The 60948-nt window shown below is 44.8% G+C and overlaps 1 protein-coding gene and 1 long non-coding RNA gene across 8 annotated transcripts in view; both read right to left on the reverse strand.

The window, feature by feature from the left end:
• Window positions 1-735, reverse strand: part of EOMES (eomesodermin) — a 4565-nt gene extending 3830 nt beyond the window's left edge. Inside the window, exon 1 of the mRNA XM_084508861.1 lies at window positions 1-735. This exon is cut by the window's left edge and continues 96 nt beyond it. Within this exon, the coding sequence (XP_084364987.1) occupies window positions 1-683 (683 nt within the window). The 5' untranslated portion in view covers window positions 684-735.
• A 12651-nt stretch (window positions 736-13386) lies between these two features.
• LOC311431457 lies at window positions 13387-57529 on the reverse strand. Of its 7 annotated transcripts, none has more exons than XR_014689465.1 (7): window positions 55896-57529; window positions 55472-55662; window positions 18718-18946; window positions 16445-16651; window positions 15816-16070; window positions 14320-14433; window positions 13387-13833 (listed from the first exon to the last, which is right to left on the reverse strand). It is a non-coding gene; the product is annotated as an uncharacterized lncRNA (long non-coding RNA). The 7 variants fall into 7 exon arrangements; XR_014689467.1 differs by lacking the exons at window positions 55472-55662; window positions 55896-57529 and adding exons at window positions 22088-22232; window positions 23139-23218; XR_014689468.1 differs by lacking the exons at window positions 55472-55662; window positions 55896-57529 and adding exons at window positions 22088-22232; window positions 22830-22969.
• Window positions 57530-60948: the final 3419 nt, after the last annotated feature.

Below are 60948 nucleotides of genomic sequence, written 5' to 3' on the forward strand. Positions count from 1 at the left end.
CCGGCTGCCGGCACCCCCAGCGCCCCGAGCCCCCCGCAGGAGCCCCCCGCCGCCGGGTAGGGCCCGTAGAGCCCCCCGGGGGCCGCCCCCTGCCCGTACTGGTACCCCCCTCCGCCTCCAAACTGCGGCCGGCCCCCGGGGGGGCACACGGCTCCGGTGAAGCCCCCGGGGGACAGCACAGAGCCGTAGGGGTAGCGGGGCGGCCCGCCGGGGGGCTGGTAGACGGCGCCGTGCTGCGCTCCCGGTGGGTAGGGAAAAAGGGCGCAGGGCCCCCCCAGCTCGCCCCCCGGGGGGCCGGGGGACTGCAGGTAGTAGCGCTCGGGGCTCAGGCTGTCCAGGGAGTAGCGGGCTGCTGCTGCCGCCGCCGCCGGGGGCAGCTCCTCCTCCCCGCAGGGGGTGGCTTTGCGGCCGTCGGCTTTGGGGGCGGCGAAGGGCGGCTCGCCCCCCTCCGCTTCGCCCAGCATGGTCGGGGCCCCCCCAAACTTCTTGGCCGCCTTCTCGAGCTCCAGGCGAGGCGGGGAGCCCGGCCGGGGCGGCCCGCGGGTGCTGCTGCTGCTGCTGCTGCTGCTGTTTCCTCCTCCTCCTCCTCCAGCGCCTCGCCCGCCGCCCTCCAGCGGGTAAAAGGGGGCTCCCGGCAGGGGTGTTCCCCCCGCTGCAGCCAGCAGGGGTTCGCCCAGCTGCATCCCCGGCGGGCGGCGGTGCCCAGCAGCCCCCTGCCCGCAGCCCGCTGCCGACCCCGACCCGCAGCCGCGCAGCGATGCGCCGGGGCCGGGCCCGGGCCGTTTATACCCCGCTCCTCGGGCAGCAGCCGGGGAGGGGCATGGCTCGTCGCCGCCTCCCCCGCCCCCGCCGGCCCATTGGCTGGCCCGGGTGACACTAATTTAATTAGACAGCTACTAATTGGAACAAGTCACCTGTGACTCTGGGGTGCGCGTCCCCGGCACCCCCCCTCCTCCCCCACATTCCCTCCCCGTCCTCCCCGCAGCCGGCTGCCTGCATCACCCCCATCACCCCCCAAAAAAGAAGGGCCAGGCGAGCCCAGCCGTCCCCCGGTGCCCTCCCCGGGTGTCACTGGGAGGCACCCCGCACCTTACCGGGGGGGCTCGGTGGGAAGCTGCCGGTGCTCGGGAGGCCGGTGGCCGGTTCCCCGCAGCCCGCTTTCCCCTTCGGAGGATGGGGAGGTTGCCAGAGCCCGAAATGCGGGAGCGATCCGTTCCTCGCTTTCCCCCGGATGGGAACGGCCGCCCCGGCGGGGGAGGGAACGGGGATTTGGGGAAGATTTGGATGCCCGCCTGATTTTGCGGAACGGGCAGAGCCCGCACCAAGGATTTGGCAGCTCCAGCCCCGCAGCCCCTCTCCCCGCAGCCGCCCGCATCGCGGGGAGCGCTGCAAGCCCGGTGCCTCCTCCTCGGGGCCGAATTTGAGGGCGGCCCCAAGGAGAGGCCAGGATTTCGTTGCGGGACGCCAGGAGCCGCCGGCGGAGCCGCTCCGCATCGGGCTGCCGTAATCCGCAGCCAGCAACCGGAGCGGCTCCGCAGCGGGACGCGGATCTTGCTCCGGATGCAGCCCGCACGGCGGTGCCCGGCCCGTTTTTGGGGTTCGGGATCCGGGGTTTCACCTGCGTCCCCCGGATCCCAACCGAGAGGCGGCTCCGGGGGGAGCGGTCCCCGCCGTGCCACCTGCGGGGTGCCCGGGGGGGGCTGGTGACAGCCGGCACTGCCCCCTAACCCGCTGCCCCCAGCCCCCCGTGCGCTCCGGGACAGCGTTTTCCCGATTTGGCGTCCGAGGAAAACATCGAAATAGTGCCGGGGAAGCCCGGTGCTCCGGCACGGAAAGAGATTTGGCGATGCTTCTGTGCAGGGTGTAAGGGAGCGAATTTTTCCAGGATCACAGACCGGCCACGGTTTGACACAGGTGCCGGTCGCTGCTGAAAGCTGCTGCGGTTTTTCCTCCAAAATTTGGCTAACCTCGCGTTTCAGAGAGAAAGGCAGAAAACCTCCCGATGATGCTCCGGGTGCCAGCGGGATACGGGGGGCAGGAAAACCGTGGCCGTCCCGCTACAAGGGGAGCTTTCCACTTCGGTACGAAATACACCTGCGGTGAAGTTTCCCTAACGAATTCAGGTTTCCTTCCAGCTCTTTCCGGAGCAGGGGGGATTTTCAGCTCAGCTCGGAGCAGCCCGGCCTCGACCCCAGCCTCTGAACACGCAGCTCCCCCCAGGCCGGCCGGCACCGGGGACGGGGATGGGGACGGGAACAGGGACAGGGACAGATACGGGGTCGGGGACAGGGACAAGGACGGAGACCTGCCCGCCTTCGGCTGCCCTTCGGCTATGCCAGGGTTTGAGGGCGCAGCCTGAAATGTGGATGCTCGTTCACGCAATCTGCACGGTGCGGAAAAAGCCCCAATCCCCCGCACCCCGCAAATTGAAGTGGCCATCGCAGGCACCTGCCGGACTCCCGGGACCCGGGATCTCATTGCCCTGGCTTGCAATTCTCCCCCCGTGGGTCAGAGAGGCAGCCGTGGCATTGCCCCACACAGTCCCTACAAGTCGGCTCTTCTCCTGCTGCCTGCCCTGGACCTCTCCAGGGAACATCCCCCCAAAAAGCTGCAGGATGCTTCGCTCATGTGCGGGACCGGAGATTTATGAATAGGTCCCGCAGCCCTTTAGATGTTATAGATAAATTGCAGAAGCAGCAGACTGGTGAAACAGAAAGGAGCGTGTTAGGTTCGTAAAACTACCAAAATAACCTCCAAACCACAAAAAGAATGTTGAAAGAAATTGTAGGTCTTTGAAGGGTTACAGATTATCATGTTTTGTTGGGCTTTATTCAAATAAAGCTGGGTTTCCCTGGGTTTATTCAAATACAGAGCGCCTCTGACTCTGAAGAAGCTGTTCCAGAATACCTCATTTTCTGCAGCCTGAGCGACGGCAGAATGACACTACGCTGAAATCTACGCTGCAATATTCCCTCCTTTGCCTTTGGGATAAGATTGAGACCTTCCCTCTTTCTCAGAGCTCATGGATCTGCTCCTTCAGCAAACTGCTTAAACTTGTGGGGGCTAACACAAGTACCCTGCATTGAAAGGCCTAGGAGGAGAAAAGTTGGGAACTGCAAAACTTATTCCATCAGGCTGTTGGAATTCCATCTACATAATTATGACTTTATACATCACCACATATAGCCATATATATCCATCATCCCTATGTATATGGGTATGGGTACACACAGACACAACTGGTCTACGTGGACAGCTTATAAATTTTAGTTACAGGATCCCCGTACTACCTGGTCCCTGTGCTCTTCCCAAAGTCCTGCTGCCACTATGGCAGGACACACAGGGTATGGGATATTTTCTGAATGCTACGTTTGAACTGTTTCTGCAAGGCAATTTGTTTCCTTGCTTGATTTTTCCTTGCTGTGATTTTGGTTTAAAAATAGCTTGCCGTTATAAGATGCCCTCCTCAATTTGCTAGCATCCAATTCCCAGTGGGCTTCAATACTTTCACCTTTATGGCAAATCTGTGCTGGAATTTTGCAGATTTTTTTTTTTTTTTTTTTCTCCAGTCATCTAATCTGGCTTCCTCCCCCCCTTCAACTACATGCAGAGTAGCTGGCTAGGCAGATACATTCTTTTAGATACATTCATGAGACTTGCCACACTTCCACCATCTTTCAGTGTCACTTTAGAAATCACAAAATCAGAGATTTTTTAGATGTGGCTAGTCATATGTGAGTCTCTCTCTTTCTCTCTCTCTTTCATCTTGCTACCTTTCTTTCCAAGGCAGTTGAGTGCTTACAGCATGCAGAAAAATCAGGGATGTGTTAGTATGCTCGTGAAAGGCTCAGGGCACTGCAGCTTGATGCTTAACCTCAGCAGCTGTTTTTATGATGAAGCCGGCTACTGCTCTGGTTGTTTCATCTGTCAAACACAGACAACAGCCACCTCCTTTGTGGGATTGTTTAGTTCAGCAAACTAAATTAATTGGAAATGCTCTTTATTTTCTGTTGCAAAGAGTTGTCCTGTAGCTGCAAAGAACACTAATCCATTTTATTTTATGACAAATGGGGTTTTCCAAGTGCAGAAGTGTACAGTCCTGGAGGCATAAGGAGTGCAGCTTTAAATACACTTTGACCCATAAAAGCTCGAACCCCAAGGAGTTAAAAAGTAGTCAGCTGTTGTTCAAACAGATATATACGGGCCTTAAATATAAGAAAGCAATAGGTTTACAAAACCAAAGAACTGTTATTTTTAATATTAACTGGGGATGGTGTCACATTAACAGCAATTTTACTCATTGGTAATCCATTCAATTTAGCTGCCATTTCCATCAGAAACATTTTTAAAAGGCAGGGTACAGACATTAAAAAAAAAGTTTACACCAGTATACATAATGATACATAATTATTACGGGGCTAATTTATAAAAATGAGATGGTGAAAAATATCCTTTTCTAGACAAGGTATATGAAACAGAAAGAACAGACGTGAGTTAATGAATCAGGAACTGGAAGAAACAAGTCAGTATTTGTAAATTAAGTGGTATTCAAAGTAGCCATATCGGTCACATCCTTTCTCTGCCTTATAAGGAAAAATACCTAAAAGCCTGTATCTTTAGCTGTGATGTTAAATTAAAGGGAAATGCAAGGATTAGTAAAAACTTATCAAGGTCTGATACTAATAAGGAAAATATGGCAGTGTAGCACAGACAAGATTAAATATATCCAGTGCTTGAATTAAATTCTTGGCAATGGATAATTTTGACAGGTAAACTCATGTAACCACTTTTTCTTGTTGGGCCTAAGGTACCCTGTTGGCTACAGAACAACAAAAAAACACATTCTAGAAAGTGTAAGACTTAGCCAAGCAAATACCTTCGACATTTTCACAAATATATGGAAAACCTACAAGAAGGGAGATGGGAAAAGCATTAAGTTGGATTTAGTTTTGAGGTGATTTCGCTTCCTTAAAATGGAATTACAGAAACTTCGGGAGAGACTGAAATTAGGATCACAAAGCCGAGCGTAACCACGAGCATCATTTCATATTTTGTATTATTCATGCACAGGGATCTCCAAACAGCTCTTCTTAAATGCTTGTCTTTTCACCCTCCAATAAGCTTAATGAGGGATGCCTAGCACCTTTTCCCTGGTTTTAAAGCAAGATTGCTTACTCGCTTCTAGGTCGGTGCCTATTGCCAGCCTGACAGCCATGCCATGGAAATACGGGAACATGCCAGGATCCATGACACGGGTGTGATGGCCACAGATCTGGTCTGACCCTCTTTACATTTACAGGTCTATTAAAGAGAGTTTTAAACAGCTAATTTTAGTTTGCTTGCCTGGTTTAGATAAACAACGCCTATTGAAAGAGCCTGGACCCGACTAAACTGTTTAAATGACAGCCATGAAAATTAGCAGCTCAAAGCCCATAAAAAAAGACGTTCTCCTTTTCGTCCCGAAGTACAATTTCACCACGCGAAGGCCCCGATAAACTTCGTGCCGCTCGGGGCCACCTTCTGATGGCAGAGCCGTGCAGCATCCTCCGCTGCTAACCCGAGAGCTGAGAACTACGAGTTTTGGAGGCTGCGGGGGCTTTTCGCCCTCCGTGATTTCGCTACGAGGCTCCCAGTGGGACCACCACTAACCCGAGGGGCTGGAGGAGCGAGTAGTGGGGTTGGGGCTGCGGGAGGAGCCCGGGACCCTTTGAAATCCCCTCGGCGGGGGGCTGCGGGCACCATTCGGGGGGGAAGTGCCCCCAGCGGCTCCGAGCATCCCGGCTGGCCTCCAACCACAGGCGCAGATCGCTCCCAAATCACCCATCCGGGCGGGCGGCAGCCAGACTAAAGGCACAGGGGAGCCGGGGTCGTTAGGGGCTGATGGAAGGCGATGGCCGCTTTCTGCCCCACGGGAATTTCTGCTCGGAAAAGCCGCTTGCGGGAGCGGGGAGAGGTTCAAAGGTGCCCCCGCACCTGCGGAGCCCTGCGCGGCTGCGGAGCCGAGCCTGCCTGCACCCCCGCCCCGGGGTGGGCACGGCCCCAAGGGGGAAAATCGGTCAGAAACCCTTCCACCGGGATACACTGGCCCCGGGGGAGACAGCCCGGTGAGATGCCCCCTCACCACCGGCGGGGAAGAGCTTTTTCCCCTTGCTGCCACCCCTACCGATTTTTTTTTCTTTATTTTCTTTCCTTATTTATTTATTGGCAGCAGAGATTTGGGACCTACACAGAAGTTACCTTCCAAAGAAATCCCAACTGTAACATCCCAATCGTAATTCGTCAGTTGTGACAACCAATCTCTGCCACCGTCATTTGCTTCGCGACGACACGAGGGAAACGTGAAAGTCTCCCCGCACCATTTCCCTCCGATTAACTCCAGCGAGTGAAGGATGAGCTCTGCATATTTTTTTTTCTAGCACAGATGATTGTGTTGATTCCTCGCACATTAGTGGGGAAAAATTTAGCTTGAAGAGTTTGGGTTATACAGATAAGAACTGACAAATGAGCAACATCACAGAATAACTTTGGACTATCACACAAATGCATATTCTTTCTTTTGCCTTTTTTTTTTTTTTTTTGACTATATTCTTTCCTTTCCCCACTAGTCACGTTTCAGGCTGTTACTGGTTCTCCTGTTGTCCATGGCTATGGATTAAAGGGCAGAAAAGGAATGGATGCAATGAATACGAAAAGGGCACGGAAAAAAAAGTCTTCTGATCTTTTGTTTCAGGTGTTGATCCGAATTAAAATGCAAGCCCCGTTAGTAAGACCCATTAGAAAGCAGCTGGTGGCCTGATATGAGTAGTCAGACCCTGATGTCCACAGGGTGCTGAGGTCTCCGTAGACATAATACTATCACGGCAACATTTCTGCCTACTTCACACCTTATTCAGCCCCACTCGAGGTGAAATCCCACCTCCCAGTTACCCTTATATACAGCCTAAGCCATAGGGCTTTCAGCCAGCCAGGCAGGTAACCCATGGAGCCTCAGCATGCTGCTGGAGGTCAGAGGGCCTCCATCCCCCTGGGACCAGTTGTCACACAGCAAGGCGAAGGACGGGCTCTTCCTTCGGTTCAGATGGCTCCAGGGCCAAGAGAGTTAAGGGCAGCGAGGACTCATTTGCAAGTAGCAGAGCTGGACCCAGAGTAACTTAATTTGTTAGACAGGGTAAAAACTGTGTTGTGTTTGTTTGAGCACTTGGTTGGCATGTGACACTGGCATGCTCCTGCCAGGCAAAGTGTTCTTAAAGTCCAACTGGGTCTCAAGGATGGTGTAGACACCGTGACCATTCATTTTGTCGTTTTCCTACCTGTGGTGCAGCAGTGGGAGGTGCTAAGGGGTGAATTTTACTCCACCGCCTACTAATGCACGCTAACGACTCTGGGCAGTATTTGATGAAGGGTGGATATTAGGAGCCCCTGAGTGGAATAAGTGCTGCTAAAAACCCACTTCAAAGCAAAATAATAACAAAGCCTCCTGCAAACATGGAAAACCAGCCCACCAGGAAGAAAGCACACAGGTTTCAGAGGAAAAACAAAACAAAACAAAAAACCAAAGCAGTCTTGAATTTCTGTTTTAGTCACTGAACGTCTCTGGAAGTAATTGTCCGTTTTGTTTCATCTTTTTCCTTCTGGGGATTCGGGTCTCGCAGTCACATTGCAGGGCATCATCTACCAGCCCTCATTCGGGTGCCTGGGGGCAGGTGGCGAGCCCCAGGGCCAGGACCTGCGTGGGAAGCAGACCCACAGAGGGCAGGGGGACACTAGTGGGCGCCACAGCAAGTCACCGTCCCGGTTCGCTGAGCACTCTGCCGGTCCCTGGGGCTCTCCGATTCCACGCTCTAAGAAAGTGGCCAATTATTTTTCTGTCTGAAGGAGCCTGTGATGTGGCAGAGAATGACAGCTCCAAGGGAGAAAACACCTCTTCATTAAAAAGTGCTGCTAAGCGCGCTGCATATCCAGATCCCAGCACCCAGTTGCACAAAGGTTAGGATGGGAGCCAAGAAATCATGCATTTTCGCAGATTGGCATATATATATGTTTACAATGTACACATGCACACGCACACACACAAGTCTATAGTGTGTACACACACACTGGCCAAAATCCTCCAAGTCCCTAGTCAGATGAAACTCCCACTTTTGTCCAGTTTTGTTTGGGGTTTTGATGTGATAGGAATCACCCATGGAAAAAAAACAAAGCAGTTAACAAATGCAAGACAAGATCCAGCTTCACAGGAACAAAAAATGAATAGGAGTGTGTTGAGGAGAATGATTAAAAAGAGAGAGAGAGAGAAAGCAGTAATCTGTGCCTCACCTCTGTTTGAGAGGCTGCAGTGAACAAAGGGTTGGGCTGCTACTTTTTCTAAGTTCCATTCAATTTCATTGCCTTTTAAGTGATTTTAATGTTTGTTTGTATAATTTTATTTTAATGAATTAGAAGTTTTCTCTAAAAAGGACAAAAAATACGTATGAATCAGAATTGGGTTTCTTGGTGAGATACACCGTGTTGTAGAGAACTATTCTACCACTGATGCCAGAGAAAGCTTAAAATAGAAACTATTTTAGGGGATATGGTATTTAACAGCCCTCCTTCCCTTTTTCTTTGGCTCCCCTGGAAGGCTGGGAGAAGAGAAAGGAAGGCACTAAGATGGGAGAAAAGAAAGTGACACCTGGCAAGTCAGCAAGGCCAGAGCCACCATTCCCCAGAGGCTCTTCAGAAGAGCTGAGGCTCCAACATGACCAGAAACAGTCCTCAGCCTCAGAGCAGAGGCTTCCCTGGAGATCCACACCCAGGTACTGAGCAGCGTGGGCTCAGCAGGGTGCTGCCCGTCTCCACCAGAGCCCAGTTACCAGCCTGGCTCTTCCTTAGGTTCCCCCAGGAGGGATGCTCAGAGCATCACACCACCAAGGGTGCTTGAACAGAAGCCCTGGGCCCTCTTGCTCCTGTACTTGGTAAAGCAGGAAAACCATCAGACAGAACCAGCAGGACCCTCTGGTTATGGCTGCCTCGTTATTTAAAGGGGGATGAGCTGAGATAAATCACACCAGTTCCCTTGGGAGGATATTCCAGGCAAACTATAGTCCAAGGGTGCAGTGATGAATAGAGAGGGGGATAGACTCACATTGTTTGATTTTCCAGGCTTGGCAGTGAGAAAGGTGGAAATGTGGCATTGACCAAGTGGCTAAGCCTCTGCCATTATGCCTTTATCCACTGACTTGACTCAGCTGTTAAACACTCCCTTTTTTCTAACCTTTCTTGCATTTTTATTTTGAAATTTCAAACTCCCTGTGTCCTCCCACCTGGCCAAATAACAGTGCCTTTCTCCACATCCCAAAGAAGGAACCTGTAACAAGGGAGAAATGTTCAAAATATGAAAAATTACTTTTTTTTTTTTTTCTTCTTTTTAACAGTTCATAGATTACAGCCACTTGTTTTCAGTAAATATTTGAAGCCACAGTCATTTCCTTTCAGTGGAACTTTAAATTCTGCAAACTCACATTTTTGTTCCTATGTTTTGATGCAGAACTGCTGCTTTTTGGGGTATCCGTGTTTGATGGTTTCCTGCTTTAAATGCACTGTAACGTAACCATAACGATATACCACTTTTCCATGCTTAGCATATTCATTACATTGTCTTCCTCCCAACTTCTTGATTTGCATGCAAGAAATCTGTGTAAGAGCGAATGCAATCTGCAAGCCGATAAAATCCTGTCCCATGGGAGCAAGGAGTCAAACTGATACACGTAGCTCAGATGAAGAATATGAAGCACATAAAAGAAAGTGGTTCTGCATCGTGTGAAAAGCCTGTGGTCCAAGCACAGTGTGCCAGGTACAGAAAGCTGCCACGTGAAGAAGCAAAAGGCCTCCAACTGTATTTCCACAAGACATCGGCTTTATTGACAACACCAGACCATGAAATCTCCAGTTCATAGAAATTATAGAACAGCCCAGGTTGGAAGGGACCTCAAAAGCTGACTGGGTCATGACCAGCCTGTGGTGGGAAAGGGAGCCTGGACGAGATGCTGCAGCACCCTGTCCGACTGCATCTTGAAAGTGACGGGGCCTGTACCAGTCCCTATGAACGCCTGGAAGCCTGTGCTGTGAATTCAGCCCAGTAGGTAACTCAGGTTAATAACTGCCCCCTCCCAAAAGAGTGCACTTTTAACCCCGGTCACTTCGGTGACTGGGTTTAGCGTGTAGCCTCACCCGCAGCTGCACCAGCACAATGGAGCTGACAAGCAGTCTTACGGGATTAGGAACAAAAAGCTGTGGGGCAGAAACTTCCTCCGCTGTTTTCGCAGACACCCCCTCAAGCCCTTCCTGGCCAGCCAGGTTGGGGCACGGCCACTGAGGGCTGGGCACTGTGCTTGGCATGGGCAGAGGCAGCATTGCGAAGCTGACGCAGATTTGGTACAGGTGTGGTCGTACTGCTGTCAGATGGGTCCATGGGCACCTGGCTCAGTGAAATGTCAACCCACCAACATGTTCAGAAGAAATCTGAGTTGGGAAGTGGTGCCCAGATCGGCAACCAGAGACCACCGTGCTCTTGGCGCAGTTACTGAGAACCTGAAGACCAGATCTGCAGAAGGGTGGTCTGCTCTGCTGGCAGCTCCCAACCCACTGTGGCATTTTAAGGCACAGGGAGATAAATGGAGATTTTCCTGATGTGGGCGGCTCAGTTATAAAAATATGAGAACTGGAAACAATGTTTGCAGTAAGAAGCTTTCAAAGAATTTTTAGTGTAATAACATTATTTAAAAAAACAAAACAAAAAAACAAAAACAAAACCAAAAAACAGTTAAAGAAAAAGATTACGTAAAGGTATTGGGCATAGCCAAATTGTCATTAAGGCGGTCTGCTTTAAAACATCCACGTAGGGACATTTGAACTGTGACAGCTGAAAAAAAAGTTTCACAATTACATCAGCTTTGTAGGCTGAACTGTTACTATAATTCACAGGAAAATAAACCAGTGACTAAACACACACACAAAATATTATGACAAGGTTCCCTCCCCGTCATATCTCTCAGCAGCCATGGGACTGGCTGACACAGTGACTCAGGTGAGGCTGGCAAAGATCCACCACGGCTGCCACTTGTGTGTTTGGGTCTAGGTGAGGTCAAGTTGAGATGGTGCCGGGCTGGGAGCAGCCCACGGGAAGCATCTTCAGCAAGCACAGCCTTGCCGAAGGCCATGAGCCATGCTAAAGGACATGGGCAGCTACATCTCGGCTATTTCCTGGTATTTCTCTGGCTCTCCTTGCATCAGCTGTATCAAGAGGCTTCTGCCACTTCTGGATCATGTAATTTACTTAGGAAAAGAAAATAAATTTACTTAGAAAAAGCAAATGCAGGAGTTGTTTTCTTATCTTCTCTTTAACATCTACAGGTTGTGATGTCTTGTGTGTAAATTCAGATTAACTCTCCTCCCATCTGGATTTCTGTAGCTTGGAATAACATTTTTTTCTTCTCAGAATAAATGCCTTTGAGAAGCTACCATGTTTGAAGAGCAAAGGGTTGGGTTACTTGCTATGTTAGCACCTGACTAGGAAAACCACAGCCAGCTCTGAAATTACTTTGTCAACTATTTTTCATGTTGCGGACTTCATAGCCCACAGAGATTGGTATCTTCATAGGCAGGGCAAGTTAGCCGAGAAATGTCTTCCTGTGAGTTTGTTAAATCCTGATTTTTACCACAGGTGTAACCGCCTTGATCCACCTCTGCCCTGTTTTTGGCAGGCCGAAGGGTTGCTTGCCCATCCTCACCCTCAGGGATGCTCTGGAGAGGCTCCTCCATGCAGTAAATGGGGAGGAAGCCTCCCAGGGGGCTCATGCTCCCCATCCCCATCCCTCTTCCCCCACTCTCCTGGTGCCAGCAAAAGGGTCAGGAAGCAGCAAAGCTACCTCATTGGCTTTGGCTTGCTTAGAGGAAGAAAACCCTCAGAAGTCAACTGGCACAACTTGACAGCACCCCCCAACACAAACCCAAACACACACAACTCCAGCAGCCCTCCAGACTTGCATGCCCACTCCCAAACCCCACCAGGCCTGCAGTGTTGGGCTGAGGTGGCTGCTTCTTGTCTTCTGACAGCTGTGGCCGGGTGGGGGACCCAAGGCCTCCCCGTCACTGCTACAGGAGAGCTGGGCTCAGCCGGGCCCTTCCTCAAAAACCCTTTTCCCCCTGGCTGCCTCCGCTGGGTGGTCAGCGTGGGGCAGGCCGCAGTTTCAGCAGGAGGGTGGGGGGAATGTGATGGGCTGCGCTTGCTGACATGACCACAGCTTTTTAAAACAAGCTTGTGCTGCAAAATGGGACAATTTGATCATTTTCAGCATGCTGTCGGCTGCAGAGAAGGCTCCCAACAAGTGCAGCTCAGAGCAGCTCCACAGGAAGCCACACACGCAGCCAGAAACGCGGGGCAGGCCCTAGAAGCAATGGGGCAAGAGTAGCCTGCAGGCCTTTGGTACCACGACACTGTGGAGAGTCCGGCCTTCATCTGCAATACAGAGTAGATCAGATATTGTATCCACATGCCGCTGCCATTCCTCTCTTACCTACTTGTGCACAAGTCATGAACAGCAACATGGATGAGACAAGCAGGGAAGAGGAGGTGGCTTTTTCATGTTGATATAGCTACCCATAGCATACGTATGTTCCTCTGCCTTTCTATAGGTTACACTCTTAGCCTTATCATCACATTACTCAAAAGACAAAAAGGGAGGTCTTGTAGGGAAAAAAACAGTACTTACACATACCTCCTTATTCAATACTCTATTTCTTATTCAACACAGGACAAGGTGGGGCTGAGTCTTTACCCACCTCTACTTCCACAGAAACTTGCCATTAGTGGCTAATAATAATAATAATTGGTTGCTACCAGTTTGGTCAACCAAGGGTGCCAGATGTGGGCATAACTCTTCAGCATGTCTTAAACACTTGGCCAAAGCCAGACCTTGCTGTTCCACTCACACCCTGCTTCCTCCTCCCTTACTAACAGCAGAAGTGTCCTCTGTTTTTCTTGGATTCAGGTAAGTCCTTCTCTGACCAAGAGTACCTTATACTTCTGAAGTATTTGTTATGAGCACTGCAGCCCTGTCAACACCACATCCAACAGGGTCCAATCTCTATTCAGTCCTCCATTTTTGCCAAGGGGAACTGAGAAACCAAAATTCTTTTTTGTCATGTTGCAACTGTGCTCGGACCAGCCTGAATCTCCAGGGCTGGAAATACTCAGAGGAACCTTCCAGAAAAAAACAAATCCCCCAAAATGATCAGGCCCATCAACAATTTATATGTTTGTTAATGTAATGGAACTTGAGCCAAAACAGGACACAGTGAAGAGACCATATGTCTTCAAAGGGAATTCGTTTGGACCACACACAAGTGTCAGTTTAGCAGATTATTTTATTAAAGGAGTTGAGATTCTGCACTTAATTTATTCCTGGCCTACTGAATGTTTCATTATATGCAAACGTTCAAACGTTTTCTGGGGACAAAGGGAAAGGTTTGGGTTGTTTTGGTCTATCGGCTGTCTCCTCAAGCCAGTCAAAGAATCATTTTGACTTTGCTGGGGCTTTGAATCGGATTCTGCAATGCTGCTGATTTTATGGGGCAGACTGAGGGTTGCAGTGACTCAAAACACCTAGAAAAGTTGCTTCTTTTTTCTTTCTACCATCAGTTGCTGTTTGGATGGTGTGTTATGGCATACGCAGTGCTTCAGGTCCAACCTGGTGATGCTGCAGCAGTTGGTATAGCATTGTCTGGCTCTGGCTCTTGCCCTGACCCCGGGGAAGGAGGCTGCAGTGCAGAGCAGAGAGACCACGGCAAAGCTCACTGAAAAACAAGTGGAGAGGTGGAAAGGATCAAATTCATGGCATAAGCAAATACTCTACAAATCATCAAGAGACTAACTGGATGGCCACAAAGAGATTTTTATCAAGGGTTTTATACAGCTAAAATCAATTCATTCACTTCATCTGTTTTGAACATACTGGAGATGCAGCTAAAGATGTCACAAATGGTTAGAGTTGCCTGGAAACCTTCAAGGTGTCAATTGACCATATTTTTAGGCGCAGGAATGTTACATGGACACACCACAATTTCACCAGTGATTTCTTTAAAAAACAAATGGAGTCAGAAATCTACAAGGGAATAAAAATATCAGGAGAGTGAAGCTGAGTTGAAGCAGGGTAACTCAAAATCAATATTTTGCTTTTAAACTCTTAAGGGGAGGCCCAGGAGGGCTGCACTCATTTTGTCCTCCTTCCTTATTGTCCTCAGAGGGTTGGCTGAGAAGTGACAAGGCTGCTCCATACTTACCGCAGGACATTCCTCACTAACAAGCCACTTGTTGGAGTATTCAGCAGCTGCTTTCCTGCCCAGCACCCGGCTTTTGCTGAACAGCATCAGAGAATGATCAAGGCCAACATGAAACTAGAAGGGAAAAGAGGCTCCAATTTTTCTTTTTGCCATACAGACACGTTTATCAGCCCCCTGCCTGCCCACACTGCAAGCTCAGCTCTGCACATAAAACCATGTCATCACATCTCAACATCCCTGGCACAACCCCTGCAGTTTGCACTCAGGGAGTAAATTCATCCTGTGGTTACTCTGGAGAGCAGGCCAGTGGTGACAGGAGGTGGCCACAGACCTGCACCTTGCCATTTTTGTTTGTGGTCATTTGTCTATGGCTTTGCCTAATGCAACTGGAGATGGAGATGAAAACAGTTAGGCAGAAGTAGACAACAGGCCAAGAAACTTCTGCAAGGCTGTTTTATCAAGTTCTTATAACAGAAAAATACATGACCAGGAAAGGGGACAAGGGCATAGGTCTAAAGCCCTTAGACCCTTGACTCCCTAAACATTTCCCTGGGATCACGTGCATGTAGGCTAAGCATCACAGCCAGCCTGGGTGAGGGCTTCTCCAGAGCAGATGGGCCATTAATGACTGCAGCTTTCTGAGCCTGTGCACTCCCTCACATCTGCAAGACGTGGAAAGGGGCCTTGTGACCCTGCAAACCCTGACTTTGATGTCACAGCAGAGCCTCTTCCCTGACCCACCAGGCAGCACACAATGTAAGCAGTGCTACCAAGAAGGGGAGCAGGGGGAGAACAGAGCATGTAAATCCCCAAAATGACACAGCAACAAATTTCAGAAACTACTTTAACCAAATCCTAAGGTGATGGGAGCTGTGTGCCTCAGGATTTTCCAAGCAGTGGACCCAAGTCCTTATCAAGAAGTAGGATGAGCCCTCAACCAACACTTTGGGCTCTCAGTAAGCCAATAAACCAGAGGTGTCAAAATCTTAGTGGGTAAGAGCCATAGCCCTCATCCCTGCTCTGTTTGGTTCATAACTATTCAGGTCATCAGGAACTTTGCCTGAAGTTTCAAGATCACCTCTTGAAGAACTGTCTCCAGAAACACCTTCTGTAGCAGGTAGAAATCTCTGTGAACCTTGGGCCACCAGAGCAGGGTGAGGAGGCTGGTTAGTGTCCCAGGGAGGACCAGGATCCTCTCTCTTTGCCCTGTGTGGCAAGAAGAGTTGCAGTTGTGGTCATTGGACTTAGTTCTGTCCCTCCAAATCCTCCCTGGCTGCCAAATTGCCCTGCAGATGAGCCAGGGTGGGCTGCCTACTGGGGTCCTTCTGCCAGCACAGGCTGATGAGCAATGCCAGCCATCACTTCTTGCTTGCTGCATGCTGTGGTGGAGGGGCACCGTGGGAGCTGCCTCCTGTTGCAAAACAACAAGAAAGAAAGAAAAACAAACAAAATCAAAACAGATCAAATATTTATACCGTTTTGAAATGAGTCCTCACCATTCTGCTGCTCAATGGAGATCTCCAAAAGCCAGTCCCAGGCAGCCCCACCTGCATCACCTCAGCAGGAGGACCACCTTGCTGCCTGGCAGAATGTTTGCACCACAACTGCTCTCTGTTCTTTTTTCCTTCACATTTCCACTTGTTTTCTAAATGTTCCTCTTCCCCTGGTTGCAAAGGTCCGTAACATCCTGCCAGAGCCTGTCAGGCACTGCTCTGCCAGGCTGCATTTTGGTTTATTCCAGATCCACGCCCCTGTCGGTGACACAAAAATGAGCTGCTTGCTCAGACTTCAGATACTCCAGAGCAGACAGATGTGTGCTTCGGTGGCACCTCATTAAGTCGTTTGTTTAAACCCCCCCAACAATGCCCCCTCATGCAGATGGAAATGCCAGCCTCCCTCTTTGCACCCAGATGTGGATTCTCCTCTGGCAGATATGTGTTGATCTGCCCAGTTAAAAAACTTCAAACCCCTAAAATTCTGGTCTTTGACCCTACCCTAAAACTAATTTGAACTATTCTCAGCTGCTCTGGAGTTGAAGGAGATGGCTTTTAACTGGAAATACCTTATCTTTAGACAAGTAATTGTTGTTAATTAAACCAGTAAAGAGACATTAGCCTCTGCTTACTTAAGTTTTAGCCTGTGGATTAACAGGCAGTCCTTGATGTCCTTTTAACTGAGGATGTTCTCCTGGAATTGGACAATCCGAGTGCCAATATCCCTTTCCCATGAGATCTGAAAAACAAACCTTGAAGCCGAGTAAACTCTCCATCACAAAGCATCACTTCCAACACTTGCTTTCTCTCTTCAAAACAGAAGTACAGCTCCTCCAATTCTGGATATTATTTTTGCAGTAATAGAAAAACAAACAAACTGTAATCAGATGTTGATAACAGGAATAAACTATTGTTTCTTGTGACTGCGTGGCAATAAAATGTGTGTGTGTGTTTGCACATGAACCTTTCCCTCACTGGCACTCCTGATTTGTGATTAACAAGGCAGAGGTGCTGGAGTTGTAGCAGTAAGAGCACGACAGAGAAAGAAAAAGCATCAAGCACGAGATTTGACAGTGCAAGAAGAAATATTGATGGTAATATATTTCATATCGCCTAACAAACTGCCTCACCGTTCACTTGCAGAAAGACAATAAGTGTGATAATTGAGGAAATGGCAATAATGCCATTTAATGGCATGATATCAATGCCATTTAATGGCATTATATCAATATTACATCAATGCATAATAAAGCGTTCCTTGCTTACAGCATGGCAAGTGTGATATTGTCAGAGAGGATGGAAAGACCCTCAGACAGATCCAGCAGTGCACGTGCCGATGTATCTTCATCAATTTTTTTTTTTTCGCTGAGGTTTGAATCCCCCAAATCACACACCTATGTCAGCCATCACCTCAGGCCAGAGCCAAGCAGCCCCAGTGAGGTACTGTGGTTACACTCGCTGGGCTTCACCGGGGTTGGGTCCTCTTGTCTCGCAGTGTCATTTACACCAGGGGAAAGTGAAGGTCAGTTGCAAAATGCCAGCACTTGACACCAATTCCCCGTCAAAAACTTCTGTTGCACGGTGCTAGCCAGTAGTGAGCTGACTCCAGAGAAAGTTCTCCCAATGACTACAAACTGGAGAAAGTCCTATGCAATGTATTACTTTTCGCCCGCAAAACATCTTGTACAAAACCATATTTCTCTTTCAGCAAATTCATTAATGTAGTCTTAAACAACATTCCTCTGTTCTTTGGAAGTATTCCTTCTGTAGATTCCCCTTATGATTAAGAAAAAAAAAAAACTTCCCAAAATTTAAACTACATTTCCCTGCCAAAGAGCCCATTTTCAAATTCTGTCAAACATGGAAAAAAAATCTGTACAAAGAATTCTCCTCAGTCACCTCTCTTTGGATTTCTGGTTTGTCCTGAAGTTGTCACACAGGCGTAAGGCAGCCAGGCACAGGAGGTCCCTGAGAGTCAGAGCACACTGGTGGTTTGTTTACGCCTTTTCTGCTGGCTGCAGGGTGAGCAAGGAGAGAGGAGGCACAGCCTCTTCTTCTTCTACCTCCTTGCACTGCTCGTGTACTGTATTCTAGCAAGAAAAAGAATCAGGAGGAAGGGCAAGTATGGGGATAGGTCCTGATAATTCTAAAGGTTGTTACATTAAAAATTAGCTTAAAAACTTCTTAGTTTCTTTAAATCAGGCATTTAGGATTTCAACTGAGTGATTTGAAAGAAGGTTAGTTACAGTTTGCTATGGGTGACAGAAGACACCACAAGTTTTGTCTGTGTCTATCAGCCAAAGCTCTTTTGCAGAGCCATTGGTTTTCACTGTTTTAGCAAGTAAAGACTTCATCTTAAAAATAGGAGATGGGAGCACACATGAAGTCTCACCACAGACAATAACAAAGCCAGAAATTAAATGCAGAAATCTGCCCTGGCTCTGTTTCTGCTCTACCCAACAGGCCACATCTTCCTTGGATGCAGAGACAAATTTCCACTTTTCACACTTAGCACAAAACCTCAATTTCTCGCACTACAGTCCTTTGCTCTTTCCTGCAATGTGTGTTTTAAAAGATCCACCACTGCCAGCTTCCTGCTAAACCAACTGGGATGCATCATGCCTGGAAATAAACTGAAGCTTTCTCTGGAGAGCCGCTGAAACAGCACAAAGTCTCAGTACCCCCTGAAGCCAGAGGAGGAATTCCCATCAAATGTGGTGATTTGGTTCTGAATCTTAATTGACAATAATAAACAACAACAACAATAAACAACAACAATAAACAATAAAAGCATAGTTCTACCTCTTATAGCAAGATGCACATTGCCAGCATTTGAAGTGTTTCTACCACCACCCAGACTATTGTTACCAAACCAAAATATGGCACAAGGACAAACAAACCAAACCTGCTTATTAATGGGTGACAGGAAGGGTGCAGTTACGAGTAAGGCCAGAACACCACCTTCCAGAGCTCTGCCCTCCATTTTGTCAAAATTATCATCCTGCTGATTCTTCCTTTTGGTTCAGTTGGCACCTGCCAAGAGGATCCTGGTGGTTGCTGACCCCGGTGGGAGCAGGAGCTCCGTGCTTTGTCACTCTTGTTCACTGTGGTGGTTCTGTAGTTTTCTGTGCCAACTGTGAAGTGGAGAAAAAGAAAATTACTGCAAATACTAGAAATATTAGATAAATATTAGTAAAACATCAACAACAATAATAAAAAAGATTCTAGTGTGACCATGTGAGAGGGTGAACGAGTGTGTTTGAATTTGTTGGGCAGTAAAGGGAGAGAAAACAAATGAGCCCTAACCACACTGTCAAAGGATGAAATAGCTACAGATGAGATTGACTTACATTCCAGTTTTTCAGAGGGTAATAAGGATTCACCAGTTCGAAAAGAGATAAGCAGGCTGGACTTTCAGCTCTCCCATCTGGGAGCATTGCTGTTTAAAGAGAAATGTTTATTGACCTTAATGGGTTTAATGGAAAAGGGTATTGGGTATTTGCACACCAATTTCTGAACCTCCAACAGAAACACAGTTATGTCTGAGAACATAGAACAACACCCAGCAGGTCTCTGTTTTTCTGTTTTCCAGAAGTATTGCTATTTAGATATGACTTACCAGTTCTTTTTTTTTTTTTTTTTTTTTTTTCTTTTCTTCAAGTAAGGAAACTTTCAAAGTAACTGAGAAGCAAATGATTTAAAAATCCCAAGGAGACTTGTTTTTTAGAAGTTAAAATCTTCTAGGACTATCTGCTATGACTTAACTTTAAGAAAAGAACTAGACACTTCCATGGTAGCAGCCAGTGTCAGTGCTGTCCTTCCTAGACTGCAAGATATACGAGTATAGGGACACTTAGAGCATAATCAAATCTCTACATGATCAGCTGTGAAAAGAAATCTGCCTGATTGATTGACAATTTCTTAGCTGTCTACTACAAATTATATGGCTATTGTATTCTGTGCCCAGAGCAGGATGATCTAATAACAGCCATAATAAAGATAATAGACAGAAGACTCACTTTGCTATGTTGATTGTACACTTGGTCTTGCATATCAAGGTATGCCTACCTTTTCTCATTTCCACATGATGCCCAGCAGATGAAGAGGCAGTGTAACGCACACCTAAAACAAATGGAATTAATCTGGAAATCACGTTCACTGCCACTTTTTGATCTGGTGCTTGTCTAAGAAAAAACTAGCTTTGAGTCACAATACAAATCTCTGTTTCACATCAGTCTGTGCACAAATTTGGCAAATGGCTTTGATTCATTTATGCCATGCACAACTTCAGACCCCTTCTTGAGTCCCATTTATCACAACTAAACACCACTTCCAGTATTCTGCTGAATCAGGGGCTGGTTTCACTGTTCCCATGGACAGGCAGCCATATGCCACATGTGCTGTGGTATACAGTGGTTAATTTCCCTGGGGAAAATAAATCTTGCAGAAATTTCTCTTCACCTGGCCTTTTATTAGACACCACTAGATCCGAGTCCTTGGACAGCATGATTTCTTTGACTGCAATGGCATGGGCACTCTTGGAAAACACAGAAATAGGCTGGGCACACCAGTACCAAATCCAACAGCCAGACTACTGCTTGCATCTTGTTTAAGAAACAATCAAGAAACAGCCTTGGCTCATGAATGAGCCTGCCTGAGCACCCTGGAGAGAAGATTGCTTATACTTGGCTTTCTTCTGCTTCCTCCCTCACCAGATTTGCCCCTCTCCCTCTTTCTCTCACCTCTTCCAGTTTTAACCACCAGATATGCCCTTAATGGTTTGGCACCTGATGGAAATCAAGGGAAAATTAACATGTTCCTACTAACTGACATGCTAACATTTTCTAAACCACTTCAGTTTCCACCCTGGGAATGCTATGTTCCTGCTCAGCCTCTGCAGATTTGTATTTCACACAGGGGACAAACAAAGCCACTCTCTAAAGGATGTAGTTCGTGATCTGCTTTCCTTGAAATGCCACACACTTCCATGGGCATCCTCCCCCTTACCACCAGTGAACGGACAGCCACTGTTGGTGTAGGATATATTGGCTTGAAGGAATTAAAGCCTCATCTGGGACAAGAAACTGATCATGTATTAAAAGCAATCATAAAGGGGTGAAATAGCATCAGTCAAATTTATCAAATTTAGATTTAATCCTGAAAGCACCAAGTGCCTCCTGTTGTTCTCGTGCTCCATGGGGCTGTGGTTTCATGGTACAGAATGCTCAGCAGCAAAACAGGCTTGCAGTACCTCTGGGATCCCTTTCTCTGCCTCCTCTCTTTTGCAAGTAAGACCAGAATGTTCATGCCTCGATTTTGCTTAAGACCCCAATTAATTTCTAGAGGAAGAAAGCAAGAAGCACATAGATATCAACATACAACAACGACCCCACACATTGCAGAGGGGGTCAACACAGTGGACCAGACAGCTTTCCTTCCCCCCTATCTCAAACATTTCTAAGACAACACACAAGATGAGACTGCATCATCTCTACCAGAACAGCTGTCTTCAAAATGGCATGGTACAAATTTGTAAAAGAGTAACGCAAATTGAATTGTGCACACTGCAGGAATTTATCAATCTGTATCACCAAGAGAGAAAAATAAGACAGACAAGCCATCTATGTCTAACATGCTGTAGTGAGAGAATTGTCATCATCTTTGGGATTTTATAAATAAAATAAATATAAAAAGACAAGTAATTTTCTCACCTAATTTTCCTGTAGAACTGATAATTAAGTGTTGTTGGCTGCATCACCAGCACACATTTGTGATAGTTGATATAGTGTCTCTGCATATTTAGAAGCTAAAAATCTTCTCTTTTGCTGAAGTAAAAATACCTGTTTCATGGCCTTTTATCTCCTTCAAGTCATAATCCAGCTTTTATTTTTTAAAAGTTGCCATTGATGAAAGGTCTTATATTTTTTGAATCTTTCACATACCCAGGACCTCACTGAAAAGCAGTTACTGTATGTATTATGGAATGAGTCCAAATATATTGAGAAAATCTTAAGATGTTACATTAAAACACACATTGAAAAGTGTACATTAAAAAAACACATGGTCAAAGTTTGGAAGACCATACCTCCACTCAAGGTGGAGGTCTTTAGTTCAGCTGCTGATTTTACTTTGCTGTTTGACATTTTGTGAATCCACTAATTTATGTTTTTATGTGTGAAGTAACAAAACAAAGATAAACTAATGCTGTACATGGGAAAAAGAATCATCACGTATGAGGAAAGAATTTGTGGATTTTCTCACAAGTGCATACTTACATACAAGCACGGTTCATTCCTCATGCAGCAGGTTGGCAATATTAACATTGTACTTGGCCCTTCCTCTCTTAGTGGCTGTCGTCATTGTGTCAGCTTTGCTGTTTGCAAAGTGAAGGGGAGGTGTGAACGAGGGCAGGCTCTGAACCTGTGAGCAAGAGCCAGTACAGAGCATGGATAAACTCCCTCAGAAAGCAGCAGGATGACTGTGCCCTGCTCCCCAACCCTACAGCCTCTCTCCCTATGGGATTTCCCACCACAGCAATACCGCATGACAGAGGCAGGGGACCACAAACCCCCTCCTTCCTTGTTTTACTGAGAGCTAACTCTAGCCACTTTGTCTGTTACACAGTGGTTTGTAGACTTCTGGATAAACAGACCCATTAGGACAGCAGGGAACTGCAGCACCACACTGGTGAACACCCTCCAAGAGGACATGAATGGTTGCAGGCATCAGAGGACTAGCCTGGAGGCATCTCCTCCTCCTTCTCATGGGAGATGTTCTCCAAGGCCTATAGAAAATTCAGACCTCCAGCTGGAAAATAACAGACTTGAACTATGCAGTGAGAAACAGATGATAGCAGAGATATCTACTCCAGCACACCTTAAACACCCTCAATGTTTCAGCTCTGTCCTCCAGCCCTAATTTACATGACTCTCTGCCTGAATGGACACCCCCATAACCACTGGGGGACATCTTTCTTGCCCTTGCCTGAGGGAGATTCTGGTAGCCTGACCACTTCACCTGCTATCCAGCACCAAATCCTTCAAACTTTGTGGTCTATCTCGGCCTGAAGTACCAAGAGAAGCAAGTCATCCAGAGCTCATTTCTGTCCCTCCCCAGACCAGTGTCCCACCAGAGACCCTTCACCCCTAGCACCCAGCCCGAGGCTCTGGCACATCCCACCACAGGGGAACCGGGGAGAAAAGCAAGCTGGGAGAGGAGGTATCTTCAAAGAGCCAGCTGGACCCAGAAGAGGTGATCAGGTTAGAGCTGGAGTGGGTGTCAATGGCATCGTTATCACCCAATGTGGCAAGAGATGAGGCATCTCACCTGGCAGTGAATCCCCCATGCAGCCCACCTGAGGAAGGCCCTCACATCCCAGTCCTCCTGATGAATCCAGCTGCAGCTCTTGCCCCAGAGGAAAAATACACTCTTATATCACAGGGTGTCTGGGACTCACCTCTGAGCACACTAACAGACAGGATTTACCTGTAATCAGTGTCTCCATGCTCACGAGGGGCCCCGATAAGCAGCTGCAGTGGTTTGGTGCAGCAGCACCCAGAGCTGCCCTGCCTGTCTCCGGGCTGGAGGTGCTGGCAGGGGTAAAGGCAGACAGCCACCGGCTGAAACTCAGAAATTACTCTAGAAAAATTTGCTTGGGTCTCACTGCAGGGCCTGAAATTACTCCAGCACATTGCCGGTAGACAGACACCCTATATTTGGTTTCACTTATTTCGGTTAAAAAACAAACAAACAAACAAAAAACCACCCTTCTCCCTCCCCTGAGATGACATTAAAATAAACTGTGTTTAAACTGAAACCGAGTGCTTGTACAGTATTTTCCCCAGTATGAAACTTGTTTTAAGTCAAACCATTGAAAGTTCCCTTGGTAGGCAGGGCTTTGAAGAGCGCATACTCACTACTACTCATGACACTGCAAATTTCGGCGCTAGCCCAGGGTAACTCCCACGCCAGGTATGCAGCAGAGTGTAGTGTTAGCAAAACTGCTGCCATTTACCGCAGTCACCAAACAAAATCAAAGCTTGCCTGCGCCTACAGAGCTGTAGCTCCCCGAGCGTGGGGAGCCCCATGCCCTGCTTCTTGCTTGTTTGTCGCTACACCCAGACAAGGTCACGACGGGCAAGAGTTGGAGGGTGCAAAGCCCTGATAGTCACCCAGCATGTTTGGGACCAGCCATGCCTCCCTACACATTCAGACAACATTTATTAGAGGCATTTCTAATGAAAGGCTTGTTATTTTACCAAGTAGAGACGAGCAGCCTTGGCTTTCTCACAGCGCTTTACTTTCTCCTTTCTGCCCCCCCCCATCACTGTTGTGTAACAACCCACAAGATACATGACATTTATCATGACACTTCTCATCCATTCACTTGACAATTAGAAATACCCCGTGGGAGGGCTGGAGGTCTGATATTTGTGTTTGTATTTTTGAGTTTCAGCATTTCTGTAACCCTTCGTTACCATTGGCATGGCCAAAAGTCAGCGCTTGCTTCACGAGACAGGCACCTCCAGCTCACGGCCATGCATTACCTCCTCCATAGGAGGAAGGGGAGCTTGGGCTTGCAGTCTCATTTGCATGAAGAAGCACCTCCACCAGCATCTCCCGCTCGGCTTACAACAAGTCACACCATCATGAAAGTTTTGTCAACCTCGCCTTCTCCTTGTAAGAGAGGTGTGTGGGGCAGCGATGAAATTTGCCATTTCTGTGCCAATGGACACTTAAAGTCAGACTCTGTTTGCAGCAAAACCAGATTCAGCTACTGCTTATGAAAACAGCCTGACCCCACTTCTAAGCAAATAATAATAATACAGTTTTTTTTTAGCACCTTGACTAATTTTATTAATTATAACATCACCCCATTAGTATTTGCTCACTACCACCACTTGGTTTAAGGTACATCGCATGGGCATACCATGCTCAAGTAAATCAAGGTAACTAGAATTCAAGTAAACAAAGTGATTTACATCAGAATTAAGATGAAATGACACAAATTATGATAGGTTTATGCCCAGACCTAGGGCTGATAGAGCTACTAGGATTATTACACCTCAAACCACTTGCAGAATAAATAATTAAAACAAAAGCAGATTCTGACTTGCTTAGACTTGTCTGCAGATAATGAAACATCAATAATCATGCAGGAAACTTGCTGTATTTTGCTGTATTCGATTTTTGAATACCAGGCTTGGTTCGTTGCTTCCCGCAGTCCCCGTAGCACTGCCATCACCACTAGTTGCAAGGGAGGCGGTTTCACAGGCAGTGGCTTTCCCCTGCAGAGGCTGCAACACCACGCTGCCCGGAGGCATGGTGTGTTGATTGAAGCATGGCCTCTATGTGTCATGTGTCAAGGATGATATGTCACCAAGCCATCCTTGCAGCTCCATGCAAGGTGTTGAGATAACACTAGCAAATCGCGGTCTCGTGACTGTTTTTTAGTATCTAATATAACAAATCAATATAAGCTCATTCCGTATTAACGTTGATGTCATGAATGCTCACTAATGCATAAAAAACATGGGATCAATGCACAGAAAGGATTTCCACTAAAAGTTTACAGTGAAGCAGAGACACGGAGCTGACTTTCGCCCTCTAGCACAAATTACAAGTGAGTTTACGCTGCGTTGTGCAAGGGCAGAGTGCAGTATTTGTGATAAATCATTAAGAAAACAAAGCTTCCCTTCCTTCTGTCTTCGAGGGAACAACTTAATTTTGGCTATATCAGTTTGCTATTCGCGACTGTTAGATAAATTACGCTGTGACAGAAACCTGAGCTTTTGGGTATATTTGCTGGCAAGCAAAACTCTGTCGTGTCAGCAGACCGGTTACCGCACGTATTCACAACTCATGCTGGTTGACCAGACATCATCTGATGGGACAACATTTTTTTTTCACTCTTCTTTTTCCATGTTTCAGGACAGAACCAGTCTCTACAGACACTCTGAGATGTCCCATGCCCAGATCCAGCACTGTGCATGGCATTGTGCCACCGCCTGTACACCCCAAAACTCCCACTTGTTCCCACCTGATCCTCCCCACACTGCCAGCATTGCACAGGGGCCCATGGTTCGGAAGCGAACAGCCAGTGATGCAGATCTGAGGGCAGCATGCTGTTACTTTCAGTTTTAATGTTTTGCCATTGCTGCTTTGAATAGTTCTGCACACTCGCCTTTTCTTTGTCATAGGGCAATATTTAGTTTAACAAAGGGATTTTGGCAGACAGGCTGAAAGGAGATTCCCCCAAGTTAATTCCTGTTTCCCGGAGGGATGGATGAAGAAGATACCTTCCTATGTGTTGGTGTCTAGCCTCAGCACAGGTTGCTCCTGGCCAGCTGGCATTCAGCCCACTCCTTACCAGGCAGTCTCACTTTGGGGTGTTTCATGGGGCCAAGGCAAACAAGAGAAAAAGGGCGGATGCAATCCTCCTCCTCTTCCTTCACCGTCTCTGCAGCTTTCTAGCCTGGACCTGGCTCAAAGGAGCTGGGACCCCCTGGGCAGCAGGGGCTGGTGGCTGCATTGCTGTACCCCACGGCAGGCAGCACAGGCTGAGCCAGCACCTCCGCTCCGCACACGTCTGCAGGAAGGTGAGCGTTAGCATCTCACCCCAGCCTCTTCCCGGATACGTGTTTGTGCATGTGTGTGTTTTCACAGCCTTGCAAACGATGAAAAAGGATGGTTCCTTTCAGCAGTGATAGTCTCACAAGGAAGTGGCAGTCATGGGACATCAGCATTGCAGCTCTAGTCTGGATATCAGCCGGGGAAACCCCTGCCCCTTCGCATCACTGCATTAAGATAACCTCAGCAGGCTCATCCCTCTCTACCACGGTCCTGCCAGTGGCAGCAAGGCTAGGAAAACCTGCGTAAGGCAGGCTGAAGAGAGTTACTGACACCTGAGGCACGCTGAAGGCTGTAGGTGACACTGCCTCCACCTTGCTGCCCCCACCAACACCCCAAAAGCGGGCAGCAGGATGCCGGCTTGTACCTCACCAGCTCCCAGGTTACACAACCGAGGGCAGAGAAAAACAGGTCGCAGAAAGGGGCTGAACTGTGAACTGCGGCCGCAGGCACTGGCCTTGACCTGCAAGAAGCCTCCCCGGGGAGCCGGGCAGGGCGGCAGCGGTCTGCGCGACACGGTGTGGGGCTGTGGGCAGCTCTCCCACCTCCTGACTCTCAGCCGAGCACCAGGGCTGGGTTTGAAGCATGCTTTGGGCAGGTTTGAAGCACACTTTGGGCAGGTTTGAGGCAAGGCAGCGTAGCTAAGGCCGGAAGGCCCTGACCTGCGGTGCAGCCACACGCTGCCCTGAGCACTCGTCCCAGCCGACCAGGTGTCCTCGCAGGCTGCTGAGAAACAGTGGGTTATGTCTGCCACAGCCCCATGTCTCGGTGTCCCCACTGACCTCTCTTCCTTCTGAAGGCACTGCAGAAAGTCTGAAATGTCTTTGCTCTAGCAAAGGAACAGCGTTAAGACCATTCAGATGCTGCTGCTGAAGGCAAAACAACAGCCGGGGACTTGGGTGAAGGGGAGAGGGGAAATAAACAAACAAACATCTTTGCATCTTTGTGAGGACCCATGAAACAGCACCACAGATGATTGCATAAATGACAAGATTTTCATTTTGGAAACAAGGGGTGCACTGAGGGCACTGTAAGATAAAGTGAAATAACTGAGCTGTGACCAGTTCCCTGCCATCGGCAAGTTCCCACTCACAGCAAAACATTTCTTACCGAGAGGCACCAGTGGCTACCTGGCCTTAAAAGAGTCCCAGAAATAACTCTCGGGCTGCTAAAACCACTTTCACTGCCGCCCAGCAAGAGCTGTGGGGCTCCTGAGGGGTTCTTGGTGCCTCCATGCTGCAGCAAGAGGAGGGTGGCATAAAGCTGTGGCAATCTCCACAAGATATGACTGCTTGTCCAAAGTACTACAATTACCACTTCAGCTGCTCCTCTCTGCTGTACCATGCTTTCTTTTAGCAGCACCTGAGCACCAAGCACAGAGAGCACCAGAGGCTGCGTGATGTTTTTATGTATTAATCTGTCTTTGCAGCACTCCTGGGTAAGTCAGCAAGAGCAAATAACCTTTTGATTTCCAACACAACCAGCAGTTTGTAATCCAAGGCTGCCTAAATCAGAAGAGTACAAAACTTAAGCTTCCACCCCCCACTTTAATTTCCTTCAGCAATTTATCACCTCTTTGCAGCTCACACATACAGAACAACCAGGAAAATTTCTTAACACCCCTTTGGCAAGCCACATGGAAGCAACTGCCAGAGTAGTTTTTATTATTGTTTTCAGGGCCTACGGCAAAGCAAACCTTTTAAAAAAAAAAAAGTAAAAAAAAAAAAGAAAAAAAAAAGTACCCAAAACCAAACTAAACTAGGAAAAAATTAAGTACCTACCTTCTGCATGCAAGATGCATGCAAACAGCATGAGAACCCACATGAAAGGGCAAAAGAATTTGTCTTTCAAACAGAATTGCCCTGGAAAACATACTGAGAAGAGTGTTAGCTTGCTCTATCCCCACACATACCTACATATACGTTTGTGTGTGCATATACATCTACAATAATATCTACACAAATTTTAAATATATTAGAGAAGGGTGTTGCCTGAAGCTTTGCAAAGGAGCAGGAAAATGGGAAGTAAAATTTACTCTCTACTCTTATTCTGCTGGCAATGAATATATTTTTTTTCCCTATTCTATTTCTCTCCTTTTCTCCTAACCCTTCTGGCTCAAGCTCAGGAAGTTTGTGCAGGTCCAGCACGGGTGGAATATCCTTGTTATTTCCTGTTCACACAGCAACTCATTCTTTAATGAACTGAACACCCAGGCTTGGTTCTTGACTGCTCCATAGCCCACACTCCTGTTTCAAAGTGGTGTGAAGTGGTGGTAAAATGATGCCTTACTAATTGGTAGCATTTTACACCCACTAACCAAGCTCTTGGCAGCAGTGTTAATGATCACACAGAGTGCAAAGCCAGAAGAATCAGATCTCAGGGGGTTATGGCCAGGAGAGGTGAGATCAGGAGCAGCTCACTGGACTTGCAGTACTGCAGTCCTGCCATGTAGGCGCTTGTGCAGCTCTTCTTGTGCTCCACATGACCTGCTCGCAGCCTTGCAGATGTGCAGCCTTCTTCAGATTAGAGTTTCAGCTGTCCCTTCTGTAATTTGCACTTTCAATGATGGGTTTCATGACCAGGTTTCCATGCCAAAGGTGACAGTTCTTATTCAAAAGTCATCTTCCCTCCCCACACTCAGCACAAAGGTACATTTATACCACATCAAATGCCAGAGACATGTCCAAAAGGGATTTGAGACCACCCCACAGAGATGTGACCATCTCCCCTGAGGCTTGTCCCCCTTTGCTGCCACAGTTTGTGCCTTAACGTGATCAGGTTAATGAATTCCCCTGCACTCGCCCTCATTGCTCTTCTCTCAGCTCTGCACTTTGATGAGATGCATTTCCAGAAAAGCACGCTAACTGGCAACACCACCATTTCCAACCCACTATTCTTTATTAGGTGAGTAGGCACTGAACAGAAATCTCTCAGTTTCTGACCACTTGGCAAAACTGGGTGTCCATTCAGAGCTTCTTGCCCAGCTGTTAGACCACAAATTCTCTGAGATGAGGAACACCTTTCTGGTTTGAATCTGTCAGTTTTCTGGTATAACAGAGTCCTGACCTGTGAGCAGGACAGACACATCCTTGATCTTTTATACAGAAAACACATAGAAGAAGAGAATTCTGCCCAAAGCCTTTCAACTAATCCTCACTGAAGTGTTTTGTTACGCTGCTCAACAGGACGAACATTTCACATAGAGCAGGTAACTGGTCCCATTACCCTTTGCCTTTGAGACTCCTTTTTCATGCAGCCTGTCTACTGCAGAGGAAAAAAGCATTCATGTAGTTTCATTTTGCTCTGACAGCCTCTCAGTAGGAGGCAAAATCCCTTCTCTTCTATCTCTGTAGCTGATGGTCTTGCAAAGCCCACTGAGAAGAGGCTAGCATGCAATTCACTAAGTGCCAGCACTGTGGTTCCCTGCTGGGCACTATCTCCTGCATGCACGGTAGACTACTCAGTCACGAAGCACTGTTAATGCAGGATCCAAACGCTGGCAAATCTGCTTACAGAAGAGGTTTCCCCTTATGCCCTGTGTGCTTTGTACCAGCTATGTAAGATATAGCATACCTACACCCTCCTCAAAAAGAATAAAATAAGTTATAGTAGCCAAAGCTATTACTTTTTCCTTAGCGTAACTGCATCCACAAAGGACATTTGGTAGTATGCTGTTGAAAAAAATCACACTTCTAATCAAGAGTATTTTTTCTGGCAAAAGTTGCTGGCGTGTGATGTTAAAGCACTTCACACTTGTGATTCTCCTCTGTCATGCTACTGCACCTTGGCACTGCTGGAGTCAGGAGTCATCGCACAACAGCAGCAGCCAGCCTTCCCTGTTCACAGCATGTGCCCAAACCACAGTTTCTCCAGATGCCTCTGGTAGCCATGCAGCATACATGTGGTCCATGTCACGGCGTCCACCTGGCACATACCCAGAACCTGCCCCACCTCGACCACAAAGACAGTTGTCCCACAGCTCTGTCAGTCTCCCCAGGGACCTGACATCACTCCCTAGTTGCTTGAAAATGCTTCAGAGTGGAAGAAACAGGGAAACTGCAGAAGAATGCAACAGCCACAGCTGTTTTGAAGCCATACTTTTTCCTAGAGCAATAAAAACAACTGGCAATAACAGACTTAAAAACAAAAAGCAAAATATTGATGTGGCCAGAAGCTTATCCCTTCTTTCTTCCTGAGCTAGTATCAGTATTACCTCCTTCTTGCTATTTTCCTTAGACTAGACCAGCTGTTACTGTTAAAATTACTTTGCATCAGCTCTCTACAATGGAAAGGAGTACCTAAAAGAACTAGATCTGCTGCTTCTAAACACAATGCAGCTTCTTCGTACCCATATCAGAGTGATCTGCCTCCCTGATTCATAGTATAATCCCTGAAGCCAGCAACCAAAGACTAACAGCACGGCTATCAAAAGACACATGGCTGAAGCAAGGAGTAACTTCCCAAGCCATTGTGTGAGCATCGGGCCTGCAGATAGCATAATGAAGTCCTACTGGTTGGGTAGACATGAGATTAGATTAGATCAGATCAAATCATATTTGATTAGATCAGAATTAATTCAAGATGGGTTCCTTATTATCTCTTGACAGGGCTCTTGCTCTCATGCTGAGATTTTAGGAAGCCCTGAAATATCCTGACTGGTTAGAAAACATAAATACTTTTGTATGCTGCCTACAGTTTGTGATTTTGTTATTGTTAAAGATTTAAGAGGTAAGTGAGGTGTGAAACCAAATCGTAATCCTGTTCATGACAGATGTACTGTATTACCAACTCTGTTGGAAGTGCTAAATGACAATGTCACATGGACAATTTTTAGCTGGGAAGGAGAGATGCACTAGCAGTTTAAGGGATAAATAAACACTGCATGTTTAAAGAGCCTCACAGTACAAAATAAATACATTCTGAACACGATGATTCCTCTCTCAGGATATGGTTACCTGTTTGCACCACACAAAACCAACACCAGCATAATGTTCCCAACCCAAAATAGCTGCTCTGCTTCTGCTCTGAAGGTTGTGAGACATGATTTTCACATATCCTAGAAGTCAAAATGCAGCAGCGAACAACAGCTAACTTCTCTGTGCTTAGCATTATGCAGACTAAGTGCTGAGGTCTAAGTTATTTGATAACAGGGTTCCTCATCCTCCTCTTTTTTTTTTTTTAATATTATTATTATTTTATTTTCCTGCTTAAATAATGTCCTTGTTCAGACATTTTAGGTCCTTGCCAGGCCTGGAGGCTTTCACTCTTCTCTGTGCATGTGAAGAGGGGATGCAGCATTCTTACTCTGGTTCATGGAAGGAAACATTCAAGGAAAAGTGGAGGAAAAGGGCAAACTGGATGCATCTCTGCTCATTAGGGGAAGTAGGAACATGGATTTTTCTCATAGAAACCTGCTTTATATGCTAGAAAATTTTTTCAGCCTTGTGCAGCTCAAAAATTTTAATTGCAGTGTATGTGCCTATAATAGCTTCATTCTTCTGTTCCCTCATTTCCTCACCCCGCTAAAACTTCTCCGAGTTAACTAAGACATGTCTTGAAGGTTCATCCACTCGCTATTGCTTGTGCCTGGGGAGGTGACTATTCTATGTGCACACAGCAAAGGAGATGAAGGGCAGGGCTAGAATATCTCTCAAAGTTTCTCAGGTTCCTCCCTCTCTACCTTGTGAGACAGCATTGCAAAATCAGCTCAGGCATGATTTAAAAAGCAAAAGGAAAATGAATTCTCCAAACACCACTGATGTCCAGCAATGGAGCCATTCAATCAAGTCAACAGCAGCCTCAGGTTAATCCTGCAGACAGATCAGATCCAATCAGCTTCCTAACTGCTAATTCTTCTTGCAGATTTCTTAACAGGAAACCAAAGAATTAGGCCATGTTGATGCTGAGGCTTCCCTTCTTCTGGGTGGTACCTCTCTCTTTTGTTGTTTGCAAAGTTAACTGCAGGGGACAAGATTTCTTTTTTTTTTTTTTTTTTTTTTTTTTTTGTTAGAAATACAGAACAAACCCATACTAGAATACTCGGGCACTTTGAAATCCAGGGCAGAATAAAGAAACGGATGGGGGTCTCCAGCAGCATGAAGGAGGGTGTACTCTTTCTACCAACCAACTCAATCTGTGGTGAAATTGTGAAAGCCACCGTCACAACCACAGATTTAACTGAGTTTGAAAGGCAAGTGTGCGTTTGCTTGCCACGAGTACTCAGTTACAGCTAAAGAAAAGAAAAAAAAAAAAAAGAGGAGCCCAATTTCAGGTATTTCAGGCTTTCCTTCTGCTTGTGTACTTCACTTGCTTTAGTGTTTGTAGTTCTCCATCACTGTTTATTGATAAAGCAATGGATGGGACAGACTGCATCATTACTTCAGCACATTTGGGAGGAGAAATTGCCACCAGCATGGCACAGCTGAAGTCATCCCTGCTTGGGCTGATTTTTAATCCACCACAAAACCACAGGTGTGGGTTTTGTGCTGTTAAAGACAATTTACCACCTCATGGAAAAGAGATGGAAGAGGAATGTGAAAGGAGACACCACTGAGGACACTGCTGTACTGGGCTTGTGAGAAGCAGGAAGAAACTTCCTTTGAATCCCCTCCCCATAACACCCTGCCCTGTACAGTTTATTTCCCACCTGTTGGATACAACCACATATATCTCCACCACCTATGCCTCATTTTTCCTGATTCCTCAAAATATAATTAGAATCAGGAATTATCCACCGTTTCCACTGACTTACCTTTATCTACAGCTCCCATGTTATTTGGATAAAAGAAGAAAAATTTCTTTAGATATATTTAACCATTTTCACATGTCCTGGTAAAATACTGCTGTCAGATGCTCCACTCCATCTCTTCTGAGTATAGGCCCAGAGGACCAGCAGCACTGACAGAAGTGCAGATACGGAGATAAACCATGGTCACCTCAAGGTCTGGTATAACTATTGTCTATCTAAACCGCAGAGCTTGCTTCTGGTGAGAATGCTGCTGGCAGAGGATTTCTGATCTGACATTTGAAAAGCACAAGCGAGAAGCTTTAAACTATAATGTGTTACTAACACGGCTAAAGCAGTTTGACAGCCCCTAGCAGACATGGTGCAGCCTGGGCAGTCCACCTCAGATGCTGTCCTTGTCTCTGCCTGATGGCAGCAGCCTTGGTAGGCACAGAGGCAGCTCCTCCCAGGGGATGTTGCTGGGAGAAGCTTTTGTTTTTATCCCTGTTCCAAGACAACACTTTGCCTTAAGCACCTAAGGGGGCAGAAACCAGGTTTCTCTTTATTTTGCTCCAGGGAAGTATACAACCACCAGGTTTCAGAGAGGGCGGAGCAGTGACACGAGTCACCATAACTGCGCTGGTCAAGGCTATTTTGTCATGACCGTGCTTTTGAACTCCAGTGGTATAGTTCAAGCAAAGTGGGGCAAGAGTCTGGCCCAAAGTACATGATGCAACTACCAAAGGCGATTGACATCTGTGAGCTGAAATAAGACCAGAGCAGAGCTCAACTCTAAACTCGTGGTGTCACTTCATGTGGTTTACATTCAACCAAAGAAGAAAACACATCCTGAAACCACCCCTGGGCTATGCCATGTATTTTCAGTAGAAGTTAGTTCACTGTTGTGCGAAGCCATTTTGATACAGGGATGCACAATGTAGGGAAAAAGAAAGAAAATCTAACAGAAAAATGACAGGATCTAGAGACTGATGTTGAGACCTAGATCAGCAGTTGGCTGCACAGCCAGCTCTTCTTTCGATTCCTCTGAAGCCTGGTCAGAAACTGGAAGTGCTAACCACGCAGGAGAGGAGTCTGTTTTTTCAGAAACATATTCCAGGAAGAACTCGTATGCAAATGCAGTTAAGTTGATATAAAAGCATCTTGTACAGGAAATGTTATTTCCCTTCTTCAATGGGAGTTACTACAGAATTTCTATAACCTTTATTCTGATCTGAGTGTCAGCAGGGGGGTGTACGAGTTTAAGTAGACAAATTGGACTTATACTCAATACACTTGGGCAGCTTAAGCACCCTGTCAACCAGAATTTTGGCAGCAGAGGGCTCTTCAATTTAGTTTGCAAAGGAGGACACTGTGCTATGGCTAAGAGCTAAGGGGAGGTGCTTTTGGATAATACCACTGAACAAGACTGGATTGCCAATGCTCACTTTCAAGGTACGTATCACTTGCCAATTTGCCAGTTTTAAGAGCCCTCTGGCCACGTGCTCCTCTCTGTTGCCCAGCTGGAGCTGAGGTTGCAGAATGGGGTCTTCATCATCTTTAGAGGTCCCTCCTCCAGCCCCAGCTGGTTGGGCAGGGGCTGACCCAACTGCTGTGGCAAAAGTTGCTGTTCCCTTGGTTGTGCCAAGACCTGCTTCAACCCTCTGTGCAGCCACGTGCTAACCAAAGGGGTAGAAACCACTAGAGAAAGACTGGGAGAAGAAGGAACACTTAAATCAGGTCTTTCCCCCCCCCCCCCCCCCCCCCTTTGCTTCTTTTTCAGCCCATAGGCAAAATTATTAACTTTATTTCAGACTAGACTTGTGCCTTGCAATAGAGAAGGTAATGAACTGCTGAACATGCACTCAGTTTTTCTCCTCAAGGCTTTAAGTCAAGAACACATCCAAAAAATGTGCTCTCATTCAAACAGATCCTAGAACTGCATTGGGAAATCCATGAAGATAGCATCTGTTTAATATTAATCTCTGATTAATATTCTTTCTGATGTAACATCTATTAATCTAAGGGGAACCAGCAGGTATGAGGAAGCCTTACTGCCCTGGTGCTAGAGCAGTTACTTCAACATCAAGAATATGTTTGTTGAAGAAGCTTTGATAAAGCAACTGCAATTTTGCAAGTAATGACCAAGAAGGCTCATCCATGAACTATAATGAGTCTAACACTGCTCTACCTTGTCCTTTCAGAAGAAACCAAACAACTCAAGTACAACTTTCCCCGCTTCAGATTCCCCTCAGACTGTCCAAAGTCATTTCTGTACTGGACTTCTAAACCAACACTTGGTGCAAAGCTCAAGTGTTTGAAGGCTGAACAAAATTACCTGTGGAGAGTTCAGAAACTGAACTACCCCAGCAGCATGTGGGTAGCACAGAGGGATTTTCATACAACAGGATTTTTCATGGGGTATCTTCTTGGTTTCAGTCAAAAGGTTACGAGTGGGTGTAGGACTTAAATTAAAGATGGTTTGCCTTTTTCTTTTCTCTCATTAATCAAGCTGAAAATAACCAGTAGGATTGAACTGGTTTATAGAAGACTCTGAAACTTGTAAGAACTTCATATTTGTAAAAGTGCAGTAATGGAAAAAGGCCAGAATGAAATGGAGACTAAATAGACGGATAGATCACACATCCCTTTCTCTTTGAGATAACTCACACTGGGCTCTGCTCTGGGTCACTGCTCCAGGCAAGTCCCAGCTTTTCTCCTTTGCTCCTCTCCACCTTCCCCTTGCAACTTCTGAGCTCCCTTACTGAGTAATTCACTTTCCAACAGTGTCAAGCACAGTGAGGTGTTTCTACAATAGCAAATATTTACTTAATCGAAAGTCATCTTTCCAGATCCCATGACTTCTCATTGAGGAGAAGTTTCCTCAGTTGCGTCTGAAAAGGTTGCTTTTGTACCGAAGTGAAGTTTTCATCAAAAGAAGACAAAGCTTTAATGGCATTCCAAAAGCTCTTCAGAGCTATGGATAACTTCAATCACCACTCCCTCCTCAAAGATATAAGGATGTTCAAAAAGCACACCCAGGCAGAAAGAAACATGATGACAGGCTGAAAGGATGGCAGGGCTAGCATTAAACAGGAATCTGGATTCAAAAATCAGGGCTCAGAATTAGCTGTTCCCACAGGCTTTCAGGCTCAAAAGACAGTGAAAACAGTGAAGTAGTCGCTTTAGAAAACATAAATGCAACTTCAAAATGATTTCAGTTAAAATGGAGCCTATATCTTAAGGAAAATTTGCAAAATATTTATTTATTTTTAAATCTGCATTTAAGCCAAAAATCAAAACCACAGTGAAAAAATTTAGTTTGAAAGCATCTTCAGCTCCCAGAAGCTTCAAGACATGACCCAAACAGATGTGGAAACAGAATTAAACCAGCAAATAACCCATTGTCAGTCTTTTTAATTTAAATTGATCCCTTGCCTAAAGGATTCTAAACCAAAGTAGATTCTTAATATTCCTAAACTGTTTGAAGGTTTCCAAACCAGTTTGCCACTTTCTCAGAGACAATACTTAGAAATTTGAAGAAGTTCAGAGTACTGGTTCTCATTTTGTCTCTTTGTCCAACTAAAATAGAGACCATGCCAAAAATTTGCCTTCTTCCACAACAAAATTAGTAACAAACAACAAAAAGAAAGTAACTGATTTTTAAAGTAACTTTAAAATAATTTCATTCTCTTGTATTAGCTAGAATATAAAATTATCAGTAATAGTATCGCTTTTTTTTTTTTTTTTCCAAATCCATTGTGCGTTATCATCACTTGCACTTTTTTTTTTTTTTTTTAATCTGTAGAGAAAGCAAAAAGAATGAAAGACTATACCGGGTTCTCTTTCATGCTTTCGTACTACAGGATCACTGGGAAATGAATGGAACCAGATACACGAGGCAAAGAGTTTAATGCGCTTTTTTGTTTTGTTTTTCCTGAAAAATTATACAAAATATTATAAGAACATTAGAAAGCCTGTCCTGGGTTAGACCACGTTTATCCTCATCTCATGCAGACAGAAAAGTGTATCAGAAGAGGAAAAACATGTACTAATACTTCCAGAGACTATCATCCCATCTTCCAATAATATAAGATTCAGGGAATTCGTAGTAGCCTTATGTGAGTTAAAATCCCACAAATCTGCCTATTCCCCTTTGAAAATCATGCAAAAAAGAACCTCTCCCCCTGTATACATACAATGAACTCTATCACTAGTATAAACATATGCTTACTGTGTTCACACACTTTTCTCATCACTGATTTATGACAAACTAGCACTTGATGCCATAATGGAGGTTAACAGCTTCACAATAATTTACGGTGAGTGCAAAATACTGTCTGAAAAAAAATCTCTGAATATAGTTTGATCTGCTACTATTATTCTCACTTTCTTATTTTCTTTCTTTGAGTTTGTTAAAAACAATGATGTAATTTACTTTACAAACCTAGCATTTGTTACATTACTAGTATTAGTTACATTACAAACCTAGTATTAATCGTGATCAGTAAATTTATGAAAATACAGAAGACAAAGCTTCTTTTTTCATGCACAGATAGAGCCTGGAGGGGTTTTTAATTCATATATATATATGTATATATACACACACACACACACACATATATGTATCTGTAAATACATATATATATATCTGTAAATACACGTGTATATATATATATACATATACATACATATATATGTATCAAGAAACGAAGTAAGGCTTTTGATTGTTTTCTGCATTCAGAATGCACTGTTCTAGTCCCTGCTCAGGCTGGAAAATTATGGATGTTCTTCACAGGAGAATGGGGATACCTGACTCTCACAGATAGGACCTTAACTGGAAGGTCTACAGCCTGACATGTTTTTATTTTTAATAGTTATGTAGCTTTAATGATGGAAATGCAACAAAGTGTTAACCTAAGAAAGATATTCCTTCTCCAGTCTTAACACTTTGATTAAGGTGAGAGAGATTGCAGTGAAACCAAGTACCAACAGATTACCCTCCGTGTTTCTGAGGAGAAAAATGCAATAGGAAAATTGGGAAAACTGCAAGTCATTTTAATGTATCACAGAATGGTTGGAAACATCACGTAGCTCAACTCTTCATAGCTAAAATGGCTTAAAAATGGCTAGAGGTTAGTACATCAGAAAACAAAAACTGAAAAAAAAAAAAGTTTCTAATGCAGGAAAAGTAAGCTCAAAAGGGTTCCAGAGTGCTGGAGATGATGCGTGCCAAATCCCTCTGAATTAGATCTGGTTTCGTGATTAGGTGATGTGGACAGGATTGGGCACACACAGTCCCTGCATTAGTGGGGCTATATCACCAAGAGACCCTGCTATGGGGAGAGAGCAGTGCTCTCTATGCCTTTCATATAGATTAAAAATCACTAGGGTTGGGTGCATGGGCGAGAGCTGTGCACGAAACAGGCATAGGAAAGAAAAGTGTGTGTGTGGGGGGGGGGGGTAGAAAAGTTACTAAATCAAAATGCAAAGCATTTCTACATCAATATGTTAAAAATCCCTGCATTAAAAAGAGCAGAGGGTTGAGAGAAACCACATCTCTATAAACTGGCAGCGTATCAGAAAGTTTTTAAAAATACTCGAAGAGGTGCGAACCACCACAGGGACGCTGCTGCTTGCAAACTGGAAAGCAGCTCGTACTTCTCAGGACGTGACTGATTTCAGCCCTTTCTCATGCATTGACAGGTTTCCCACGCGGTCTCTGCCAGCTGATCACAAAGGGGTCTGCAAGGTCAGCGTGATGCCCACCAGCCTAGAGGTGCAGCAGCTCTTCACCTTGCCAGGGCCAAGGTGATGGCTAGGCCATCATGTTTTTGGGGCAGTGGACAATGATCTCAGCACCTCTTTTCTTTCAGGAAGGGCTAGAGCGTCCCGTGGGCACATGGCGGGACCACACGGTCACACAGCAGGCCAAGGGCACCGTAACGTGCTGTATGGGCCATGAGACAAGACAGAGCTGGGTCTCAGCTTCACCACACACCTCCTGTGGCTGTGACTTCATGGCATGAGGCGTTTGGTGGTAGTGGTAGTGTCAATGCAGCATGCTGCAGCCTCCTGGGGCTGCTGCTCCTCTACTACACTTTTTCTCCTCCTCTTCCTCATCCAGGACAGGGAGGTGCCAAGGCAGAGCCAGGCTGGTGGTCCAGCCCTTAGGCTGGCTCCTGGATGAGCAGGTTGGCAGAGGAAGAGGGTGCACCAGCCAGGGCTGCAAAGCCTCACGTGGCCAAAACACTGTTCCTTGGGCAGCTCGGGCTGTTCTACGCTCAGCTGCCAGGGTCCTCCCCTGCCCTTCCCCAGGGACCACCCAGTGAGGAGGTCTGGGGAAAAGAGCCAGCCATGGCTGTGCAGTTTTGGCAGGAGGCAGGGCCCGGCCTGATCGTGGCCCTGGCTCCCCTCGGTCTGGGCCATGGGACCTGAGGCCGGTGCGGGCTCCCTGGCAGGTTCCCACACAGGCTATAGCAAGGGCTGATGAACAGCAGAGGATGCTTTGCTCAGGCTGTCAGAAACAAACAGCGCAATTACCCTCTGCAGGATCGCTTTAAGTCGCAAACAAAAGATGACAAACAAAACACACAACAGATCCCCGGCCAGGCCCGCTGGGCAATCAAGGAGAGGCTGACAATGGCAAGGCCCCCAGGCTGGGTGCCAAGGACAGTCACCCCCAAGGACAAGCACACGCTGCTGCCTCGCAGAGCCCCTGGCCACCCGCCAGCCCTTTTGTCTAGCACGTATCAGGCCCATCCTTGCTCACAGACCTCTCCGGCTATGCCAAAGCTGCATCTACTGCCAGCCTCCTTGCCAAGAGTTCATCGCCTTCTCCTCCCCGCTGCAATCTCAACCCTCTGGTGTCAGCTCCTGCCCGCGCACCTCCTCTTCCTCCTCCTTCCCAACACCTGCCTGGGCTGGATGCAACACCAGGGTTAGCAACCGGTATCCAGAAATGAGTCAGCCTGTCCCTTTGCCCCAACAGCTGCTGCCTGGTTTTCAGAAACGCTGACTGTTTCCAGATCACCCGAACTTCAGTTGATTACATCAAAACACAATTCTGAGCCTCAAAAGTGGAAGAGTGCACGAGTAACAGACAGCGCTGCGCTCTCCGAACAAACACCTTGGAGGAGAAATGAGTGAACTTGAAATAATTGTTTGTCAAATGCCCATTTGACAACCAAATGCCTTGGTTGAATGCAAAGATGTCTGCAGTTACCAAGAAATTTCATGCAAGCCTCACTGCTTGCAATTGTTTTTGACACAGTCCTCATTCAACCTCCACACCCTGCCATCACCTCTTTTTTTTTTTTTTTTTTTTTTAATATAAAAAAGGAAACACAAGGACACGAAGTTTTTGACTTAAGAGCAAAAACCACATTTACTCCTCTCTCACCTAAAGACCTGATGATCAGGGCTGATAGAAGATTAAGGTCGGTTTGGCTGAGTGCTGGGTCACTTGGGCATTGTCCGAAGGGCTATCTGAATCCTTCACAGCTTCTAAACAACACACGAACACAAAAGTGAATACCATTTCTGTGAGTTGCTGCTGTGAGATAGGCAGGAAATACTGCGAGAACAGATTTTCGCTGTGTACATCGATGTTTCCACTTCCAGACTAGGAGGAAGTGCTCCCCAGAAACTTAACTGAAACCCAGTCAGTACACAAGTTCCTCAACACAGGGCTTCAAGGAACTCAGCTAATGGCCCCTGTAGTATGTGCTTCCGAGGAGGGACACTTTTTTTCCCCCTTGATTATGAAGTGTTACAAGGAAATATATGCACTAGTACTATTTCTTGGGGATTGAAGCATTGCTTAAGAGACAAATGTATATATACTCTGTAAAAAATGTAAATTTGCAAATGAACATTTTGGTACATCAGGGTCTATGTATCACAATCAGCACCTGCTCACTTTCAGCATTGTCAGCCTGTACAGATTATTGTAAGTCTCATAAATATGGCACTTCTGAAGTCCTGGATACTGAAATCACATTGCTTGCAGCTTCTTGGCTTTTTCTTTTTTAATGAAAAATCAAGCAGATCCTTATTCACTCATGCAATTAAATAGCTCAGAATATTTATCACACAATCAATGTAGTGTTTGAACCCTGGCTTCTCCCAGTTATTTGCAAAATTTTGTCAATAGCAAGAAGCCAAAAGTGATTGGAAAAATAATTGAGGTTCTGGGGGAAAAAGGGAACAGCAAAAGAAAACTGAAGGTTTTTTTTTTTTTTTTCCAAAAAAAAAAAAATCATTAGCCTTTCCCATCTCTCCTCATCATGTATATGTTTTAATTTTTATTGGAAAGAATAGTGATTACTATTTAATTGAAAAAAAAAAAATAAAAATTAAGATGTATAGAGAAAAAGGCAATGCACCTTTTACTTGAACAAAAAGGAACACTTCCCTGAAGAGCACCATAGTTTTCTGTGCAAATATTTTACTGTTTTATTTTTTACTTGAATTCTCCCTCCCTATCCCCTAGTTTTCCCCATTTCTCCCTGTTTACTCACATTCCTAGAACTAGTCATTCACACTATACTTCATCAGTCATTTAGCATAAGCTGGCTTACAGCCAGTCAGATTTAAATTCTGCATATTAATACTGATTCCAAATGATCAATTTCATTTTGGCTCATACACTTGATTTCTGCAATATTAAGCTCAAACAGTCCCTGTTTGCAGCTGGTAAGTAGTTCTTCATTTACTTTTACCACCAATTGAAAAAAAAAAAAGCATGCTGTAGTTCATTAAACCAAGTCTCCATTAGTCATCGTGAACCATATAACCAACAAACAGGGTTGTCATTTCAGAGAGTCATTGGCTGCTTGGGGTGAGGGTGGAGGTATGTGGGCTACGAGTGGGAGCAAAGAGGTTACTGAGGTTAAAAAGAGGAACGTATGACTGTGTACGCCCCTGGTGCCTCCGCTGCTTATTCCCTCCTTGCTTTTCACCTCATGCTGGTAGGCACACAGCCAGCACGCTTGCCCGCAGATCAGTGGCTTAGGTAGCAACTCATTTTGTGCACTTTAAATAATGGATGCGGTTGTGCATGTGTCTTTTTTTCAGCACATGCAAGTTCAATACAGCAGAAAATGTGGCACATGCCTGTATTGTTCCCCGTAGTATTTGGCTGACTTGTTTAGCTCTATAATGGGACTTGTGTCACTAGAGGTTCTCCTAAATCTGTGTGAATTCATTTATGCCTAATACACATGCACAGATGCAAGCGCACCCAAACACGTGCCTATAACTATATTAAAGTGAGATCTTCCTAACTCACTCTACCCTCAACAGGATCGGCAGGGAGAGCTCTGCACAGCTGAGAAATAACACCAATACCAGAGCCTGACTGCCCTGGTGTGCCTGAGCTCTGCAGTCTGAGGACCAGCAAACAAAAGAGGCAATTCAGGGCATGCTCCAAGTCACCCTGCCAGCTCTGTCACCTCTGACAATAAAGTGGTCACAGTTTTCAATCTGCTGCATGCCTTCACCACTGTCCCAAAGCCCTGCTCTTGCTTTTGCGGAAAAAAAATCACTGGGCAAGATACTCACTACTCTCCCACAACCTCAGCATCACCTGCTGAAGATAACCTGGCACCAGGGACATCAACACAAGCTTGGTGCTTTCCTCCAAACCTTAATGTGAAGGGGCTCCAAATGGGAGCAGGCTGTTACTGCCTCCCAGGTCAGGGCTGGCCAGGCTGTGTAGGCTGGAGGGCCAGTTTTATTCCAAGATTATCCCACACATTCCCCTAGCACTACCTCTGACCAGCACTGGCAGGTGTCTCCAGGCACCATCCCACCCCGAAACACAGTGATACCTTAGCAGATGGGCCAGCATGCCCAGAGTAATGTGGGTGAGGCAGTGTGCTGGAAGGGCTGCCCCCAAGGAGTTCTCCATCGCTGCTGGAAAGAAGGGGCACTGGCTGTCTTTTCCTCTTTCCCCCTTCCTTATGCTTTTCCTGCTCACCTCTCGGGAATTTTGTTCATCTCCTGTTTATGCTCAGAACATGCAGAGCACTTAGTGCCTTCCTGATTTTCCACACTCTGAGGCAACACTTAAAAGAACAGAGAAACAGCTGAAATCTAGGCCAGTTCAAAAACAAATTAAGTGGCAGCCCTGGTTACTACACCTGTCCCTGAATCCCCCTTAATATTGTTTGTGGTTTTGCATCACATTTTCCTATGTTAAAAAAAAAGAAAAAAGAAAAAAAGAAAAAAAAAGTCTCCTTTGTTGCCAGTTGAAGAACCCACAAACAAATGGGCAAATCTGACTAACTGGTTATGCAGAGAAAACAATGGAAATGTGTATGCACCAAAGGCTGTCAACAGCCCCACAGAAAGAATTGGAAGGGCAGAAAAAAAAAATTCTTTAAGCTCTTGTAACAACAAAATGTCAAAAGCAAACAAATTGCAGACAGAAGTGGGAACTAAGTGTTGACTGCGTCTCCTCAAGGGCCCAGCAAACAAAGCAGTGCCAGCCTCCCATGGGCTGCTCCAGTGCTGCTCTGGGACCATCCTGCAGCTCTCCCCACATTCACCCCCACAGCCCACCCGCCAGCAAAACTGCAGTTGATTTCAGTCAGAGTTTTCCTGAGTAAAAGTGGAAGATAAAAGGCAGCATCATATTTTACTGTGGCTATTGGGAATCCTCCCTCCTGCCCCCCTTCCCTTTAAATTGCTATTAATAAAATTTAACTATAATTCTGTCCTGAAGTTCAAATACTGGTATTTGTAGTGCCTTTTTTTTTTTTCAATTCTGTAACCTAGAACAGGCTGTGAATTTCCTGGCTTCTGTGGGTTTAGTAGGAAACTCAATGTTACTATTTTGATGCAGAATATAGACATTTTTGTGGTCATATTTACCATAGCTGAGCTAAACTCAACAGGAAACAGCATATATGTTTGCCTGTTGGCTCAGCGAGCATATCCCGCAACTACAGCGCAGAAACAATTGATAACTTGATGGGAAACCCATGAAGGCCAATTTAGATAGAAGGACCTCAGAGGTGTTACGCCAGCCATCTCGGTATAAACCATACCGAGAAGATATACTGCTTTGCATTCAAGAACTCGTATAAAATCATGAGCAGCTACACAATCTTGGAAACCAAACTGGGGCTGTTTCATGGTTTGGGGAGGAGGGGGGGAGAGAGGCTTCAGAAGGAAAACATCCACAAGGAATCTTAGAGCTTGCCCTCCCTTTCATCTTTTCTTCTGAATTCATTGGCACAGTAAATCCTCTTTTTGTCACAGCCATTCTAGGATGGAAACAGAGTTGCTGGAAATCTCTGGGGAGAATAATCCAACCTAGGGAGTCAGAAAATGCCTGTGTATGTGTTTGTTTTCTGGGACAGCTCACATATGCACAGCCAGCAAGGTTTGGTACAAGAAACCTTTGGGACCATTGCAGTTTGGAAATCGGAAAGGACAGAAGGCTTCAGATAGCACCGCAGGTCCCTTCTGTCCCCAGGGCAGAAAACTGTGTCAAGGTTGCTCAAATAGCTATGGGTTGGGCAAGTGTTGAGCTGGGTCTGAGAATCACAACATTTCAGAGGGAATCTGTGGGCAATGGCACTGCTCACCTCACTGCGACTTGACTCAGTTAGGTACTGGTCTCACCTTGCCTGTTTTAAAAAGCGAACCTTCCTATGAATTTCTGTGCTCCTAGGGCTCTAGTGTCATGGCAGGAGCTGGACTCAATGATCCTTACAGGTCCCTTCCATGTCAGGACATTCTATGATTAAACTCAAAGAGAAATAGGATCAGATCTATTGCCTGTGGCGGTTCATCTGCCCCTCACTCTGACCACAACTCACTCGTACTTCCTCTCATATAGTAGCTAAGGGGTGCCAGGGCTATCCAGGGCTGTGACAGGGTAATGCTCCTCACTTGTCCTTCTCTGTGCCGAAGCTCCATGTTCTGAATTTGGAAGCCTTATTCACTGTGAGGATCTCGGGAGGCTCTGCACAGCCCGTTTTTACGTATTATCTGGGTTGATAGCTTTTGCTGACAAGGCCAGAGGTCTTACCAGGGCCACAGACTTCCTCTGTGATCTCCACCTATGCCGCTTGAAAAAAGCACTGTGAAACTTGAAGCTCACATTCTTTCAGGCAAGTCTTTATTTATAGTGATAAAAGATAATACTGAATAGTAGCCTGACCAGGGTGGGAACAACTGTTAGACGCAAGGTTTCCAATTTTGCACGCTGCGCACCTGGCAGCACTTCGTGTACCACCAGCTTCAGTTCCCCCACCCCGGCCACTCTGTCAGCTTTGCCCACTGTTTGTGTGGCTTCACACAGCAGCAGGGGAGAGAAAAATATATTAAAAATAGGAAACTGTGACTGTCAAAGTCCCAACCTTGACAGGTGAAACTTTGAGTATAAAGAAACTCCAAAACTACATTTAACTCAATTTTGCAGTGGCTATCCATGTTTTCATGTGCCCATGCAATCCCTCTGTTAAAGGACAGCTGGGATATCACAGCCGTGTTTTGCATCCTAACCAAGTGCTATTTGAAAGCTGTATCATGGCCACAGTTAAGAAGGAGCCATGGTTCCTCTCCAAGAATGACGACAGACACTGGGGAGGGAATTTAAAGGGGATGGTCAGGGCTGTTTTTGCTCAACAGTCCACTCTACACCAGTGTGTGCTGGTGTTCTCATAACACAGCCATCTGATCCCCTTACAGGTGAGCTCCTGAAGCACCATTTTGGACTACTAAAATAGATGCACATCAGCCTTGGTTGGTCTGAATATACTGGGTATACTGAATATACTGCCACTAGGGGGAAAGAAAAAATAACAAAAAAAAAAAAAATCAGAAGCCTGGGTAAATGCAGAAATATCCACTAGAAACATGATATGGGTGTCTGGGAGCAGTAATTTCTTTACTGTCTGGAAATGGAGAAATACTGCTCCATAATTCTTATCCCCAACACCTGAACTGACATAAGATTTGTAAGGTAACATGGTGAACCAGACAGTGCAACTGATCCCACATTAAAATTGCAGGTATCAGCTGTACTGGGGCCTTATCTAGGTGCTATACTGCTGCACACAAAGCCATACCTGTGAAATCCCTGGCACAGGAGTGGCATTGAGGTGCTCGAAGTGGGGACAGCTTCAGTGGTACTGCTGCTGAAGGTGTAGGCTGCCCTTGGCAACACTTCTGTACACCACAGCAGCTTTGCCCTGACCTGAAGCAATGCAAATGGATCAGAAAATGCAACAGCATTTGAAAATCCAGGAAAAAAGAGCCAGCCAGGAATTCGTTAGAAAATGCCTCTTAGTGCATCATGCCAATTCGTTGACACGAAACTTTTCAGGGAGTTCTACCACGTTGCTGAAGCTTTCAGCTCAGAAATTGTCAACTTTCTTTGAGCAATGAGAATTACAGGCAGGTACATATCCATTAGCTGTAAATTGATTTAAGTTAAGCAGGTTCTGCTTGCCTTGTTGCAAGGATCAATCTTATTATTACCTTAACTTATCTGTTCCGTTTCATCCTAGTTGTGGCCACTGTAGAAAAGTCATTAACTTTTGTGTTGGTGATTTTAAGTCTTTGATGCCATTTTGTGTCTGCAGAAAGAAATCCATCTACTCTTTTTGATCCTGAGCTTACCTTTGTTTCTCACATTTCCTGTCTTTGTAAATCTGCTTATTAACACTTTCACTGTATTGCCCTATATTCAACACTGTCTCAGTCACACTTCTGCTGAAAGTCTTATTCACACTTTTGTCTTCTCCAGGCTTGATTATTGTAATTTTCCATCTCCATAGCTTTTGCCAGGAGTTTGCTTTCTCATTTTGTGTTGTACAGGACAAGAAGCATAAGATGATTAAGAAGTTACACTTGCACTGTGTAAGCTTGCACCAAGGGCTGTATTGTCAGCTCCTTGAGGCACAACAATGGACAATGCTGGAGTTATGACAAACAGTAGTCTCACTTCTACTTTGAGCTACTCCCTGGAGACAACATTTGCCTATTTTTTACTGCCCAGCTTGAACACAGGGCCCTTACTCGTCACTGCATCCTTTTTGTGTTGATCATTACACCAATGGCTGTCAATAAGACCATGGTACAGATGAAAGCAAAGTATTTTGATAGCTGAAGTTTCTGTCTCAGAGACAGATTATAGTTCCAAATCTCCCTAAAATGACTGGGGAAACCAGACACTTGATATCCATTTAGCACCCTGTGCAACACATTGCCTATGGGGACAAAGGTTTGCCTACAGTCGTACACATGGTGATGCTCCATGTTATAACGGCATGTCCTGACTGGAGCAAAAAACAATTCCCAAGTGTATCTGTCAGCAAAATGGCAAGGAATATGTCTGTACACTCTCACAGCAAATTGTAACACACTTGTCAATCAAATCAAATCAATGGTGATGTCCACATCTATACTAATGTTCATAGGGTCCTCAAACAGTTACAGCTACACAAACAGGACCATCCTAAATCTGTTTTAATTTTTTGTCAGCTAGATCCAATCCAACAGTTTAACAGTTTCCATGCAGTAGATAAGAATTTAGACTTGGTTGCAGCAGAACTGCAGAGGGCATGGTCCAAATACAGGTCTGAAGGAAACGTATTTGTGAGGTCTTTTCACACAGATGTAGCCAGACAGGCCTAGGCTTGTCTACACACAATCCTGCAGAGTGCCAAAGATAATATGAGGCTATTTATCCAGCTGACTAGTATTTTCTACAGATTCTTTATTGCTCTTAAGGCTATCATATCATACACACTGACACATACACACTGCTCAGCATCTCAGTGTTACCCCTAAATTGACACCAGGAACATGTGTTTGACTAAGAAGTCTTTTGGCCTTGTTATGAAGCCACCAAGAGACTGAACGGCCACAACTGCTGCTGCTGGTTTCCACCAGTCATTAATCCTCTTCACAATTAAAACAAACAAAAACCCCGCTGTGTTTCCAGTGCAAATGTAATTGGCTTTCCTTCTCATCCACTGAGTCTTTGTGTTTTGATTGTTAGGTTGAAGACTTCTGTACCTACACACTACACCAAAGCAGCTCCTCATTTTTCTCTTTAATAAAATATTGATTCTAAAGTGTTTGACTGCAGGGTGCTCTCTCCAGCCTCCTTTGTATTCTCCCCATGTAGGCAGCAGAATAATGTGTAGTATTCTAGTGTGGGGTATACTCGCACTGTATTTGGAGGCCAAGTTGCTTCTTACCAACTTCCAGCAAGCTAAACCAGCCCTTCATTAAGGCACATCTTTAAATACAGTAGCTAAAATTCTTACATTGATTCTAGACAGAATAACTTACACTGAATACAACACTTTGTCATATGGAAACGTAAATAGCGTGTTATGAAATACTGGACTTGGACGCATGAAATAGTGAGCCTAATTTAGGGTGCAGACTTAAAGCTCCAGCTATATATGTCCATACCCTCACTGCATGGTAAATTCAAAGCAGGTTTCCTAAGGACACTGGGGTTCACAGTATGCCTGTAAAACTGCCCTATGACTGGTTCCACTGTGGCCATGACACAACAGACAACACCTGATCTGGCATAAAACCTGTCAGAATGAAGTTACCTTCAACACTTTTTTTTTTTTTTTTTTTTTTTTTTTTTTTTTTTTTTAAGTACATTGAACCTTGCGGAGTGAGCACAACACATGGATCTCACACAAGGAGTCCTGTAACTGGATTTACTGTTCGTTAAAATTAAAGTGAAGTAAGGACAGGCTCATTAGTAGGCTTTCATTAACACAGTTGGGAAAGGAGGGAAGGGAAACCCAGTTCACACTTGCCAGAGAAACCATGTCAAAAGCCTGTTTAGACATAACACGGACCAAGATAAATCAGCTCTACCAACAGAAGACCACAAGGAGTTGGATTACAATTTTTAGTGCCCTTGGGGACTCCAAAGGTTTTCCTGTGGGTCTTTAGTCTCCTAAATTTGGCAGAGTACTGACATGACACTCCATTTTCACTAAATGAATCATGTGGCAATATTTGAAGAGTAATTTTGTTTTCCCTTACATGCTTCACATGAAACAAGAGCATCATCAAAAACATCATCTCCAGTATAACCATTATGTTCACCTTCTCTGTCTCCAACCCCACACCCCCATCTTGAGGGCCAGATAATGCTTAAAGTCAACAAGGACAAGATTTGGGGTTTTTGGTAGGTGTTATTCAAGTATCTTGGTTGCAGACTAATCAAGTTTAGTGCTCCATTATTATCCCTAACTCATCCCCCTGTCAATGCACAGAAACCTCTGGTCTAAGCTTAGCTATGCTTTTGGTGTCTCCAGCCACCAATCTCACTCAAGAAATTAAGGCTTGCATGTATTTGTCCCACTCCAGTTAGCAACCTGTTTGCTTTGCAGCAAAGCCACCAGCTAACCCACTGGAATGCTAACAGCCCTCTAATGCCTTCCCATGACTTTCCCAATGTGTCAGCACCAGGCATGTTTTATGGCAGCTTCTTAGCAAAGACTCCCAGTGCAGGCCATGTTCCTCAGGGCCAAGAAGCACGAGATGAGCCCCAGAGGACCAAGCAGGACCCTTGCAATAACAGGAAGCAGTGAATTGTTTGCCTGTTTTTCTTTTTACAGTGTGACTGCTCATAGATAAGCAACATCAAGCCCAATGCTCAGATTAAGATCACAGCTGGCCACAACAGGCTTCACTGCGAAGCCATGCTTGGGTCAACCTGTGCTGAAACAAAAATACAGCCTATATGAAGAGCTGTTGTTAAAAGTAAGAGTAGTGAAGAGTCACTGCTGTTAAGATGTTTTAGCCTTCATCATGATTTTAATATCAATAGAGAGATGAGTTTCCTTATTGGCTACTTTTCTGATCACCAGCATTTGTTAGAAAAAAAATCTGTTCAACAAAAAAGCACTGTCTTAAATATAAGAAGGAATTCTGTTGGAAGTGTGCTATTTTATTAACTCTTGTCTTAGAAAATACCCAAGGTTACATGTATAATATCCTTCCAATGACAATATGCATACAGTGCAGATTTCACTTTTCTGCTATGATTTTTCAGCAATGATTTTTCTCCATTTGAAAGTCTTTCAAGGAAATTTCATTATTTCTTATTTTATTTTGTACACGGCAAGCAACAAAACTAGTCTGATGGAGGATGAGAGTGATGTCAAAGGCTACACAAAGGTATAATATTGTTACACCATAATTTCACCTTTTAATAGAGTGTTTGTGTACTGCTGAAAACAATCCACATGTGCCCTCAGTAATTCAGAACCATTTTGTAATGTCTAGTTCAAGATATTACAAAGTGAAAATGAAGTTAAATGCTTTTGATAGCAGATGGACTGTAGTTTAGCTAAAAACAACATTAAAAAAAAAAAAAAAAAAAAAAAAGAAATAGGAATTATCTACACTAGACTACCCTGAAACCAAGAGAGCTCCAGAGAACACAGTGGAGGTGTGAGACAGTGCATAGCATACAGATTCATTCTACTCTCCCCCCCCAGTACTGGTAATGCTAGGTCAAATCCTCTCTTTCACCAGGATGTTTTTCCTGCCACCCTATTTTTGTTAATGATTAATGAATTTTAAAGCAGCTTCACACAATCAGCAACATGTTTATAACCCCTGATCTGTAACAGAGTATTTTAGCATTCATAGAAAAAAAGAATCTGAATATTTCAAAAGTCTTTTCCCTCACTTGCCCAGAATCCTGAGTTCAGAATGTCTCTTGGCAATGTTTAAGGCAAGATTGAGGTTTTGGACACCACTGCTCTGTGGCAAAGAATGCTTATGGAGAAAAAGGAATCACACAATGAATAAGTAAACAGTATAGTAAAGTACTTATATAACTTAATTTCAAGCATCTGATCAGGGTTCTTCGTATATTCAGTGGAGAGATGAATGCTCCTCCAGCAATGGTGATTTAGATGTCAGGGGAAATGACTCCGTCCATTGTTTATTCACTACTGAGGCTAAGCTCTCTAGTATTTTGTCTAAGCTCAGGTGAGCTGAAGAAAATAAAGTAATATGAAGAAAATAAAGTAATATGCAGACTGAAGAGATATAGGCTCAATTCCTGTTTCTGTAACAAGTCCCCAGTGTGATTTGAATTTGAATGTAGACTTTGCTTCAGTTCTACCTGTTCACTAAAGGAAAATGCTGCTTTTCCTTTCTACACCTTGACGAGTGTTGCAAAAGAATAAGCCACAGCTATTACTGTGATAAGGTTTGTATTGGTACCTAGAAAAAACTGCTCCAAGGAGTGCAGGAGAAGCATAAATGTGTCATCCCTTGCAAAAATTGGATATATTTGCTGATCAGTTTGTAATTACTCTGCCTCTTGTGTTTACTCATCTGTTTCAGGATGGATGCCTTTCTGTGGAAGTTGGCCTTTTTCATTGGATACGAGAGACTTAGTACTGAGGGCTCAAGAGAAATGATGCCTTCAGGCTGTTACGGGAGATGGAATTGTACTAAAGCACATACACGCTTATCAAATCTCTCTATAGGATTGTAGGATGTCTTGTGTAATATAACTGTGCTACATGTAATGGATATGCACAGGTGACAAAGAGGTAAACCCAGACCAGAAGAGGTTTCTGTCCAAATGAAATATTCTGCCCTTTTGCACAAATAGAGAACCAAAGTACAAGGATGCTAAGTGACTTGCCCAAATGTGCACAAGAAACCTCTGGGAGACCAAGAAAGTGAACCCAGATCTTCTAAGTTAGTCCTCTTTGAGTGTTGTAACCACAACCCTCTCCTTCCTCCCCATCTTTTTGCTCAGTCTAGTTTCTCTTTTGATTCTTTGCAAATTTAGTCCTCCTCTCTCTTTTACAAGAAATCATTTTTTTTTTTTTTAAAGTAACTGATGTGTAAAGATATCTTCTCCACTGACTGTATTCCTGCTCTCAACAAACCATATCTACATCATTACTTACTTCTTAATTACTTTCTATACTAGAGAAGATGTACCTTATAAGTCTTTGCTCTGCACTTCCCAGCTCTGCCTGCTCTGTTATCAGGTTATAAATTAATGTGATATTCTGAATTTTCCTGGAACAGCTTTCCTTCTCAGAAGAATCTGTGAAACCCATATGTTAGTGCACAGGGAATGGCAATTCCCCACAAAAAGAGCAATTCCTTAGAGGCCAGCTACCCAGTGGAAGACAGGCACATCTTGTTTAACATTTTTAATGCGATGGGGGGTGCATACTCAACTGAAACATTAAGAACACTAGATTCTTTCTTCAGTGTCTAGGGACCTGACTGTAACTCTTAGTCACACTGGTGAACACTGAGTCACTCAAGGATGCTCTTCTACTCAAACTACGTATTACTCACATAGGTGCTCCCCAACATGAGTAAGGACTGGAAATTTGTATCTTAAGTGTTAATGACTAGGAATTAATCTAAGCATGGTCTTACTGTATCTCGGATCTGTTCAGAAAAAGCTCATGTCTGAACACAAACAAGCAATTCTTACGTCAAAGTGCTCGTTCTTTTTAACTTCACTTTATTTCAGAGTCCATGGGGGTTAAGTGAAGCACTGAACTCATATACAGTTATAATTAAAATCCTCTTGGGTTATTCCTCAAGAACTGTTGTCATAGGTGAACCATATGACAGCAGCTAAAGAAACCAAATTTCTTGGCTTGTTTGGGACTTTTTTTTTTTTTTTTTTTTTCCCATTTTCTTTGCTTGGAGTAAGTTCCTCTCTCTGAACTTCTTTGCAGAAGTCCAATAAATAAAAAATATATTTTACAATGCAAAGAAAATGGAAATTAAACATGAACAGCCTGTAGATGTGGGTGAGCTTGAAGGAATATTTTCAAGTTAAAAAACAAAAAAGAAGAGCTCATTTCAGCAGTGGAGCTACCACATGACTCAGTTCAAAGAGCCACGTCAATGGCTTATGATAGGTCCATATACTACAAACTTTCACACCCATGCCTGTGAATGCATGTGTACTCGACTGCTTAAACTCAAGTGCATGGTCAGCCAGTGTGAGCTGGAACAAGAGAAAATATGATTATGAGACCATTACAACAGGTAGCCTATCAGCAGCTTTGGTTTTGGTTGACATTCTCCCTAGGGGAAGAGGAAGATGGGATAATCCAGTAAAGAAAGATTCCACTGCAAGAAACCAGCTACATACAAGATCATTTGCATTTAAAGCTTGGCTTTTGTTCAATGTCAGAGGGATTAGCAGTCCCCATACATCCTCACGTGTCTGCTTCATTCCTCCTCCTTCCACTTCTCTCTCCTAAAAATATTCTTAGTAACTGACACTATTTGGCTTCTCTGTTAGCAGAGTCAATAGACAAGCTGACAATTAGATTGAATAGAATTACTTTCTGTTTACACTAGATAAACTAGCCAGTGCTAACAACAGGTGTCCACGGTGCCTGTAGATGGGAAAAAGCTCGTGCTAGCGCAAAAACCCCAAGAAGCTCTGCTAAGCCCTTTTGTTTCAAACATGCAGCATAGGCAGAAGCTGGCGTGGCCAAATTGGCATTAGCCAAATGTGACCAACCTCAGTAACATGGTGAGACTGTTCACCTGTGCTGGGCACCTTGATGTTTCAGGTTTACTGCACGAATAAGTAAGAATACTCTTATCAGCTCACACCTAAATCCACTGAGCCCAGTGTCCCCCTTCCAACAGTGGCCAACAGTGCTTACCTAACGCAGTGTACAAGCATCACAAGACAGCCATCCTTTGTCCAACCTGCAGTGCAGCGACTCTCTGAGCCAGAGGGGATGTCTTTGAATTTTAGTAAAGTGCCATTTACAGGTAGAGGTAAGGCACTACATGTTTTTGAATGCAAATTAAATGATTTGGGGATGCAAGTAGAGAAAATGAGAAGTTATTGTGCTAAAAAAAATCTAGCATTATCATATATAATTCCTCTCAGACAGCACCTAGATGCTAGTTTAGATGTGCTGTTTTGTAGAAATGCAGATGGATAGGCTCACCTGAAAGAGAGCACTTACGGGATGGGCAAAGCAAATGGGGTAGAAAAAGAGAGATCTTATCTGTCCACCTGCTTATTTAAAGGCAACTAATGAATTTCAGTCTCCTGAACTGTCCACCTAGGCATTTGTAACACACTGACATCAATAGCACCTGACTGCAATTCAAGGGAGTTCAAATGCTACAGTGCAGGTGTTATAGGCCTGGCATTTTCCTTGCTCAACACAGCTCGTCCCCTCTCCACCTTAGATCCTAGTACTGCTGGGAGCAGCTTAACTCTCACAAGGGTCAGGTTGGTCCCCTGCAAGTCTACAGGGCTGGGAACTGAACAGGGCTTGGCTCTCCAAACTTGTGCTGCTCATTCTGGGTTAACGCTTGGAGTAAGTAGCATGATTCTTTCCTCCCTAGCACTTTGGTGACACTTGTGTAGCTTATCATGCCAATAAAGCCTTGTTTTAACTGAGCTGAAATCACACTAACAAGATGCGAAGGAAAAAGTTAATATTAACTGTAGCAAAGAGACTTCAGAAGGAGAGAGAAAGAGGGAGAAATTTGCTTTTCAAAATTGTACATTACACCTAATTGCATGAAATTTTAACTGCTACCTCTGGCAGGGGTACAGCTGTGTTCCTAATGATGAGCATTCTGTGGGTAAAAATGAGCACGGGATAAGAGAAAATGGGATCTACAGAACATGAGCATGAAAACGTAGAACAGAAAGAATAACTCAGTGCCTTGACGTAGCATTGACAAAACCAGCTGTGGACCAGCCTTACTTGACTTGCGATTCCAGCTATTAGATAGCTTAAATTTGCAACCTGCTCCTCCATGAAGACATGCCAGGGCTTGTAGCTTTACTAATTAAATATATTCGGTGAAGGTTTCTGATATGATAATCAACGTCAGAACGGCAGCTTTAGCATTTAAGCCATCTTAATGAGGTGTTAGAACCTGACCCTTTGAGGTGAATGGGGAAAGTTTGTACGCAGGGCTATTGTCCCAGCCTGTCTGGCTCTCCTCGCGAAACAACACCGCCTTTTCCCAGTGATTACCTTAACGGCCAGGTGGATAACAAGTTGAATTCCTAGGTTGTTTTTTTTTTTTTTTTTTTTTTTTTTTTGGTTTACACCCTCTTCATTTTCAAATGCTAGGAAACGTAAAGACAATGAGAAAAAAAAATAGTTGGACATCGGCGGTACAGGGCGAGGGAAAAAGTCTCCTCAAATCATCAATTTATGCACCTCCGATTTTGCTTGTAGGTTACGTGAAGATTCAGTTTATTTAGAAACTGGGGGAGTAAACGGATAGTGTGTTTTTAATAGCTCCTCATTACCGTTGCTTTTGTGCGGAACAAAACGCTTTCTTCTCCAAACGATGGCCTATCAGGCGCTCAGGTGTGATTAATCAGCTCGTATTTGCACAGGGCTTTGAAGACAGAAGAGGCTGTAGTGATGCTACGGGTTATTATTGCCGATGTAAAACTCCACGAATTCCATTTCCTCACTAAGCCAGGCCTGCAAACAACTGTCACCAAACAAACAATCGAAGGCATAAGTACATCACTTCATTCCCCTCAAAGAAATATTAACTTCAAAGCCAAGTTAGGACCATTTAAATGCAAGTAACTCTAAAAAGGCCAGGAGGCTGAGCAGGAAACGATGGTACAGTCACACGCCAAGGGACTGCAGCATACAAGCAGCAGCCAAGAAACTATGCATACGTTGTTTTTCCACCAGAAGCACTGAAAAGAGACTTACCTGCTTGTGCAGCTCCATAGCAGTAAGCACAAGGAGAGTTTCAGAGGAATGAAGGCTCTCTCATTTTTCCAGTAGATCATGCCAGCCAACTCCAAAGGGCAAATACCCACCCCTGTTTCAGATAAAGCTTTTCTCACTGTTCTCCAGGTGTTCGCCTGCACCACTTTCATTGTAGCCAAAGGCCAACATCTCCACCTGAAGAATTTTAACCATTTAGCAAATCTAGGCACCCACCTGAAGTCTACAGAAGAAATGAATAACTTCATTTGCAATCTAAGCAGAACCAGTATTTCACTTTCTTATAGTTGTGTATTTGGCTTAATTGTCCTATTAGTGTACTTAGTGTACAAATTGCCACCAATCGAAACACAAAAGGCAACTTTGGATATGGCTTGCCCTCACAGAGAAAGAACTGCTTTGATGTTAGACATACATTTTGTTTAGCATTAGTCAAAAATATTTATTGGTACCCTTTGCCCAGCGAACAATTAGGTGTCAGGATGTACAAAATATTAAATCTCCCAGACTAATAGTTCTTTTTACAACTACTTTTTTATATATAATGAATTATCTGAGTTAAAGAAAGCAGTTGAGTACCAAAAAAGGACTTATGTGCTACCCTTTGGAAGGAAGAAAAGGAGTTCATACTGATTTTTTCAGATCACTGAAGGCCTCCGTAAGAGATTTCTGCTTGTTTTGTGCAAGCAAAAGAACAGCTGACTCACAGGTTTACCTGTGTACTTTACAAATTGCTCCTGAAGGAAGCTCTACTGAACTCTTTGGTCCTTATCTTGTGTATTACGAAACCAGATCTCCTTACCCAAACTTGGTCTGACTGAAGTCATCAAGACTATTTAACCCTTTATCAGACACAGATCACTCTGTGATTTATTTTCAACATGAGGAGCCTGTTTCTCTGGCATCTGACCCTAATTCCAGATTTCTCTCTACAGTCTCAGGTTCTGATGAAAATAATCATAACCGTAACTGTGCGATTATTTGAGTGGGTTTAGTACAAATACAACTGTTTTATGCTTGACTTACAGGACAGGTTGGGAGAGATTAGGTTCACTTTCTTTTTGTAAATCAGATATATTTGATATGAAAAGGGGAAAGAAATGGAAGAAAGAAGAGTAACTGATGTAATACAGATAGTGCTTTACAACTGCTAACGACAATTAGATACTTCTTTAAATGAGGTGAGAAGGCATTTCAAAAGCATTTTCCTCCTAATTTTCCTTCCTGCTAAGGAATGGTTATTTGCCCTGCTGCAGCCACATCCCTGCCAAAGAAACAGAGGCTCCGATGCAAGAATGTCTGTCAGTGAACAATTCAAATCTGTCTTGCCTAAGAACGTCCGTCCAGTGAGATCTAATAAGACATCCAGGTCTGAGTATCATCTCAAGGAACCTGTACAATGTTTGTTGCAGAAGAAGGGTTCCCCAGAGAAAGTGTGCCAGGAGTGTGGTTCATTCCAGGATGTGTTGCATTCCAACCTTGAGGTTTGACAGGCCCTTGTGAGGACAACATCCACCTCTTTGCACCTCTACTTCCTGTATCCTCCTGTTATGTGGTTTTACAGAGCTCTAAGACAAAGAAAAACCTATCACAAAGACAACTTTACAGCAATCTAAATAGCCCAGACAATCCTAGAAGACTCCAGAAGCAGAGACTTGAAAACAAAAAAGAAAAAGAAGAATAAGAATAAGAATGAAAGACCTTTCCTTCAACTTTACAGATCAATTTCTTTTATTTTGCTAAATTGGAGGAGAGTGGAAGAAAGATAAAGGATGCTTTGCACGTTTGTTTCAATGTGACAAAATATCCTCTCATTTTTCTCCCAGTTATTGTGGTTGCTGTAGTGGTTAGCTCATTACACTGACACCAGAAACAATATTTTTCATCTACTGATTTATAGCTTCCATCTTTTCTTATTTACAGCCCATTGCTTCAAAAAGGTCTAGCTGAGGATGTAGCTGTGGTTCTTCACATCACATGTCTAGCTGGGAAAGTGTGAGACACCAGGTGTGCTCAGCTAACAGGCCCAACACCTAAAATGGCTTTCCTGCTCTACCTGCTCCCATGGACACCTATGGGTTGAGGATATTCAGTCAAGAGGAATGTGCTTTTCTGATGAAAACCTGTATTTTAACACTTTTATGGAAGCCAGTGCAGATGCTGTCGGAAGAGGCAGCAGCAGTGAGTAACTTTCAGGCTGACAAAAAGCCCAAAACCGAGGTGCCAACCACCCAGCTACCACTGAAGGGAGCTGCCGAGGGTTGATGATGAGGTGAAGAGGGGGAACGTGGGAGTTTGTTCAGTTTTGACAAAGGTGGGCTTGAATTACCCTGGAAATCGTGACTCAGATGTTTTCGTGGCCACAGCTTGCATTACTCCCAGGAAACTCTCTGATGCTGAAGTCACAGTTTAGTTACATCAGTGACTCAGAAGTGTGAAGATTCATATTTTAGCACTTGGCAATCCGAGGCAGCATTAAACCATTTAAAAATGAATGCTGATGAAAATGAAGAACTTATGAGAGCTGCTTGACCATGGGTGTGCATTAGAATCATAATTTGAGACGAATGGTTTAATTGTTCTCTGCCACTTATTTTGGTTAATAGTTCAGGAATAAAATAAGCCTACTGTTATAAGAAAGACATTTGTTTAATCCTGTCAGGAGAACCAAAATTCATTTTCGCTTTGCCTTATGTGTTAGTGTATAACTGTGTCCTGGTTTCAGTTAGAACAGAATTAATTTTCTTCCTAGTAGCTGGTGGAATGCTGTGTTTTGGCTTAGGATGAGAAGAGTGCTGATAACACCCCGATGTTTTAATTGTTGCAGAGCAGTGCTTATACCAAGCCAAGGACATCTCAGCCTTTTGCTCTGTCCTGCCAACAGGCAGGCTGGGGGTGCAGTAAGAGCTGGGAGGGGACAGACCCAGGACAGGTGACCCGAACTAGCCAAAGGGGTATTCCATACCATCTGACGTCATGCTAAACAATATATAGGGGTGGCTAGCCGGGGGGAGGGGGCCGGACTGCTCGGGGTTAAGCTGGGCATCGGTCAGCGGGTGGTGAGCAATTGCATTGTGCATCACTTGTTTGTACATATTATTATTAGTAGTACTATTATCATCATTGTATTATTATTATTATTATTATTATTATTTTCCTGTCTTATTAAACTGTCTTTATCTCAGCTCACGGGCTTCACTTTCCATTTCTCTCCCCCGTCCCAGAGAGGGAGGGGGAAGGGTGAGCGAACGGCTGCGTGGTGTTTAGCTGCCAGCCGGGTTAAACCACGACAAACTGAAAGAGGAATCGTGTCTTTGAACAATCCTGCACACTGGTCTGCTTTTCCTGAGCTAATAGGAGGATCCCAGTTTTCCTAACTTTTGCCAAAAATAGCATTTCTTATCTCTTTCAGCAGACTTTTTTGAGGCAGCACCAGCCTTCTATATTTCTACAGCACACAACACAAACAAGTTCTGCCCCAATCACTTTTCAAAATGAAAACATAAGAATTATTTGTAGCACCAGATTTCTAAATGTTGTAATTTTATAATAGCTCTGGTATTGTTGGCTGAACTGAAGTTATTTTAAAGTATTAGTTTTGCAAGTCTTGTGATTAAATGGAGATTTTGGTCTCCTTTTGCTCTTTTTAATTAAATAACTTTTCTAGATTTTGTAAATATAGCTTGAAAAAAATGAATGTTAAAAGCTTTTTTTAAAAACAAAAAACCAAAAAGCACAGGGAAAGACTCCTCCTTGGTTTGTAAATATGTTTGTGTTTATGTGTTGAGGGGGAAATATCTGCCTTTATATATGCAAAATGTTTTGACATTGAACTCAATATCCTTTGTCAATTGTTTTTGAGCCAGTGGCTGAAAACACTGAATACCAATAAAAAAAAAAATTGTTTTCTTCTTCAGTGGCTCATTAGTGGGAACTAAGTTAAAGCAATCATAATTTATGAAGAATTGTCCATTTACCTGGTGCTTTGCAATAGATTAAGCATGATCCATAAGACTCATCTTTTTGCCTTGAGGCATTAAGTTCTAACGCATTTTAGTAACTGAGAGAACGTATCACAAAGTGGCATATGGCCTTTTAGCTGGGATGATCTATGGTGACACACTTGAAACGAGCAAAGAGAGCTTCAGGTTCATCTGTGACTACTGCAGCTTTTCTGAATTGGACATAAGTAGCTGAATGGAATAAACCTGTCTCTAATTTACAGTGATGGTAGTGAGATGAATTCCCAATAAAATCGGTGATGTTAAACAAGAAGAGCAGATCCAATTGTTCCACTGGTGGTTGTGCTGGAGTGAGAGGTGAAAAAAGAACCAGAAATGTCTTTCTTCAAAATGGGGGCTTTTCCATTATCCTCTCTTAATGCTGCAGGTCCTCAAAGCCATTGAAATCTCTGTACAAGCAAAACACTGAGTAAGATTGGGTAAAATCAGATTGCAGTTGGGGATGGAAGCCAGAGAGTCCTGTATGGTGGTTTCTGGAGCCAGGGGTGCAAGTCCCAGAGGCAAGGCCATCCCAATGAGGTTTTCAGTGATAGGCTTTCCCCACTACTGTGTAGTCTCACATGGCTCTGCTGGCCACACGAAGCTGGTGGAAGATGGTCCCACCCACGTCCAACCCCACTCCTAATGACGTATTGTCATCGTCATGCTGTAGTTCAGCAGCTATCACACATGCCTTATCTTTATCACCGTGTACAGGGCAGCACTGCAAAGTAGATCAGTAAAATTATCCCAACTAAAAATAAAAGTATTTGGTTTGCTTTTCACCTGGATCCTATGTGAGCGTGGCAGCACAGTAGGGGGATTACAGAAGCACAAAGATGGGAACAGGCTCCAGGAACCAAAAGGAGTTGGAACTTTTAAAGCTGGTCACGACACCACAAACAACATCTTGTGAAGCCACAGCCAGGATCTACATGAAGGTTCTGTATTTGCGTCTTTACAAATTTCCATAACCTAGGAAAGTCTTTGATGTCAGCTCTGTTATTGGTAATAACGAGTGCTCTGTGCCAAAC

The sequence above is a fragment of the Aythya ferina genome (assembly GCF_964211825.1).
Source record: "Aythya ferina genome assembly, chromosome: 2".
Taxonomy (NCBI): domain Eukaryota; kingdom Metazoa; phylum Chordata; class Aves; order Anseriformes; family Anatidae; genus Aythya; species Aythya ferina.